Here is a 60,948-nt window from a genome sequence, read left to right as displayed (position 1 = left end):
TGGCTATTCAATATCATCAGGACAAAAGTTAGGCTATATTTAATAATCTATAAGCATTTTGGAGATCACAGATTTCTTTACAAACGAATTATATAAAACTTAAAAGATAATCGTGTGTACCACGTCCACAACCACAGGCGCCTATAACAAATGAATTTCTATGCACTTTTAGTACATTTGTAGTAGTGGTATCCACAGTGATCCACAGAGAGACCATAATGGATTTCTTATTCTGGCCTATTAAAGTTTTCTTTCCTTTCATTTAGTAGTGCAGTCATGTCATGGCATGGAGTCATAGTAAACAAATAAAATATGAATCTTATTTTAAGTGTTTTCTCATTTCTTATTTAATCTTATAAATCTTCTTTAATCTAATAATTATTACCTTTTTTAGTGTTTTCCGCCCTCTGCTGAACAGCACTGACGCGCGTGCACAGCACACTCATCTGCTTGTCATGATGCTCGCGCAAAGCGCCAAGCGCAGTGTTCAGTTCATCAACGGTTCCCGTTTAACAGACAAGACACAGGTCTGCGATAACTCAAACTATACAACTGACTTTTTATTCAAACAAAACATACCGTTAGAGTTTGTTCAGAGAATTCAGATATCTTCTAAGTTTTGTTTAATATAGCCTATAAGTTAAAGGTCTGGATTTTAAACACGGACATATGGCTGAAGCACGGAATGATGGAGATGAAGAATTTCCAAATGTGTCTATTACGAGGAGAAGAGATTCAACAGGTAGGACAATTATTACTGTTACAATTACTTCTCTATGTATCTGAAATATTTAAGATTCTGTAGTTTCACATCACAAGACTGTTATGTTTTGCGACTTTCTGAAATTAATGGTTCACGGATTTTGCAGACATCGGACAAAAATGCCACAAATTCCCCTGCCATTTGATTAGCCTACTTTTGAAAATAGTCCACTTTATTAATAATCAGAGATTTTCAATATAATATTCTTCACGCAAATGAACCATTACATTTAATTTTCTCTTTATTTTATCAAAATTATAGCATTGCATTATCATTCACTTAAAAAGTTAAAAACCTTTTTGTTTTTGCAACTTGGTCCCTACTTTTTGTCAACACTCTCTTAGATATGCCTACATGAAACATTATACAATCAATATCAAAATCATCCATCCTGATAGTAATCTTTCCATATTTTTGGTTATTTCTTTACGTAGGCTATTAATATCAAATTAGTCTTTTCGTTTTTTTAGACAATTTCTCTATTTTTCAAATCCTAGTTAAATAGGCTACACCAGAAAATATGAAAATTGGCTTCTGCATGTCTGAAATAAATTGTTAACACTACTATTTAAATTGTTAAAACTCCAATTAATTCACTCATTAAAGTGAATGCAGCTTTTGACAATATCAATAATAAATATTTGTCACATTGTTTATTTATACAATGGTGCTGCTGACCCATAAAAGGAAAACACATTCTGTAGGATTGAAGGAATTGCACCCAAGCATTATTGGCCTATATCTCTGGTTCACAATATTCAAGATTTTTTTTATATTATTATTTAGCATATGCAATTTGGTAATAACATTGAAAAATACCAGAAAGTAAAAACTGATCTGTGGAAAGTTCCTCTTGCTCTCCTCACCATTAGTTTGGGTGTATATCGGTGAGTCAGCTGTGAGTGGGAGGAAAAACAGCAGGTTACAGCTTTTCCCCTATGTTGACACACAACAGGTGACACAACTGAGGAAACATGAGGCAGCAGTTGTGCTTGCAGCAGCCTGTGTGAAAGAATACCACCTGTGCAGCGTCATATGTGTCTGTCTGGACAGTTGGCATAAACTGTCTCACATGTTGTTCAGTCTTTCATATGATTTTTTTAATGTTGGTCTAATGGTACAAAAACATAAACTAAGCCTTTAACCTTGAAGCATTGTTTATAGAGAAAAATATGAAATTGGTGGTCCTTATAACAAGTGTCTAAAGCCTTCCTGCTTTCTGCCGACCCCTAATCTCATCTACTCAAAGGCACCATAAAATCACATTTTTATATGGAATATTGCAGTATTTATTATAAAGTATTTATCCGTGCACATCATTATTATTATTATTTTTATTCATGTGCCCTCCTTATCTTAAATCAAAATAACTTTCCCTCTCTCTTGCAACAACATTTGTTCTCTTCTCTGATGATGTGTTCAGCGGCACAATGCGAGATCTGTCACTCACATAGCAAAAGACAACCATCCAACGAACCAGTCATTTCCCGATGGACAAAATCAAGTCCCAGCCTACATTTTTTCTTGTTTTAAGTTTTCTTGGGTTTTTTAGGTTTCACCTGGATATACAACACAATAGGGAAGAAAAGGCGATTGCAACTTCCGTTTCATGCCGACTTTAAAAAAAAATGTCTCTTGAAGTAATGATGAAATGCTCCAGTTTCAACATGTTCCAGCAGATTGTTATCATAGCATTACTCTCTGCATTGGGCAGCACCTGGCAGGAAAGTCCCGTTTTTTCTTAAAGTCCCCATCAATTCAAAATTGACCATACTTACTTTGTTTGCCTAAATTGATCGTTTTGTGGTGAACAATTCATCCATGTAAGTCAATCCACACAAAAAAAAATTTTTTTGGCTTCGTAATCTTTAATCAAAATCTGAAATTTCCCCTCCCCTCTGCATTGGAGGACCTTCCCTGATGACGTAGGTTTGACGGTTTGGGTGTCTGCTTAACACCCGTAACCACGCCCCTCCAACTGACAGTAGACAGGCTGAATGAAAACACCTACTTTTCTAGATCCAATCAGGTGCTAGTTGGGACAAAAAGCCACGCCCACTATTTTGCCTCATTTAGTAGGCTATTCCGTTTCTCTCAGAAATACGTCACAACACTGGAGAAAAGTCGTTTGCAACTTCCGGTTCACGGGGATTTTAAACAATTTTAACCGTACAATAGTTCAGCATTAGGCCTACACAATATTAGTTCTGGCCCTTGAATTTGATTGGTCGAGTGTTCTGATATGCACTGCTAGTGGTGGCGATTTTTTTATTGACTCTTTCTGCACATTACATTATTCCAGTAGATGGCGAGAAGTAACCGTCTTTGAGTAAACCATTGATTATTCACTTAACCAATTCAACCAATTAGTTGAACAGTGATTAATTCAGGGGAAAAAACACCACTACTGTGTGTTTTTCAGAGATGTGAACTATCATACAGGAGTTTTACCTACAAACATGAACACATTAAATCACATCTGTTTCTCCAACAAAATCAGTCACCTTGCCAATCATCTTATGCCTTTTTGCATCTTATGATGTTTTTGATGGTTTTTAATTGTGGCCTGTTTTTCTAACAGGGAAGTTGTGCTGTGTTTAATTTGACTGCAGGTTTGCATATTGTATTAATGTTTAAAGTTTTGTATGCCAGTGCATTTAGTTGTAGCTCATAGATAATCATTAACCCAACTTAAGTAAATATGGGTAAATGTGCTGTAAGTAATATAGCGGGTGTGAAAGCATGCATTTATATTTTTACAACTTTTCCAGTGTTGCGCTGACTGTAAGAGCATGCATTGCTTGTTTTGTCTTTTGGGAACGTTTTGTGAGATAGAGTGCAGTGTGACTCTTACTTTGACATGTTGTTTAGTCATCAGTGACCTCATCGGCCGCTGTGTCAGTGGCATTTCACATTTAGAGGACTTACATCTGTGCTTTTGCCTGCTGGCTTCTCTCAGACTTTTATGTCAGTATGATCTTTTATTTAATATTTATGTAGTACAAAAAATAATAATTTCACTTAAGTAATATAAATGTATATATATATATTATTTCACTTACAAGTAATATAAATGTGTATATATATACAGTATATATATATATATATATATATATATGTGTGTGTGTGTGTGTGTGTGTGTGTATATATATGTATATATATATATAGTATATCTTTCTATTCAAAAATATTTGACTGTGCACACTGTTACTTTCTGTATTAAAGGGATAGTTCATTAATGTGGACACATTAATGTCATCTGTCATCTGCTAAACTCATCTACTCACTAGTCCGCTTTCACGACCTCGTTGTGTTGATAATCATGATCGTGCAAACTTTATAACTCGAACTTTCAGAGAAATAAACAAAGACTGAAAGAGTTGTCGGAAGCTAATTGATGGTGACGTTGAAGTCATGAGACCATCTTTCGACTTCTGCCGATTGTATTTCAAAATTCATAAGTTGTGTTCATTTGTGAAGTTTATCACGATGAACAAAACATATAAGAATAATAAGCTTTTGTTAGACAACATACCTTATTTTTTACTAGTGTTTTTCATAGAGTTCAGTGATTTTTTTTTAAGGTTTAAAGGGGGGCGTGGCCAAAAAAAGATTGAGAACCACTGCTGTAAGGTGTGCTAGTCTGTTGTTTTCTCTATGATTTGGAAAGAGCTGTTCAAAGTGGATTTAGCTTTGCATGATAATGATTATCAACACAACGAGGCCGTGAAAGCGGACTAGTGAGTAGATGAGTTTAGCAGCAGCAGAATACAGCGTTTTTAGTCACAAAAACCCTGGCAGCAGAATACAGCGTTTGTCGACACCATTGTCAAAACGATCCCCATTCACAAGAATCCACGAAAACAACTAAAACCACTGTATTCTGCTGCCAGGCCATTAGATTGCGATGAAATACTATAGACTGAACACGTAATATGCATGTGCATGACGTCATCGTCTTCAGAGATTTGCGTTTTTGTTGATTACAGGGAGACCGTTTTCAAAAGTTTCCCTTTTTTAGGCACCCAAAACCCAGTTGTTGTGTAAACGAACGGGCAAAACCCATAAAAAGTTTAAAACGGTGTTGTGTAAACAGCCCCTCAATGAACAACAGGTGAACGTAATCCAATCAGAAACCAGAGAAACGATAGATAGATAGATAGATAGATAGATAGATAGATAGATAGATAGATAGATAGATAGATAGATAGATAGATAGATAGATAGGTTTAAGCTGTCATTTATGTGTAAAGGTAACTATTTCAGTTGTTTAATAGCATTTTTTAAGAACTGGTTAAGATTCTTTTTAGAACCAGTCAAAAACACATAACCTGCATTTGAATGGATTCTGTCATTTATCTTTGCTTATTGTAGTAACCACCAATTAGCAACTTGTTGAACATGTGAACATTTTTGTAAGTGCCAGAAATTCCATTTGGACCTTCTGTCTCTGTATACTGATCTAAGATCAGTTTTGTACCTTTGTAGCGGTTTCAGGACTCTTTTAAGTGAAAGCTGGTCCTAGATCAGGACGAAATCCAAATCATCTTCTATATCACAGTGATAAAGCTGATGGTTTTTTCTGATATCAGGATGTAGTTTGTTAAACCAATGAATCGCTCAAGGATAGCAGGCAGAAATATTTGACTATTGTTAATGTCAAAAAAGAAATACTTCCTGATTGGCCGCATTCCTGCATGGCACACTGGCTGTGTCAACATACCTAATGAAAAAAAGAGACGTCACTTTTACCGGGAGTTGTCCTTCCTCACAGACACATTTTAATCAGAAGGTGGGACTGTCTGAGTCACTTATATTCTCTGCAAAATATGCAGGTAGGACTGTATATTTCCTATTAAAGCTTGCTGATAAGTAATGTATCAGATTGCAGCTATGTATCATTTACATTTTTAAACTTGACTTGTAAATAATACAGTGATTGAAATGATTTGATAAACTCAAATCAAATTACTTCACCAATGCTATTATGAATGAGGTAGGCTATTTCACTTTCTCATACTTTAACACACAAGAGCAGAAACTGAATCCAGCAGGTCTGGGGACAGTGATGGGTCAGTAGGCAACTGCAACAAATACGCACAAAGACCCCTTTGCCGAAGCAGTCATTATGTTTTATGACTTCACTCTCATTACCTGAGGAAAGTTAAACATTCTCTATGAATGCTTGATGTTGTTGGGAGAAACGAGGATCCTACTTTTGTATAGTGTAGTCAAATATGCTGGTCTTGTTCTATTTGTAGTTTCATATAAGCTTTAATAAGGTGTTAAAAGTTACTATATGCTCAAAATGTGTTCAAAAATTAAAAAGGAGGCACCAAATGAACCTGCTTTACTGAAACCATAACCTGCTGCTCAACTGGGCCTGAGTGATGTGAATGCGGAGCGTGGTTTCATGAAAAACTGCGCTGTTAGCCTCCAGTTCTCTCCTAAGCTCTGCTCTTTAAAACAGGTTTATCAGGAACATACCATACAGTTTAACCAGCCAAACAGACAACGTCACACTGCCAGCTGTGCCTGTGGCCTAGTCACTGAATATTGCAAATGTAGAATCACGCAGTTAAATAAAATTTGTGCTACAAAGAAATTTAGCTCATGCTTTGTGTTTTATGTTTTGCAGACCGCTCAGAAAGAAATAAACAAGAACACTTACATATAAGGTAAGATCTCTTTATGGAAACACTTGAGGCTCTAATAGTCTCTTTGAATTATGCGCTCTTTGCACTGATAGAGGGAGAAAAAGAGAAAGTATTTGTGAATTTGCTGCTGTCAGGATAAGCTGATTCAACATCTCTGAAATCTAGTGTCTAGTTTAGTGATACTTTGAATATTAATAATCAGCGTATTGTTAGAAATATTAACCAGTCATTGAAGTTTATAAATTCAATTTTGACCTCTTACAGTATGCATTACAAGGCCAAAATTATGTGGAGACTTGAACACCACATTCCTATGTGCTTGTTGAACATTTAACTTAAAAATTATTGCTATTCATAGTGAGATGGTCCGTCCTTTGACACTATAACTGCTTCTGCTTTTCTGAGATGTTGGAACATGGAATTTGCTCACTTTTAGACCCAAGAGCATTATGGATGTTTCTTCAACTATGGGGACTTTGCAACCTGTGGAATTTCAGACAATAAACTGTCTTAAAATAAACCTTATTTAATTTAACTTGTCTTCTAATGATGTTCAGTAGTAAACAGGCATCACAGGACAACATTGTTCTGAAACACCATGTACGTTTTCACCACAATTTCATTCATACTTTTATGATGGATTTTCATATTTTAAGATTGAAAGTCTGCATCTTGGGACAAGAATAAAACAATAAAATCTATACATAAAAGGCATTTGAAAAGTAAAAAAAAAAAAAAGTTTCCAAGACAGAATGTTACCTTCACAAAATGTGTGTGTTTGTTAGAGTTTTATTTATTGTCATTATAAACATCTATAACGAAATTAGGAAGTGCTTCCCTTAGTGCCGGATTATACAACAACACAAACAATGTTACATACGACACAAATATTAAACATATGATACAAAAATAATCAATTTGTAGTAAGTTTTAAATATTGCAGTAATAAGAAATATATTGCACTAAACCTGTGTGTTCTGTTTGTTTTTAAAGGGATAGTTCACCTATAAAAATGAAAATTCTGTGATCATTCTCATGTCGTTCCAAATCTGAATGACTTTCTTCTACAGAACATTAAAGAATATATTTTAAAGAATGTTGGTAACCAAACAGTTGTTTACATTGTACTGAAGAAAAAAAATCATCTTTTATTTTCGACAGAAGAAAAAAAGCCATGCAGGTTTGGAAGGACATGAGGGTTAGTAAATGATGATAATTTTGATCTTTGGGAATGGGGAGAACTGTCCCTTTAATGAAAATCAAACCCTGGGACATACAAGTGGCTGACAAAACACCCACATATGGACAATACATTTAGAGTACTCTAACATGGTGTTTGTTTACATAATAGTGTTGCTTCAATTAACAACTGTGTTCAATTTTTAACAGTGTCTTAATAAACAAATCACCTTTTTATTTGTAATATTTTTAAAATAACTGTTTAACAGTGAAAGGCCTGTGACATAAATCAGAACTAATGGATAGTTGTGCTTGTTTCTTGCTGAGCTAATCATGCCTGTACAGTGAGAGACATTAAGGGTGTGAATCGAACATGTCAGCTGGTTCTCATTTGAAACAGAGCTAAAGCTGCCTCTGAGAGCCTGCTGGTATGCTGGCCTGGCCTGACTCTCTCTCTCTCACTCACTCTGTGCTTATGACACATCTATTCAGCTATGCAGAAAGCAGCAGCTTTAAAACGTCCACATAGTCAGGAAGTGAATGCAAGTCTTGAGCATGAATGATCAAAGAGCTTTTACTAATGATGAACACTAGTTTTTGAAAGGGATGGCGTAATTTGCTGTAATGGATTCCTTTAACACTTCATATATCTACTAATGTAAGGTATGAACCGCATGTCTTTATATCTTTGATGTCTCTTCATTTGCATTTAATGCTAAAGCTTTGTACAGTGTGAATGTTCAACTGTCTTTTGTTTGCTCTGTGTCTGACACCGTACGTAGTTTCTATGATATAGTAGTATTGTTAGATCCATTTCACTGTGCTGTTGAACAGGAGGATATACTGGGGAAATGAGCAACGAGTTGTAAAAAAAAAAATGACATCAATTGAGATGTAGAGTAATTAAAACAGGTTTTATCAAGTAATAATGCAATAAATGTTAACATTATGTGAGAAATAACTGTCACCGTTATCTGTTGAAGATATTGTGGTTATAAAAATGCTAATTAGTAGTAAGTTAGTTGATGTATGTGTTGTTGAACTTGCTACCGTTCAAAGGTTTGGGGTCAGTAAAATTGTATTTAATGTTTTTGAAAAATGTCTCATACTCACCAATGCTGCTTTTATTTGATCAAAAAATATTGTAACATTTTACATTTACCTTTAATATTACCTTTAATATTAAAATAACAGTTTTCTCTTTTAATGTTTTTAAAATGTCATTTATTCCTCTGATGGCAAAGCTGAATTTTCAGCAGCCATTAAAGGCACAATATGTAGGCTATTTTTCACCGCTAGGGGTCGCTAACCTCTTCAAAACAATAACAAAGGCATAGATAGATGACGCAGTGAATGAGCGTGGAATCATGGAACTTGTCGTCATGCCAATGGATCTAATAATGTTAATGGGAAATAATGTTCAGGGATGAGTGAATGCATTCATGTTTTTTTAACATGACTGTGGTATGAAGCAGGGCGCGATTGCTAATGAGAGACAGATATCTGCGCCACATGCGAGTCCCAGGGGATATAAAGGAATGAGCAATGACATTAAAGTTATAGAAAAGAACAGAATTTATTTGAAATAGAAGTCTTTTGTTATATTGTAAATGCCTTTGCTGTCATTTTGATTTAATATAATGCATCATTGTTGAAAAAAAGTATTAATATCTTTCAACCCCCATATACATCAGAATGACGGCACACTTTTAAATGGTAGTGTATATGTTTTGTTGTTACTGTGTTCATTCTCTCTAAAATAATCCATGGCGATGTATCTTGTCAATATCTTTTTTTTTTTTTTTTTCTGTTCGCGTTTTTAGTTCAGGACCCCTTTCTTCAATCAAAGCAGCCTTTAAGAGAAGTGAGTAGGTTGTGACGTAAATCTAGGTTTATTTTACTTTCATACATGGTAGAATGTATAATTACAGATTGTAGTAATGTCATGTTTTTACAATATATACATGGTCAAATGTGTCATAAAATGCTGAATGCTGTCAAATCTTCCAGCTTCTGCAAGAGCTCTCTCACAACCAGACTACTCCAGGGAAAGAAGGTGAGCTTATTGTAACTATTTTTTCCATTTCTACACTTTTATTTATAGGTACAGTGACTTTTGTAAAGGAAGTAATTGGAGGCTGATATGCCAAAAGTTAGATTTAAACTAACATCTCTTGTGTGAGCAACATGGTTTAATATTTTGGAGAACATGTGTGAACTGATAGGCAACTGTGTTAATATGAAACCCTTAATCCTTCTCATATTGTCACAGTTGGGTGAAATAAAGTGCAAGTTGGGTTGGGTGCATGATCTAATCACAAGCAGTTAAAAAGTTTATTTACAATGAACTAAGAACATAAACAGAGCGACGAGAACTGACAATAAACAGAAGGAAACACAGAGCCTAAATACATTAAACAAACCAATCAACTAAATGAACATCAGGTGCAAACAATAATCAAACAATGAGTAACCTAGGACACTAACTAGAAGCAGGGAAAAGGAACTAAGGAAACTCATAGAAAACTCAAACACCGATAAAACAGGACAGAACCCTGACACAGATGGGCTGCATCCGAAATCTCATACTTCTCTACTATATAGTAGGTGAAAATAGTATGTGACAAGAGTAGTGTGTCCAAATTCACAGTATACTCATAAAAGAGTTGGCAAAAAGTACCTGGATGTCCTACTACTTCCAGCGAAGTTCTGAAGTGTGCTTACAATGAACAATTTACTATCCCATAAGGCCACAGGAGCGGATTTATGAATTGCAGTGAAGTGACGCAACTGACGCTGGTTGGTCACGATAATGACAACATGAATGTATTATGTCCAGATTACATTCATACTTCACACATTCATACAGGTCCTTCTCAAAAAATTAGCATATTGTGATAAAGTTCATTATTTTCCATAATGTAATGATAAAAATTAAACTTTCATATATTTTAGATTCATTGCACACCAACTGAAATATTTCAGGTCTTTTATTGTTTTAATACTGATGATTTTGGCATACAGCTCATGAAAACCCCAAATTCCTATCTCAAAAAATTAGCATATCATGAAAAGGGTCTCTAAAAAAGCTATTAACCTAATCATCTGAATCAACTAATTAACTCTAAACACCTGCAAAAGATTCCTGAGGCTTTTAAAAACTCCCAGCCTGTTTCATTACTCAAAACCGCAATCATGGGTAAGACTGCCGACCTGAAGGCCATCATTGACACCCTCAAGCAAGAGGGTAAGACACAGAAAGAAATTTCTGAACAAATAGGCTGTTCCCAGAGTGCTGTATCAATGCACCTCAGTGGGAAGTCTGTGGGAAGGAAAAAGTGTGGCAAAAAAACGCTGCACAACGAGAAGAGGTGACCGGACCCTGAGGAAGATTGTGGAGAAGGACCGATTCCAGACCTTGGGGGACCTGCAGAAGCAGTGGACTGAGTCTGGAGTAGAAACATCCAGAGCCACCGTGCACAGGCGTGTGCAGGAAATGGGCTACAGGTGCCGCATTCCCCAGGTCAAGCCACTTTTGAACCAGAAACAGCGGCAGAAGCGCCTGACCTGGGCTACAGAGAAGCAGCACTGGACTGTTGCTCAGTTTTGCATGTCATTCGGAAATCAAGGTGCCAGAGTCTGGAGGAAGACTGGGGAGAAGGAAATGCCAAAATGCCTGAAGTCCAGTGTCAAGTACCCACAGTCAGTGATGGTCTGGGGTGCCATTTTAGCTGCTGGTGTTGGTGCACTGTGTTTTATCAAGGGCAGGGTCAATACAGCTAGCTATCAGGAGATTTTGGAGCACTTCATGCTTCCATCTGCTGAAAAGCTTTATGGAGATGAAGATTTCATTTTTCAGCACGACCTGGCACCTGCTCACAGTGCCAAAACCACTGGAAAATAGTTTACTGACCATGGTATTACTGTGCTCAATTGGCCTGCCAACTCTCCTGACCTGAACCCCATAGAGAATCTGTGGGATATTGTGAAGAGAAAGTTGAGAGACGCAAGACCCAACACTCTGGATGAGCTTAAGGCCGCTATCGAAGCATCCTGGGCCTCCATAACACAGCAGTGCCACAGGCTGATTGCCTCCATGCCACGCCGCATTGAAGCAGTCATTTCTGCAAAAGGATTCCCGACCAAGTATTGACTATTGAGTGCATAACTGAACATAATTATTTGAAGGTTGACTTTTTTTTTTGTATTAAAAACACTTCTTTTATTGGTCGGATGAAATATGCTAATTTGTTGAGACAGGAATTTTGGGTTTTCATGAGCTGAATGCCAAAATCATCAGTATTAAAACAATAAAAGACCTGAAATATTTCAGTTGGTGTGCAATGAATCTAAAATATATGAAAGTTTAATTTTTATCATTACATTATGGAAAATAATGAACTTTATCACAATATGCTAATTTTTTGAGAAGGACCTGTACTATATAAAACATACTTTTTTAGCAGTCACAAAGTAAGTACTTATTCAAAATAAGTACCTACTCAAAAGAGTTTGCGATTTCGGACGCAGCCATGCTCTGCTCGTACATTCTTGTCCTGGATACAGTTGCCACCATAGACAATAATCTATTCAAATATGTGGTTACAATTTAGAATATTAGTAAAAAATTAAATAAAAACAGTAGTATTAGCAGAAAATTTGTAAATAGTCATTTTTGTCTTAAGATGAATATCTGGTAATATTCCTTTAAAAAATACTTCAGTATAATAAAAAAGTGGTAAGCTGATTTAGGACCACAGAATATTTAAATAACATTTATGCCAATATGAACCTCCTCATGTGTTTTATACAAAACCACAAGCCCGGATATATAGCTGTGCTTTGAAATTTGTGTACAATACATTCATACCTATTAAGAAGTATCTGTTGTTGTTTTCAGGCGTTCAGAGGTAACCATCCTATCAGCAGAGCCGTTTGCAGCCACTTCTTGGTATCCAGGGGAGTCTGGCCAGTTTTCATCCACAGCTTTCACAACACAACCAATCTGGAATGAGAGTGTTCTGACCTCTGTTCAGGTACAGTGATTTATAGCACTATATCCAGTTCAACAGCTGTCATTAACAGACAGTTGTGCCAGACAGGTGTGTGGATTCTCTTTGTTTACTCAGCATGTCTTTACTTTAACTTTTCAAAGCATGGCTACTTTGTCCCTGTGTTTGACAGACTAACACATGGATTACTAACTTACCAATAAACCATTGTCATTCTACAACGAGTCCAACAATGTAGTATATAGGCCAATTCACACTGCACCGACAGACGGCAACAGATGCTTTGTCAGGTTTTGTTGGATCAGTGTGTTACCCCTGTTGGCGTCTGTTACCGTCTGTCAGAGCTTGTTTTCACTGATTGAACATGTTGAATTGGCACTTGTCTGGTCATGGAATGTCTGAGGGGCAAACTGTAATCTGGTGATTGTCCGTGTTGGTCTGCGTCTATCGTTGCAGTTTGAACTGGCCTACTGTGTTGTTATGGTAACTAAAACTAGAAATAAAGCTGAACTAGCTGACGTTAAATAATTGGAAGAACTACAATTTCTTAAACCAAAACTGAAATAAAATAAAGCTATCAAAAAATAAAAGCTAATTCATAAATATTATAGTATTTCACAAGTTAATTTGCCCATATAATCTAAAAACTATTAAGGTTAAACTTATTTGGCTTGCTGTCTGCAGTGGAGGGGCTTGAGGAAGCAGCTTCAACTCGAGCTTAGATATACCCCACTGGGACAACTAATGCTTGGATGATGAGTGTGGTAGCAAAATGCCTAAATTATGTTGGTGGAGTTGAGGAGGTGAAGGAATGCCAAAACAGCTGCAAGGCGAGCGGCTGCTTATATGCGCTGCCAGTTAATTGAAAGATTAGATGGGTTCACTCCTCCCAAAATTACATTTAGAAACTTCACAAAAATAATACTAAAATAACACTGGGGGATATCTGCTCATATATCATTTTTAAATATTACCATTTTTGTACAAAGAAATTTCAGTCAGGATTCAAGGGCATTTTTAAAGGTTGTTATATTAGAAGGCATTTTAGAGATGCATCAATATTCAATACAATTATTTTCATGTTATTGCTGATAACCAATACATTTTCATAAAATATTCTAAATCTTTACTATTTGGTCTATAAGCAAATCAAAAACACACTAAAACTAAAATAAATAGTTTGTGCTGTATGTTGTATTTCCCAACATTATAATGTACAGTATGTAAATATTGGCTAATACTGATAAATAAAATACTGATATAGTGTCGATATTGTAACTAGTGTCCACTGGAGGCGAGTTGAAATGAACCCATGTGCAGTTTAATTAGATCCAAAAACATGAATGAATACAAGATAAACAGAGACTTGACTTGACCATGAAACAAACTCAATTAACAGCAGGTTACATTGAACAAAACTAGACAAAAAACAATGGTAACATGAGGGCTATTTATACACAAGGACTAATCATTAAACAAGGAACACCTGTGAACATTCAAACAATAAACCAATCACAGAACAGAGAAGCACATGACCTCAAACAACCAATCAGAACATGACACATAAGACTAGTGAAGCTCAAGGCATGATCACATGATGACAAGGGAATCACATGACAAGTAGGAACCATGACTATGAGAATTTCAAAATAAATGACATGAACACAAACAAAACCCAAATCAACATGCCAGATATATTGTGCATCCCTACTCTGTTCTCTAGGACTGTATGGTTTCTGCACACTCGTGACGTGTTTGCTTGGTTTGATGCTTGCGTAAGAGTGATTCCCCTCTCTCGTGCTTCAGCTCCCACCATCCTATGAGCAGGTGATCAAGGAGAAGACCCAGGAGCAGGTTACCACACCTTCACCACCTCCACAACACTTATACACAACAACTATTGCCACACAGACTGACTCACTAGAGGAGAATGCCACAGGTCCAGATTCTGGCACGTCCCTGCTGCTGAACCGGGTGCAGCCCAGTGGACGTTAGTCTGTACTGACAAGATTTAGAGTGCACAAATCGATGTGAACCATAAACTGATACTCAATGTTTGGTCTTTACTGTTTCAGCAAAGCAGCCAATAAAACCACCTCGGCCATCATTGCCTAAACCCAAACCCATTCCGCAAGAAACTCAAACCAGGTCCCCAACATCCACTCCCAACTCCCAACCCGTCGTCGATATAGCCCCAGCCCCACGCCCGGTTCCTCAGCCTCGCTCCAAAACGAAACCCCTGAGTCCAACCAACCACGTCAATGTGCAACCTCTGATAGCACTGCAAGACAGCTGGGACGTTTGTCCTATACCCTCTGAGGAGAATTCTGATTCCCATTCAGGAAAGTATCTGAAGGATCTCTTAGATGTCTTCAGCTCCGAACCTCAAAGTGAACTGAGTAACCCTGTCAACATTCAAAGAGAGCAGACGAACCAAACTAAAGAGAACCAAAGCGAGAACATGACCTCCCTCCACAGCGACCGCAACATCCGATCAAGAATCCAGGCCTTTGAAAGTCAATCTAGCGCAGAGAATAATGAAACCTTTGTGCCTTCCCCCCGTCCTCGAAACATTTACACCAAACCACCTGTGCTGGCACCAAAACCCTCCATTACCCCTCGTCCTTCTGTCAAAAAGCCCAAAGAAGAGGAGTTTTTACAATATGACAGTCATTTATACGAAGAGGTCAGTGCACCACCTATGCCAGCTCCAAGACCTCAGCTTTTCAAAAAACCGTCCTTCAACTCAAGAGATGAGTCTGACTCTCAGCCTCCCTTCAGGATGGCCCTCATTCCTCCATCGCGACCTTCATTGGTCAAAGTTAAGAATCTAAGTTCCCAGGATGAGGAAGTAGTATTGAAAGGACCTCCCCCGCCACTCAAGCCCAGCAAAGATCTGTTGAACCTCAACAACCACAACTCCACTGCACTTCTGTCTAACATCACATCCACAGCGAACATGCTAAACAATGACTGTGTGGATGCTGCCATTAGTAAGTTTTAAGGACCACAATACAGGTATTGTGTGTATACATAAATTGAGTAATGCAGATAATTAATATATCCCTGTCACAGACCACTCTCCCACTAAAACTGCCTATCAAGGGGGATTCACCTACATAGGATCAAGCATGCAGGGAGTGACCAGGAGACCCACAGTCATCAGAGTCCCCAGTAAAACAGAAAAAAGTGAGTCATTGATAGCCAATGTATTTTTATGTGAGGAGCTATTTAAAAGTGCCTATGTGCTTTTAATACACATTCAAATATATATATATATATATATATATATATACTGTATATATGAATGGCCCTATGATTGAACCATACAACATAGTGACCATGGCTGTCAAGCTCCAAAACTCCTTGTGTTGTACTGTTTGTAGTTCATATATTCTGAGTCTTCTGAAGACATATGATACCTTTGTGTGAGGAAAAGACTCGCATTTAAGTCGCTATTCAGTCATAATCTTCCCCTTTGCTGCAGCTCTTAAATCTTAAATCTTACCCATTCCATTATTGTAAGGTGTGTGGCTGTAAGCACGTGACGGAGGAGATTCAGAGCAGTAGCAGTCTTTTAATAAATTCAACAGAAACATGTAGGAAAACTCAGGAGCTAGAATAATCCATAATCACGTAAAGCAAATGCGACGGAACACTGACCAAAGGAAAATAAGGACAAGGGACAGCTAATGAACTGAACAGAAACAGGTGTGTAATTAATTAGGAGCTATGGAAACTTATAAAAACAGGAAAAACAAAACACAATGATAGTAAAACAGAAATATATTGGGGTGCGTTTCCCGAAAGTATCGTTAGCCAAATATAGTCGCAAGTTCCGTTGTTGTCATAGTTGGCATTGTTGGCATAGTTCAACGAGTCAGTGTTTCCCGAAACCATAGTTACAACGAACATTCGCAAACAGCATTGCAAAGTTGTGTGGTTGGAACTACAGCTGTGGTTAGAAGCATAGTTTTTTGTTTGCATGACATTTCTTTTATTTTTAATATATACAAATGTCATTTACTTCTTTTAGTTTGTCAAGATATTTAAAGCACCGTTTTTTTAAACCGCATGTGCGGACATGGTCTAGTACGTAAGAATGCGCCTATGATTGAATCTGGAAATAAAGCAAAATAACTAAGAAAAAGATGTCCATAATTTAGAGCAAAATAAATCAAGCATTAATTAAATCTCAAATGGATTAATTAAAATAAGTTATTACTCAACCACCTGCATGACATTATTAACCAACGTGGTTGAACGACAAATTTGCGACAGTACGGTTTCAGGAAACAGTCGTGACTAGCTAGTTGATTTCTTCTGCAATGCATCGTACTATGGTAGTTAAGCATAAACAGAACCATTACAATTATGCAATGTTCAGTTGTACTTAATAGGAATGGAAGCCCAGCATGCTAGACGTGCACAGGGTTTAAATGTATAAATGTAAAGCTTGTATTTCTATTACATTAATTCCTCAGTTAAAAAAAGTTTGAGATCTCTTTTTTTTTTTTTTTTTTTTGAGGATGGCTTTCTTCATGTTAAAGATGTCCCTGTCATGAACAATTCCAATTGGCCATTGAATCAATTTAGCCTTAGACAGATGTACTAATAGTTCAAAAGTTTTTGGTAAGTAAGATTATTTTAAAAAGTATTGTATGCTCATTAAGGCTGTATTTATTTGATCAAAAATATTTTAAAATAAAATTCACTTTTGTCATCACAGAAATAAATTACAAGTAGTCATGATTAGTCAAACTCTTTGATGTCACATGATGCTTCACAGATCATTCTAATATGCTCATTTGGTGATCAAGAAACATCTCTAATTATTATTAATGTTGAAAACAGTTGTGCAGCTCCCCTGCACCCCCCCCCAAAAAAAGTCTTAACTGACCCCAAACTTTCGAACAGTACTGTATGTGCTTCAGTGTAATGAATGAAGTAATCAAAACTTAATATTCTCTATAAAAATATGATGCATTATTGCATGGTAAGTGAATGGATTTCTGCTTTTCAGACCCTGAAGAAATGGCAGATTTTCCTCCTCCTTTACCTGTACAAAAACCTGTGGGCGGCCCACCTCCACCTGCTAAACCCGCTCGCAAAGTAAGACCTTATAAACCTACAACAGCTGTGCAACAAGCACTAAAGCAGTGGGCGATTAGGATAAAATGTGGTTTTAAAATGTCACCAGAGATGTCAAATAGAGCAGAATGGAATAATTGAGACTTTTCTTTGTTTTTCTTGTCCACTTTTTCCTCCTGTCTAAAACATATTCTGCAAGTATGTGAATACAGATGCTTCTAGCTATGTAGTGTATGCTCGATTTTGGGTATTATGTGTTACATTCTCATTGCCAAGTATGGACTCACTCTATAATGGACAAAAGCGTAAAAACGTTTCCTACTTAAAGTCAGCTATTGTCATTAAGAAGCAACAGTTTAAAAATAATCTTGCTGAACAAATTCGATCTTATAAGTAATGTTTACATCTATAACAATATTATTTTATTCTAGGATTTATACTGTATTTACATTGTTACTGTATAAAATATGTCTTGAAAGAAAACAGTGACTTCTCACTGTTTAAGTGAATAACAGTGACATTGAATATTAACTTTTTGATCATGATTTGTCCCCTCAGGACTCCTTCAGTTTCTCATCTGACATGTCTCTTCCACCACGGTAACTGAATCCTGTATTTATTCACAGCTGTCCTAATATCGGTTTCTCAACCTTATAAATGTGCCTTTATGCGTTTTTCTTTTCATGGATATTTGAATTGATATTTGATATTTGCAGTATAAGCCAGTGAATAAAGAGTTTCAATGCTGACAACATGTGAACACTTCTGGTACTGTGCCCTTAAATTCTGTGTAAATAATATTTCAGGCCCAGTGGAGGAAAGGTTCTGCCTCCTCGCCCACCACCAGCTAAAACAGGCCCGGGAAGACCGCCTCCTCCACGAAAAGATGGCTCCCAACGTCGGCCCTCAGATCCGGGACTTTCACAAATAGTCCCAGCAAAACAACAGCAACCTCAATGGCAGCAACAAAACCGCAGAGCTTCGAAAAAGGGACCTGCTCTACCGCCTAGACCCAACCCTGGACATCGTCTTTACAACAAATACACAGTGAGATGTTATTTTACTTGCATATTTTCTTGATTGAAAGCCACACTATGCAAATGTTTGCCTTCTAATGGTTAAAAAATAAAACATTGTTTTGGTTGTGCTTTGCCTCTGCGCAGAGGAATGTTGTTCACGGCACCAGTGTACACATGGAAATCTAAAAGAGATGTAATCTGAGCAGGTTCCATATCTTACGCTCTTGTTTTTGACTTAATAAAGTCTTGATAAATAAATCACGTAACAAAAGTCTACATTTAAAGTCATCATGAAACGGAAAGTGCCTAGTGCGAGACTTGATCTGGGTTGGATTTCCTGATAACGTTGTCTCTTAGCACATACCTCAGGAAGTTGCTTAAGATATACCTTCTTACATGCGACGTTACCAGGTGCTGTCCATGGCGATGGTGCTGAATTTGTTGATATCGATGACTCGAGAATCAATTATGGTAACACTTTACTTGAAGGGGTGTACATAAGACTGACATGACACCTTCATAACCATGACATGACATATGTCATGAATATGAAGTAGGGTTTATGCATGTTTATGACAACTGTCATTAAGTGTCTTTCGCTCAATAATGACATTTTGAATGCAAATATGACATTGTTTAAGATGTCTTTGTTATGACACCTTGACATAAACCATAACATAACCTGTCAGTGTCTTTGTCATGACAACTTGAAATTAAATTAAGTTAAACTGTCATGTGGTTGGTTTTGACATTGGCTGCCATAAGGCCATTATAACTGTGTCATGAATATTTTTCGTGACCTCAACTACAGTGGTACAAATTGAATTTGTCATTAAACCGTTATAATGGCTTCATGACAGCCAATGTCAAAACCAACCACCTGACAGTTTAATGTAGTTAACCAATAAAGCTAAGTGGTTTCTTAAGTTTGATAATTAATCTGCTATGTCATGTTTATGACAGGTTGTGTTGTCTTAGTAATGTCAAGTTGTCATGACAAAGACACTGACAGGTTATGATGTATTGGTTTATGTCAAGGTGTCATAACAAAGACATCTCAAACAATGTCATATTTGCATTAAAAATGTCATAATTGAGCGAATGACACTTAATGACAGTTGTCACAAACATGCATAAAACTTCCTTCATATTCATAACATGTGTCATGTCATGATTATGAAGGTGTCATGTTAGTCTCATGCACACCCCTTCAAGTAAAGTGTTACCTCAATTATTCACTCGTGCAGGGGCTGCTTCACGAGAAAGCGGTGTTCTTTATAAAAAAAACACTTCAGAAATAGTTGAAATTGCATTTATTAGGACTCATGGGATATTATAAAAAATAATCCAAACTATAATGAGATCGTTGCAAGTGGGAGGGAAAGTTATTTTGATTTAAGATTATTAGGGAACATGAATTAAAAAAAGAATAATGGTGTGCACGGATAAATCATTTAGAAGCAATATATTCCCTAAAAAACATCAAAAATGGTCAACTTAGATTTCATGGTGACTTTAAAGGAACACGCCGACTTTTTGGGACTTTAGCATATTCACCGTATCCCCCAGAGTTAGATAAGTCCATACATACCCTTTTCATCTCCGTGCGTGCTGTAACTCTGTTTGACTTTCCCACCGCTAGCCTAGCTTAGCACAAAGACTGGAAGTAAATGGCTCCAGCTAGCATGCTGCTCCCAATAATAAAATATATTCTCAGAAGGCGAAGCACTGCTACTTGGGCGGAGTAGTAGCCGTCCAAGTACCAGTGCTTCGCCTTCTGAGAATATAGTTCCCAGTATGTATACGGTTAAAGGATGACTGTGTCTCATATGACCTTGTTATTTGTACACACTGTGACTATACAAATCACAACATATAAATAGGAAAAGGTTGGCGTTATTTTGTCACTTATTGGGAGCAGTATGCTAGCTGGAGCCATTTACTTCCCGTCTTTGTGCTAAGCTAAGCTAGGTCTACACTGTTAGACATTTTATTGTATTTTTGTGGTAACTTACTGGCAGCACTATTGCCAGTAAGTTACTGTAAGTTCCCCTTTACAGTAGCTTACCTGTAAATGTGTTTTACGGTATGATACCCTTACTGTAATTTCATTTTACGGTATGATGCCCTTACCGCGATTTAATTATACAGTAAGATGCCATTACCGCGATTTAATTTTACAGTAAGATGCCCTTACTGCAATTTAATTTTACAGTAAGATGCCCTTACCGTGATTTAATTTTACAGTAGGATGCCCTTAATGTAATTTCATTTTACAGTAAGATGCCCTTACCACATTTTCATTTTACAGTATATTGCCATTACTGCACTTTATTTTTACAGAATGAAAAAATAAATTTACTTTAATTTATATTTTACATGAATGCTATTGAATTTAATAAATTCCCAAAAAATTGACTTGAGACCTTGTACATCAGCATATTCTTTATTCACTGTCACAATCAATTACATCCATTTTATACATTGTGATGCAACATTAGGCAAGGCAGTTTTATTTATATAGCACATTTCATACACTTTGGCAATTCAAAGTGCTTTACACAGTAAGGAATTAAAATAATCACAAAATAAAAGCAAGGAAAATTAAAGTTTTAATACTCGTTTTTCAAACGAGTCATAAGCCGTTTCATTGTGACGTCAAGATGAAACATTAGCATATTGCCCGCCCACTTATTGCGCGCAGACACCACGGAAAACTTGAACCTCAAACACTGCAGCTGATTCCTGTGGATGCTGGACAGCATCATGTCGAAAAGACGCTGTGCTCTACAATGTGACCGTTAAGCCAGTTTTTTTTTCACCGCTCAAGGACGAGCATGTGAAGAATCAGTGGTTAAAATTTATCTTTACCATGATACCACAGCAGTATAATCCTAAACTTTTGCTGTGTTCCATTTATTTTACTGACGACTGCTTCTCAAATCTCTGAGTTCAATGCAGGATTCGAGAACCGCTTGCTCTTGAAAGATGGTGTTCAAATACTTAGTTTTGAGTTTTATATTGTGTAGGTCTCCTGCTAACTGGTCTTACTGAAATACTTCTGCTAAGCAGCTGTGGGCCACTATTACCTAAAACTGTGTCTATTAATGCAGATTGTCTGTCGTTCTCACTACTTTGAGGAAAGATTAAGCATGGAGCAAGATTTGTTTTATGTTACATTAGTCATTCACGCTAGAGCTCGGCTAATGTATCCGCAGTTTCCATGTGTTCATCGCAATAAATTAGAAAAATACTCTGTAAATAAATAAGTACAAGTAAAATTAAAGCTGCAAGCAGCGATGAAAGGGCCCTCGCACCCGTGCCACCGCCACCCGGTGGCTTTAGGAAGACAGAGCACGGTGGGCAGTATGTAAATATAGGGGGAATATGTTAAAGTAATTTGCCCCACCCAATTCTGAAACCCACATCACATGTACATTTTCACCACTTCTGAAGTGTGTGCAAAGTTTCATTAGTTTTCGAGCATGTTTAAGCCGGAGGACTATGTCAAAGTCATTTATTTTTATCACACTTCCTGCTACCAGCAGGTGGCGCTATTACAATAATCTAATATGAGGATGGTCATGTGTTCAGGACAGGACTCTTATCACACATGTGAAGTTTGGGGCAGATCGGACATTGTATGCCTGAGTTACTGCAGGCTGTCTGTGGTTGCCTAGCAACATCGGAACTGCATCATTTACACAGAAGTTATCTGATGATGCATATTTCACGCAGAGGCTGAAATTGGATTTGCACATCTACATTTTTGTCAGGCCGCCGAGGTCACATCCTTCGACGAAAACTCTAGATCTTCCCAATTTAACGTCACAAAGGCCTTAAGATTAGACTGACAAAATATTATGTGGATCTGATTTAATCTCTAGGAGGAGTTCGTTAAAGTACAACATCAGGAAATTACGAAAAATGCACAAAATCTAGGAGGAAGTTCAAAATAGCTCACTTCCTGTTGTGTTTAGGGCTATGCTCCAAGAGACTTTTTTGTAGGTATTGGGTCATTACATGTATGTACCAAATTTCATACCTGTACGTGAAACGTAGAGCCGGGGCAAAATCTGGGGGCAATAATTTACCGAATTTGCCCCACCCAATTTTGAAAACCATATCACACGTAAATTTTCACCACTTCTGAAGCGTGTGCAAAGTTTCATGAGTTTTTGAGCATGTTTAGGCCCTCTAAAAAGCGATTCTTTTAAGAGAAGAAGAAGAAGAAGAAGAAGAATAATAAACAGAGCAAAAACAATAGGGTCCTCTCACCATCGGTGCTCGGGCCCTAATAATCGGTTTGTTGATGGACATGCACTTGTTAAAGGGATAGTTCACCCAAAAATGAAAATTCGGTCAGTAATTACTCTCCCTCATGTTGTTCTAACCCCGTAAGACTTTCGTTCATCTTCGGAACACAAATTAAGATATTTTTTATTAAATCTGAGAGCTGGATCACTCCTCCATAGGCTTCTATAGGATTGAAACTTGCCGGGCCAGAAAAGTTATTAAAGACATCGTTAAAATTAGGGATGGGGCCGATCCGATCCAGTATCGGGTCCGAGACCAGTGTAATTCACGTATCGGATTTTCCCGTCCCAACCTGCGGAGATATCCGATATCCATGAGCCATGTCTGCGCTTTAACGTTGTCTGCTGAAATGACTCCAAAAGTGACTCCTGCCGGAGGAGTCTGCTAGCTGGCTGCAAACTGCGGAATGGATTTCCTGAACGGAGGCGCGGCTCAATGAGACACAGAGTTATGAGACACGCCTCCGCTCAGGAAATCCATTCCGCAGTTTGCAGCCAGCTAGCAGGAAAGCATTGAGCAGCATTGTGTCCCCTGTGGAAAAACTTCACACTGGAAACACTGCAGAGCAACACAGCAAAAAGCAATGTTTGCAAAGCCGTAATTCAGAGAGGTGGAACCTCCCTCGCGTCGGTCAACACAACGAACGATATCAAACATTTAAAAAAGCACCACGTTAAAGAGCACAAGTTTTTTAAAAATAAATAAGTCCTCACGTTATGTCAATCACGCTTGCACACTGCCACTGAAACTTTCGTCCGTCAAAAAAATAATAAATTTGAATCGGGTTCGATTTTCTGCGTTTTTCGCATCCGTAGCAAGCAGTTTGAATGGTGTTTTGACAATTCAGAGCCACCGAATCACGAATACGATTTCGGACTCAGTGTGCAAGGGCCTTAAGATGTTTACAGTTATTGCACTTTTCCTATATTTCTAATATTTGACATTTTAAAACCTTGATTTGTTGATGCTACAAGAGCCAGTGTACTGGATTTGTGCTGTTCAGATGCACACTGTTTTATTGATAGTGTGTGTGTAAGATGTTTACACTTGCACGTTTCTTATATTTCAAGACTCAAGTATTTGACATTTTGGGAATGTAATAAATATTGACATGACAATCAATTTGAAACCCTTACAGTTGCATATTTGATTTCAGAATGGGATTTTTCCTGTTAACAGGATTTCCTGTTTTTCTGACTTCCTTTTCTGACCTTATACTTATACTATAAAGTTGCCTTTTGGGACATACATGCATACATACGTACATATCATACTTGCCTGTTGAGAGGAGTTTATTTCAGCATCATATAAAATCAACAATAATGATAATAATAATATTAAAGCAAACAGCTCTGGTATCGGAATAGAATCGGTATCGGCCGATATCCAAATTCAGGTATCGGGATCGGATCGGCAGTGAAAAAATGTGGATCGGTGCATCCCTAGTTAAAATAATCAGAGTGACTACAGTGGCTCAACCTTAAGTTTATCAAGTGACGAGAATACTTTTTGTGCGCAAAAAAATAAATAAATAACGACTTAATTCAACTATTCATTTCCTTCTCTGTGGGCCTCTAGTTAGTTCACGTAGTGTAACTGCGCAGCGTTTCTGGCCCGGCAAGTTTCAATCCGATAGAAGCCTATGGAGGAGTGATCCAGCTCTCCGATTTAATCAAAAATATCTTAATTTGTGTTCCGAAGATGAACGAAAGTCTTACGGGGTTGGAACAACATGAGGGAGGGTAATTACTGACAGAATTTACATTTTTGGGTGAACTAACCCTTTAATGCTGATGCTGAGGAATTACAGTTGCAACATCTCACAATGTACCTCAAACTGAGTAGTGTATTACTGAGAAACGTCCTGCTCGAGTCGTCCTTGTGATGGAGGTTCGGGTTGAATAACGAGTTCTTCCAATGTTTCATTATTGGACTCACGCTCGGATTGATATGGTAAAATCGACGTCATTGTTCGTCACTGTGTTTAGTTTACGGTGTAGGAAGCCTCAGGACAGCTGATGTTGTTATGGCAATGGGCGTTTTTGTTTTCGACACATGCGCTGTACGCGGTAAACCAATCACAACAGACTGAGCATTCTGGCCAATCAGAGCAGAATAGCTCGTGAAAAGGAGGGATTTAGAGAGATTGATTAATCTGACGAGTAGTTTGAGAATCATTAAAAAATGTGGTGATGTGCAAATGTATATTATGAGAAAATTAAACAGTTTTTTTACCTTTGATGCATCTAAACCTGTTGTAGGAGACTGCAAAACAACATTAGGAAACTTTAAAATAGCATAATAGGGGCACTTTAAAACAGTTTTATAAGGAATTAAAAGAGATATACGATACAGTTATAAAATTAATTAAAGAGTAAAAAGATGATACATAGATAACCTTCTCATCTGGCAAAACACCGGCGTATCATAATTTTCACAACTCTGAGATTTTCCCATGGTGATTATACTGTGTCTGTGGTGTTCTTTCGGCGCGCCTAAGAAATATATTGGACGTATCCAATAGGCCCGATTTTTCCCTAAAATCATACAGGAGAAGCTCTAGGACTGACTCACGGTGTAACCTCGGGTTCACTGCCACATCAGTCCGCACCCCACAGAACCTCGATTTTAATAACACATCAAACTCACTACTCTACCACAGACCCAGGTCATCAGCAAGGTTTCATCTCTCAAATTCCCCAATTAAGTATTTTTTTGTTTGTCTCTTACCCAATTCGCAGAGCCATTGAGTTCAGTTTAGAATCAAAAGGAGAATTCAAAACTGAATTCATAACAAATCAAAGCAGAGATAATGACAATACGTAAAAAAAAAGCATGAAGCATGAAAAAGCATCCCAGTTGGTCTTGACTGGCCTCCATACCGATAAACCACTGATGGCTGATCTGAAAAAACAAAACAAAAAACAAAAACAGAGAAAATGTGTGAGAAATGGTCATGAGTTTACAACATGTTACTGACAGTATTTTTATTTTTGGGTGAACTATCCCTATAATTGCCTGAATGTACAATTACGTAAAAGGTACACTGAGTAACCTAATAGCCCTTAAAACTTAAATCTGAATTATAAAGCTTTTGTAGCATTACAAATATTTTTACTGTCACTTTTGGTCAATATAATGCATCCTTGCTGAATAAAAGTATTATTTTCATTCAACAACCAAAAAAATTATAATAATTACTGACTGAACAGTAGTACTTTCTATTTCAGATAACTTAAATGCTGTTCTTTTGAACTTTCTATTCAAAGAATCCTGGAAAAAAAAGTGTACAACTGAAAATAATCAGAAATGTTTCACACAAGTGCTCCTAAAAATAAATGTAAGCGTAGAGCCCTTGCAAGTTATGCATTACAATGTTAATCACATAATGCATCTGATAGTTAGTCAAAACATATACTTACAAAGCCAAAGATGCTCAGTGCTGTGGCTCTTAAAAGAGCCTTTGAGCTAGAGCCCTGCACGGGCCTCAAATCTAGGCCCTAGCCCGGCCCTGGCCCGAGACGCTCAGGCCCTAGCCCGGCCCGTGTCCGACAGCTCATTAGAATGATCAGCCCGAGTCCGACCCGAGCCCGTAAAAAAAAAAATAATAATAATAATAATAAAAAAAAAATTCACAGCCTGCCCTATGTTGCAGTCAGTAAAACAGATATTTTTTTCTTCTCAATGGCAAAGTATTTACCAGTAAGTTTATTTTCATTTCTTTATAAAGTTAATTTAGAAAAATGTTTTTTTTTTTTTATGACGACCAAGCAGCCGACAGTGAGTTAAACATGTTTGATCCATTTATAGCCTCTCAAATCAACACTTTACTTGGCTACAATACAATCCATATATATAAAACAACTTAAGCATATCACACAGACAGTTAACGTTTGTTTAAACGTTTATTGTCATTTTTGAAAAGCTGAGGCAAACTGCTCTGCTGCTCAGTCGCAACAGCGCTCGCAAACTAAATGAGTTTACAATACAATACAGAGAATGCAATCTAAACAAATCAAATAAATTACATTAAAAACAAACATGCAGGTTATCTTACCTCAAAAATCAAGTCTTCACTACAGAACATGGCCATTCTTATTTCCAATAGTTTTCAACAGACTCATGAAAATAAAGTCCAATCAAACAAAAAACAACCTCCTAACATGGCTAAGAACAGTCTCAGAGCATCGTGAAGAAAAAGCACAGCATCCACAGTGGAAGGTTTTAATCCAGTCGTACTTTTTCCAGCTGCGCTGAAGTCACGCTCGCCACCGGGACACTAAACACAGAACGAGCCGGTCGCACGAATCTCAGATCGCGCCGCCGGGAAACCTGTGCGTGTGCGTGAGCAGACTGTCATGTGTCAGTCATGTCAGTGTGATAGGTTATAAAACGTCTTTCTATGTTTGCTTTTCAATCGTCATCTTCTCATATTTTATTTTAATTAATGTCTAAAATAGGCTATAAAAAAAGATAAGCCTAAAACAGGTCCGAGGCCCGGCCCGCGTGTGAACTATGACGTGAAAATTGGCCCGAAGCCCGGCCCTAGAAGCGTAAATAAGTCGGGGCCCGTCGGGCTCGGGCTGAAATGCAGGCCTCTACTTTGAGCTGTAGTTAGCTCCTGTTGACACAGGGAAAAGAGAGAAAAAGAAGAAACATTATTTTTCATTATAATTATTGGCTAATATGACTATATGTTATGAACATGATAAATCACAGATCTAGGATGACTGCTAGATTGATCACTTACACAGTCAATCAGATTACAGTTTTACCAATAATTGACATAGAATTTCTAAAATATGTTGCAATGAATATTTTTTTATTAATCTATTAGTCTGCCATTACATTGCTTTAAATTCGTTACTATTTTAACATGTCATATTTCTGTTATGTGCAGAGTGAATCCAGAATGTATATGTAACTTATGTAGCCGTCACATCTCTTACATCGTGTACACTTTGTTATGAGAGAGCGCGAGAGAGTGCCTTTGAGAAAACGCGCAAGGCCTAACGTTAACGTTAGGTCCTAAACACCACACACATTTAACTGACGAGTAAAATATGCCATATCTGGTCGTAAAAAAGACGGGAAACCATTGTTTGTGTAAATACTAGATTGGGTCCATCTAACGTTACTGGAAAAGGCAGTCAGTCAATTCTATGACATTTCAGTTAATGTGATATGAAAATGGCGGTTTTTGAGGAAAGTTCCTTCAGATTCTCCTGTAATAGCCATACTTCATACATTTAGCTATATTTAATTGATATTGGTAATGGTTTACTTTGTAAAAGTAATGTATAAAAGAATTTGTTCAGTAAAAAGTACTTACCTCCGAAAAACTCACAGCTGGCGTCTAGCGATGCGATCCACTCTCAGCAGGGACGTCCGTTATGAGCGCGCACTCTCGACACGTGACGTCACACAACAAACCTCAGTTTACATTCTGCCAGGTTGTCGCGGGCTTTGCACGAGGGCAACAATTTAAATTTTGTGAGGTGTAAGCAAAGTTTATATATATATATATAATTTAAAATAATGAAAAAATACATTTATATCACCACACGTGTGCTGTTTTACCTGGCATAAATAAAAAAATAAATAAAAATAAAAAAAATGATTGCCTGAATGGGAACCATAGATGGGAACCAGTTGTGGATTTAAAATATATATATATTTATTGGAGAAAATGCTAATATAAAAATTACTCTGGTCTCTCACTAAGAACTCATTTGAAATCTTTCCATTCATGTGTTTTTTTTATTTATTTTTATTTAACTTTCAGCGTGTGCATATAGCTTATAAATGAGAATGCAGATTCATGATTTTCATCTGCAGAACAAGATGGGGGGGGAAAACTATAAAACATTATTAAATGACATTTTAATATGCCTAAAACATAAATATAATATGCATATAGCCCTATAAGCAGGGCTCGACATAAGCAATGGCCCGATGGCCCGGGGCCAGTAAAAGTGTATGTCGGGCTAGTTGATTGGCCAGTCACTTGCCCGCGCGGGCCAGTAACTGGCCATCAGCAAAACAAACAGCAAACGTCATACACAGTGGCGCGAAGAGTGTCAATGTTTCTTCAGGTTATTTATAACGTGTTAAAATGTCAAAGAACTACGAGGCTAATACGAGAAAGAGTACCGAAACCCTGTATTAAACGGGACTGAATTTTGAAAGACCGCGCTGTATCGATAAGCTCGGACGTTATCGGTTCTGCTGTCGGTAGGCTACTGGAGAAATACACGTAGGCTATCATTTATTATTGCTATAAAGACGTTTTTTTTTTTTTTTTTTACCATCTCGCTGAGTCGCCAGCCATTTCTATAATAAAATTAAACCATTTGTCTGTGATGCATTTTTGCTATTCGCGCAGTCCAGAAGAGAGAGAGATCTCACGCGGTGCCACCCCAGTTAACACATAACGTTCCCCTAACGTTAGTTTTTGGTTCCCGTTTGGTTATTTTTTTGGGAACCAAATACTAACGTTAGGGGAACGTTCTTTTTAGGTTTTATTTTTATGTAACCATAAAAAAACGTTCCCAGAACGATGCAGGGTGGTTACTTTTAAATAACCCAAAAATAACTTATAAAGAACGTTCCCTAATGGTTATATTTAAGTTATTTTTTTGTAACCATAAAACAACGTTCCCAGACTGTTGCTGGAAGGTTCTCTTTTTAATAACCTCAAAACAACTTATAGAGAACGTTCCCTAATGGTTATTTTTAAGTTATTGTTTTGCAACCATAAAACAACGTTCCCAGAACGTTGCTGGAAGGTTATTTTTGAATAACCTCAAAACAACTTATAAAGAACGTTCCCTAATGGTTATTTTTAAGTTATTGTTTTGCAACCATAAAACAACGTTGCCAGAACGTTGCTGGAAGGTTATTTTTGAATAACCTCAAAACAACTTATAAAGAACGTTGCTTAATGACTATTTTTTAAGTTATTGTTTTGTTCTCAGAACGTTGCTGGAAGGTTCTATTGAGAAGGAAAAAATAAGTTGTAACCTTCCATAATGTGATCATGCAATAAATGCTACAATGACTTGTGCATCAATAATGCGCTTATTTTCTGGGGCGGCACCTAGAAATGCACATAATGGATTTATTTTCGTTTTGAATTGTTTTGTTTAAAAGACATTTCAAGCATTCTATAGTTCCTCATGTCTGTGAGGCATACCTGAGTTTCGGTTAATTAATTTATGATAAGATTTGCTCTCCAGTTCACGCAATGCAATCGCGCCGCGCCTCCATGTCATGTCTGCTATATGTTTGATTCTTATTTATTATAGCAATTGGTTGATGGAAATTTGATTAAAATTAAGATAAAATTTATACAAAACGAAATTCACTTTAAAGAAAGGCTTTCCACAAAACAAAACTTAATGAAGTGGTCAAAATCATGTCTGACCCATCATGTCTCCCGATATATTGCTCAACTCATGTTGTTCAATTTTCATAATCATCAGATGGGGAAAAAAAAAAAAATATTAGTTCAACAAATATGAAACTAAATGTGCTTATTTAATGGCTACATTTAGTTTCATATTTGTTAAACTATTATAGAACGGGCCATAGATCTCCAAAATTAGTTTAAAATTCATAATTTAATATTTATGAGATTTTTTTAAAGTAATGTTCTAATTCTAGATATTTATATTTGTAAATGCTGCAATCATGCATGCTTTTGACGTGCTTTAATCAATGGCCGTGCGCGTGAACTTTCGAGTCGCAAACATTGGAGCGGCGCAGAGTTGCCATGGAAACGACGCGGGACTACTGCGACTGACAAGCAGCAAAACTCCCTCTCTCGCTGTTGTTTTCACTGCTTTCAGGTGAGATTAGTCTCTAAAATCACACAAATAATACACACAACTGTTCTTGACACTTCTCTTACTTGTAATTGACACACTTTTGTTGAATATTTACTTTATACACATGGTTTAGTGTCTTCGGAAAAAGTCCGTTAGCATCTAAACCGTTTTCAGAAGAGGTAAGTTAGCAGCTATCGTTAAGCTAACATTAACTCGGTTGAGCTTTTGTTTATGAAAGTTTGGGCTTTTAATAATCTCTTATGTGTAGATGAGAGTTTTTGTAAAGGTTTTACTTGGAAGTGAGCTAATTTATTTAACATAAATGTAAACAAAGGTATGTAGCCTACTGTTAATCGGTGACGTCACTTACATGGAGCTTGAACATTGGCTGAAACTAGCTGCTCAGTGGTAAACAAATATTGATAAAAAAAAATTCTGTGATTTCAGCAGCAACAAAATAACACCTCTAAAACAGAGTGGAAGCTCCACGGCTTCAACATTTCTGAAGAAAGCTGCTGCCAGAGATGTAGGAAACACAGGTGAACCGAGGAAGCTCGTTAAATAACTTCCATTTTGTCACAATATTTTATCTATATCACCACTCATGTCATTTTCTTATTTTTTTTTAATTGATCAAATTTACATTTTTAAAGTGTATAATTTATTTTAAGGTTTTGACATCCAAACAAGTGACACTGTATGAGCAATACTAAATGAATAAGCAAACCTAAAAATAAATTCTGTTATCCTAATTAAGAAATTATTTTCTGTATATTCTTTCTCTTTTCTGCATTTCCCCTCTGCTGTAGCTTTTTCCTTTTAATAAACCTGGCATTGTATAATAATATTGTTGGCTCAGGCTCTGTGACAAATGGTTTGTTGTGTTCCTAGATCCTTCAATGTTGATGCCCGCACAGCAGAGGAGTTTTTGTCCTGATCATCATCTCGAAGACGCTATGAACAGTGTTGGGAGTAACGCGTTACAAAGGTAATACATTAGAGTAACATATTACTTTTTGCTGTAACACAGTAGTGACACAGCATTACTAATCAATTTTCAGTAATATTTTACTCGTTACATGTTCAGTAAGGCTTGCGTTACAACAGACTTTTAGTTTTAATTGTATAACAAACAAAAAAACAGCAAGACCGCGAGACATTAACGAATGAAAAATGCAAGTAGGTTAAGTTACCTGTTCGTGGTCAGTCAGTAGCCGCGTGTGGTGTCCAAGTTTGTAAATAAAGACTAAATGGCAGCGTCTGATATATATGTATTGCGATTTATTTTTTACAGGAGTGCTGTGAGGCATGATTTCGGCCTCTGTGCTCGCGCTGGCCAGTGGAAAAGCGGCTAATGGATGAAGATGGCAATGGCATGAAGAAGACTATACATTCACGAGATGGATGTATGCGCATTAGGCTAATCGTTCTGTGTTTTCTTTCTAAACAGTTAGGCTATGTTTAGGTGGTATTTTTCATGTTTTAATCACGCAATCATGTTTTTGGTGCGGTGGTGACGCGTTCATGTAACATGTAAGTAAGGGTGGCGGCGGCGCTGCCGATAAAGCACCTAAAAGCGGTCACAAAGAACCGACAAAAGCATTGATTATGAATGTCAAATATAGATAGATATATATAAAATCACCAACTAACCCCCGTAAATGTTGAAAATACTGTACGATCCCATGAGAAACATTATATAATAATGTTACTATTTGTTATATTTGCAGATGACTGTGGTGAAGATGGAAGAGGCTTTCAAGTGCATGATCTACAATTAGACTACTAATAAAAATGTTTTCGTAGTTACTTTGTTTTCGTTTCGCCTTTTGCGCATGTGTTAAATGTGATGCATAGCCTATATGATTGTGGTTTTGTGTGTGTGTGTGTGTGTGTGTGTGTGTGTGTTTAATCAACAATTAAACAATGAATCGACAAAAACATGGACTGTATAGGTTGATTATTTATAGAGATTTACTGTTGTATTTTATTTAAGTAAAAAAAAAAGATGAATTGTTGTTGAACGTAAAGAGAACTTTACGGGCTAACTAAAAACAAACCATGTTCTGGGAACCAAAAACTAACGTTCTGAGAACGTTCTGGGAACTAAAAGCTAACGTTCTGGGAACCAAAAACTAACGTTCTGGGAACTAAAAACTAACGTTCTGGGAACTAAAAACTAACGTTCTGATAACGTTCTGGTAACCAAAAACTAACGGTCTGGGAACCAAAAACTAACTTTCTGAGAACCAAAAACTAACGTTATGAGAACGTTCTGGGAACCAAAAACTAACGTTCTGAGAACGTTAAGAAAACTTTCCTGGCTAACCAAAAACAAACTATAAAAAATAACGTTCTGAGAACCAAAAAATAACGTTCAGAGAACGTTCTGGGAACCAAAATCTAACGTTCTGAGAACGTTCTGGGAACCAAAAATTGTTAGCTGGGACAACACGCACAACACCTGACGGAGGACAGAACTAAACATTCAAGTTATGGTTACACTTTAGATCTGTGATATTAGTATGATTTTATTTTAGATTTCGGCTTCCAAAGATTATAGAATATATTTGAGGTAAAACCATTAAAAACTGCATTCTGTCTAGCGCAACTTCCTTCCCTTCGCAGCAGTACACTGTCATTTCTCCTTAAAACTCAAACTTTAAGACAGAATCAGCACGATCGGTGATTGTTGTAAAATGCAGTCTCGTCTGTTGCTAAATTGCGGGACGCGTTTAATAATAAAAAGAGCTATTAAAAGCACAAAAATCTGCGCAAGAGATGCGGTTCCCAATGCAGCGCGCGCTCCGAAACATACCGTAACGGGACAAGCAAATTATACTTTGGGCTTCATGTGCGGGTCTAAACGATCAAATGTACACAAAAATGTGTCAAAATGACTGGCTTGGAGATTCACTTAAACAGTTTATGTCTAAAATGGACGCAGTTATGGAAATAGTTGGGAGAAAATATGGTGCATCAGTAGACTATTAGATCTGCACTCGTTCTTAAAGGGGAAGCAGTCTAATAAACATGCTGACGATCACGCCATTACTGAGAATCAAACAACAAAAGGCACAAAGAAAATCACTCGCAGCTCTCTTGAATGAATAACTTTAGCTTTAATAAGTAAGATGAGGAGACTGAGAAAAAAAGAGAGAGGGAGATGAGGAGAAAGCAGGTATTGACAAATTTACTGCACACTGACATTTGGTTATTTTTGCATGTGTCCAGGGGCTCTCTCTTAATTCCTGAACTCCCTTCGCTGTTTTGATTAATCCTAATGTATACAATAAATACAGTTTATTTCTTTCAGGGCCAGTCAAAATATAGAAGGGGCCAGCAAAACTCTGATCTACTGGCCCCGGGGGCCAGTGGGGATTTTTTTTTATGTTGAGCCCTGCCTATAAGTAATACAAGTTGTGTACACAATGAACAAAAGTGCAGTCATCCCATGAATTATAAGGCAATGATTACACCTTAATTGTACAGTGCTTATATGCCCATTCATATATAATGCAGAGATGCATTTACAGTAGCACTACTGCTTTTGCATTAACAGTAAAGTACTGCAAATACCCATATACAGTAAGTTACTGTAAATTTCATTAAAAATACCCACAATGCAGTGCATATTACAGTAGTTAACCGTAAATAATATAAATGGTATTTTACTGGGCTTTTTTGCGGTAAGTAACTGTAAAATTACGGCAAAGTCTAACAGTGTAGGCTAGGCTAGCGGTCAGACAGAGTTACAGCACGCACGGAGATGAAAAGGGTATGTTTGGACTTATCTAACTCTGGGGGATATAATAAGCTAAAGTCCCAAAAAGTCGTCGTGTTCCTTTAACAGTAGACATATTGATTGCTAGTATGATGTGGTCAAACGTTATAATGAGCTCATGCTACTAAGAGTATGCTACTAACATGGTATCAGTTCAGTAAAAAATCTTACCTGTTGAGTAAAAAAAAGCATCGCTGGGTTGCTTTTGATCTTCAAATCTCAGAGTTCTTGCCACCTCTGAAAAGCCAAGGCAATGTTGGTTCAGGTTTTATTACATAGGTGAATGACTTACCGGTATATGGAATTTGTCCCGACTGCTTTAAAATATGATTTTTTATTTTATTTTTATCAAAGTGTATCTGGGTAAAGTAAAGTCATGGTTTGGAAGATGGATTCTTTTTGCACTCTCATTAATATATATATATATATATATATATTATTATTTTTTTTTTATCAAAAAAGCTTTAATGATATTACAGAAGAACTGAAAAAAAATATTCAATTCTGCACTCTTTACACAGCTTGAGATCCCCCACGGCATTGCTGACTTTGACTACAATGGCACTAACACTGGGGAGCTCTCCTTTCAGGTGACCTCAAAGTCAATACATTCACATTATCCCCATAGTGCTGTCTTCTTAAGTTACTGATGGTTTTTGTGTTGTTCTGTCAGTGAGTTTCAGTTGTTAGAAATGTTAGAAATGTTGTTTCTATTCTTTATTCCCTACAGAAAAATGAAGTCCTCGTCTTACTTGAAGAATTAGACAGCAAAAACTTTGAATGCCAAGTAGGAAACGCTAAGGGCACAGTGCAGAAAACACATATGAAGATTATCACACCCTTAACAGATTTACCCAACAATTCAGTACCACAGGTAATCAATAGTTGAATCAGTGTTTAATATTGGTTGTAATAGTAAGTAAGCGTATTATCCCTGAAATAATTTTAGTTTACTATCCTGTCTTGTAATGTCAGCATACTATCTTGGCTCTCAATGTGTTTCTACAGAAAAATAGTTATTTTAGTGGCATGGTGGAAAATACTGGATCACAAGTGCAAGCCCTGTATGACTTCACTCCAGGTGAGACAGTTCTGTTCTGTGTAAGAAAACAAAGGTCTATTTTCCAAGCAAGCATATTTATGCATAGTGCTTTTTTGCTAAGTATAATCACCACATACAGTGCTGTTTAATTTTGTTTCTGTGAAATCCTTCATTAGACACATCTTTTTTTAAATCGCAGTTGTGAAGCAGCTCATAATATAATCATACATGGTTATGTGTTTGTGTTTCAGAGGGGCCGGGAGAGCTGGCTTTAAAGGCTGGAGATGTGGTTTCTAATGTAGAACAGTTGGACAGTGACTGGTACACGGGAACATGCAGAAATGTGTCTGGGTTCTTCCCCATTAACTACGTCAAGACACTGGTAAATATTGTATAAGGAATTTTAGTACAGTAGATGATGTCCTGAGACTTATTTTAAAGCATTAGTGGAACAAATCCCATGTAGTAGATTTAAAACATTAAAAAAAATATTGAATTGAATATTGAATAATGATATTATTTGGACCCTTTCTACAGCAAGTTTATATAATCTGATAACATTTTCTTTTTTAATCAATTTAGTAAACTTAAACCAATATTTTGTTTGAAATTAACTAGTCCCTACTGAGTGTTATCTTCATTTAGGCTAAACTGACAATCTTGTTATTTATTCTACAGTATACAGACACACACACACATATATTTTATCACACAATTCATTTATTTATTTCTAATTAGTTGATATATTTTTTTAATGTTTAAAGCTACAATATTACAAAATCACACAAATGTCATTTAATTTTATTTATACCAAATTTAGGGTTGTAAAAAGTATCAGAAACAGTTTGTATATTATTATTTTTCTTCTTCCTAAGATTGACGGTCAAGATTTTATCAATTAAGATTAAGCACCTCCTCTAGCTGACCATTTGTTGAGAAAAAAAGGTCCTATTGTGTTTACAATTTGTTTGTGTAGGACTGATAAAAGTGATTCGTATCTTCCAGTACCAATAATCTTGTTTTCCAGAACAAGCCTGATACATCTGCACCAGCACCCAGAAGTGAGTGGAAAACCAAACCATCTCCTGAGCCTGTCAGGTAAGTCATTCTCACAGGATTCGATTGTGAAAGCCCAATCACAAAATAAATGAACAGATTTCATTTTAAACTCAGATCTTTTGCTATGTTAGATTGACAAACACAAGTAGATAATTAATATGATTACCTTCAAAATACTCAAGTCATATTGTATGTCCCTGTGTTTTCCTCAGAGGCCCAAGGTGTGTTGCAAGGTTTGACTTTGACGGAGAGCGGAGCGATGAGCTCTCATTTTCTGAAGGTGATATGATTTGGCTCAAAGAATATGTGGGAGAGGAGTGGGCTCGTGGGGAAGTGAATGGCCATGTTGGCATTTTCCCTCTCAACTATGTGGAAGTGCTTGAGGATCTTCCTCCAGCCACAGTGCAGAAACCAGCTCAAAATAAGTTTGCGCTGCCTGGTAAGACCCCAAACAATATATCCATAAATTATGCACATTTCATTTAATGTTTAAACATTTTGAACACTCAAGCACTGAAGCACATACACTCATACTGTATAATACTGTAAACCCAAATGATGGAATTCTGAAATGCTCTGAACTTTGCCACTCCAGTTTCATAAAACAGCAGCACATTTGTAGATTGCTAATCTACATATAACACCAGTAGATCAGAATCAGCATCAGTGTCTCATTGACTCAATGAGTGGAACGTTCTCCCAATGGCGGGAATCTCAAGAATTCGCCCTTCTGTTTGTGTATCATTAAGGGCTGTATGAAACTGTGACCTCCATATTATTCATTACACTGCAGTGTACAGGGAGATTCACCTCTCGAGGACAGCTGCTCCTCTTCTCTCTGGCTCATGGTGAAAATTTACAGCCATCTACTGTATAGCAATAAAGTCACATTCATTCGTAAAATAGATTTTAGTGCAGGCTCTTTAAGAAGTCAGTCGAGTTAACAAAGTGAATTGAAATATTTGGCTGAATTGGGCTAGAAGAGATTTTAAGGACTTGGGACAATCTTTAGTGTACCGGTACATTTAAAAGTGCACAGCATTTCGTAATGAATTGTACTATTATTGCATGTGTTTGGTTACATAATATTCTGTTCTGGGCTGTAGATCTAATATATTGTGTTGTGTTTTATTTCTCAGGAAAGGCTGGTTCGTTTAAAGCACAAATGTCTTACAATGCCAGTGAGGTAACATTCCCCCATCTGTCACATTATCTCTTTTCTGTAGTAGTGAATGGCACTTAAAGTTGGGATGAAATGAAAATGAACTATTATAGATCGTATTGTGAAAATTAATCTATGCATGTTTCATTTCAAAACTCGCAATTTTTAATTAAAACCTCATAACTGGACTTTCCGGTGACTTATGCAACCCTGGCACTTTTGAGTGCAACACCCGCATCTTAAAATCCAATCAACTAATACATGGAACCAAGTCCCCATCCTATATTTTTAGTTTTACGATAATCCGTTACCCTCACTGCAAAAACTGATTTTCTTTCTCAGTATTTGTGTCTTGTTTTCCATTACTTGGATCAAGATACATTTACTTGAGAAGCAAAATTTACAAAAAATCTGCCAATGGGGTTGGAAAAATAAACTTAATTCAAAGGGAAAACAAAAACAGAGAAAACAAAAATGGCAAAAAAATGACCTTATTTTTGTGTACTTTTTTTTTTTTTTTTAACAAACACTTCTACATCCAACATTCGCTTCACATTTTTTCATAATATGAAGTAAAGGTCTTCTTTGGTCCTAAGATCTGTACTCGAACCCTACTTGAACACTTCTTACCCAAAGCTGACGTGCATGAATGAATTAGAAGAAGAAAGAAAGGACAAGACAGACCCGATAAAATTAGACTCATGTCCGACCCGGCCTGATGGCAAATAAGAAACACCACAGCAGGTATAGATTTAAAAATGATGCCCAATCTTCCTACTTTATTTGTAGATGAAATTCACTCTCTAATCCTTCTTCGTAACATTTATGTTAGCTACAGAATGGCCAAAAGTTTTGCTAGTGACATACATTTTGCAAAGTTTGCTGCTTCATTATATGTTTCTTTTGAATGCTGAAAAACAATGATAAGCATTTCATAAGTTTTAAAGGCTTTTATTGGCAAAAACATTCAATACATGCAAAGTGTCAATATTTACAGTGCTGAGCCCTTTTTCTTCATAACCTCTGCAATTCGCTCTGGCATGGAGGATATCAGCTTCTGGGCCAATGGCGAAACATTCACAATTTGTGGTCTTCTGCTTGTCCACTCGCCTTTTGAGGACTGACCACAGCTTCTCTATGGGATGATTAAGATCCGGGGAATTGCCTGGCCACGTATCCAAAATTTTAATTTAATGATCTCCGATCCACTTCATTATCACTTTTGCCTTGTGACAGTGCTCCATCATGCTGGAAAATGCACGGACCATCACCAAACTGCTCTTGGATCGTTGGGAAAAGTTGCTTTTGTAGGACGTTTGATACCATTCTTTATTCATGGCAGTGCTTTTGGGTAGAATTGTGAGAGAGGGCAATTTTCTTTATTTTCTTTTTTTTGGCCAATTAAGCTTTTTGCAATTATTTAAAATGCATCTGATCACTCTGCACAATAATCTGGAAACAATGTGAATTGTAACTGAAGCAGTTAACTTTGCGAAACACAACATTTATATCACTGCCAGTACTTTTGGCCACGACAGTACACTGTTAAGCCATGTTGCCAGATACTACTTTGTGAATGTCAATGTGTTTTCCGTGGATTTTCACAATTGTTGTGTTTGAGTACAAACATGACAAACCACTCATAAGCTTTATATTGCATTTCAAATGACATGAACATTTATATTAATGTTAATATGAATGAGCAAATCCCAGATTTCTTTCTCTCGAAAGCCTCGGTATAGAGAATGTAAAGTTGACATCACGCCATGTTGAATTTTGGGTAACTGTTTTGTTCATGCGCCATATTGTTATGAATGAGGATCCTGCTGTTTTTCTGCTATTGTTCCTAAAGGATTATTTTATGTGCATATGACTAACCTTTAAAATCATGTTTTTATTGATTTCTACTCAACATAACCTAATACTAAACATCTGCCCACTGCAAATAAAAAACCTACACTTTTTCAAAGGTCCAAGATCATAGCAAATGTTTTCTGTTATTAATGCGATATCATCTCCATATCATTCTTTCTCCCACTATATTTCAACAATTTAAACAAACAAAACAAAAGATAAGCAGGTATCAGTATCAATTTCAGTATTAGTAGCAGTGAGTGATCCTCACAAGATGGCGCCGCCGTCCCAGCATGCAACACGATGTGATGCATCTTCACATTCTCTATTGCAGAGTACGGATAGAGAAAGTGGGATAATAAAGTTGTCATAGAATATGTATTTCTTTCAAGTAATAAAATATTGTTTAATAACTAAACAATTAAAATAATATTTTTAATACAGGTCCACTTTTTTAAAAGCATATTTATTTAAAATTACCCAAGACCCGAGGCTACTAATATCAGACCTCACTGGTGTCTGAGGCACTCATCAGCGTTTTGAACCCGAACCAGCTCGGGTCGTTCCTCGGGTTTTCAGACAAAAGTGGACCCGTGAAGACCTCTAATATGAAGTGTTGCATCTGTGAGATGTCTGATGTATCTCTATAGGCTGGAGAGTGGGCTGTGGCACTGTATGACTTCACAGCGGAGACAGAGGGGGACCTGCCCTTCCAGCAGGGAGACAGGATCCTGGTCACGGATCACATAGATGATGAATGGTGGAGTGGAAGGATGAATGGCAGAGAAGGCTTCTTCCCCAAAGCCTTTGTAGAGGTTGTTACAGGTAAGTGGACAGGAGCAGGAAATATACTTAAAAAAAAAAAAAAAAAATCAGAATAAGCTTTTTTTAAAATATTTTGTCTTTTTCCTTTCTGTGCAGGTAGGAGGAAGTGGTAAAAGAATGATTCATCAGATGCAGCCTCAGAAGAACTTTTTTTGTGCGACTTGTTTCCAGTTTATTTTAATTGTGATTTTGTCTAATGTATTTATAAATGTTAATATTCTAAATCCATTGTATCCTAAAAATATATTAATGAACTGCTATGGTGTTACTTGTCCGATCTGTACTGTATTTCTGCTTACTTTTCTTTATACAGTATTAATAGTTTTTTATATTAAGAAATATTACGTGTCATTTTTAAACACTAGAGACAAATGTCCAGTGCCATCTTGTGTCCACACTGACTGACACATTTTCTTGGCGAATAGAGCAGTGGTTCTCAACCAGGGGACAAAGGCAAACTTCCAGGATTACTAAAGTATTTAAAGTGATAAGATTATTATAATATTAAAAATAATCTAACTTCAAATATTGTGGTGGACAACCAGGTACCTCTGAGTCAAAAAGGTTGCGAACCGTAGAGTATTTCACCAGTTCTGTCTTCTGTCATGTGTAATTGACATTAGAAAGAGCAGATTATTCACTGTAAAGTTCAGGGTTCCTGGACATTTTCCAGACTCAAAGTACCAGACTTCTCTGAATTTTTGAGACCACATTTAAAATCTGACAAATAGTTTTAAAATCCAATTGTTAACATGTTTGTTATATTTTGACTATGTATTAAATTATTCTGCGAATAATTGCTAGAAGAGTGTAGTGACAGTGGTTATAAAAAGTCTACACTCCCCTGTTACAGCTTTTTTAGAAAAAATCCATCCAAGTAAAATGTCAGGGCCCGTATTCATAAAGATTCTAAGAATCCTCTCCGAAAACTCATAATTTAGCTTAAAAACTTTCATGTAGGAGTCTTAGCTTAAGAGCGATTCGGGACCGATCTGAGAGCAACTCTCTCTGAGTAAGGAAAAGACAAAAACTTTCATCTTAGTGAGGAGGCGGGGTTGACCCCGTTGCTATGTATGACACAATCTTTTGAAGACTGTGATTGGTTGGTTGTCCAAGAGGGAAAGAAAGAGTGATATTAAGTATAGGGTCTATTCTAAGCCTTCACTTTGAAATTACATGTGTAATTTTTCCTATTTGACCGTTCTCACACACACATTATATGTATAAATCCTTTTTTTTATTTACCATGCTGTTAATTTCCTATAAGGTATTTGATTGTAAAAATTGTTCCACTCTTTCCAATTACACTGATTGCTGGCATGTTTGAATGTTGGTTTTAATGTAACAAACATGGAATCAAAACCAAGAAGGACAAAAAAATTCTTCTTTTTTTTTTAAAGCTGTATTTCATTTTAGAGTCAAGCCTAGGCCTCATGAAAGCAATTTTTGAAATGAGATGGATGCCATCTGGTGGACAAACTGAGCATTTTAAAAATTCAACACCCATATGTAATCTGAATTTATTAGTGTGTATGTGTATAAAAGTGTGTTTGTGTGTGTGTGTGTGGATGTGTCTGTTTTGCACTCTTGATGTTTTATAGATTCACCCCTTCACTGTTGTGTGCTTTTTTCTGGATCGTGGCTGATTTGTAGATTGTACGCACAAAATAACTCTGTATTTTCACATTTTTGCCATTTTCCCATTCATTTCCTATGCGGACCCGAAGGTCCTGAGTGTGACTATTTTTTTTACAACCACTTAGACTATTCAAATCCTGTCCCCAATTTTTTGGGGTGTTCATATACCAAGTACCAACAAAGTCACCAAATTTCGGACCATTCCGATAAAGCTATGATTTAAAAAATTTTTTTTTTTTTTTTAAATGCTTCGGGTCCATTTGGGCCGAAGGACCCCAGAGGGAAAATTCGGGCCGGGTGTCAATCTATAGGGTCTTATTAACTCACTGTCATCCATTGTCTGCAACACATTTCTTCTCCCTCTTTGTCTTTCTGCCATTTTCTCCTCTGCTAAAGAAACTCTTAAGCCTCTTAAAAGTCCTCACCCGTGACTTTAAGACCTCTTTTAAGGGTTAAGATGCTTTCTGAATTACTTTTCTTTTTTACTAGGATTTTTTCTTTAATTTTAAGAGTAAACGCCCACAAGAATTTTCTTAGAATTTTGCCACTAGGAGCTACTCTTTATATTTAGATTCTTAATGAATATGGGCCCAGATCTAACCAACTAAATTCATTAACAAACAAATGGTAACTTTTAAGGGGGAAAACAATTATAAAAAAAAAAAAAAAAAAAAAAACTTGGTTGCATAAGTGTGCTCACGAAAGGATGTCTTCAGTATATTTCCAGGGTCCTATGTTCCCCAGATTTATATGGCACATAATAAACATGTGAAAAATGGTCTTTCGTGACAGAGCCTTTTACAATGGGTCATGCTACTCTGCTCGGAATTGTTTGTAATCGATCACCTTCAAACTCTTACTGACAAGTAACTATAATCCTTTGGTCATCATTTGAGTGATGATCAACCCTAAATAAAAATCAGCTGTTTCTGTAGGATTTTTATCTATGCAAATTTCTAACAGGGCTATCCACTGAAATTGTGAATACTGCGTCCCAGACACCAATATTTAATAAATGAATCAATGTATATACACAATGATTCAGTTTGGCACTGTATGTGTATATATATATATATAAAATAATCTCTGTTTGGCCAGCTGAGATTTCGCTTTAAAGATAAAGGTTAGGATAATGATTTTGAATTAGTATTACAGCACATCATTAGTGCAGAGGTTTTCCAGCACAGCACATTTTTTATATCTATGGGAGGAAAATAATGACAAGTGTATTTGAAACAAAAAAGCAATTAATTGCCCTAATTGAAAAAAAGGAAAAAAAAAATCCATTGCATTACCAGTTCTAGAATTTTCAGGGCTTGCATTTTTAGGGTCTGAAATTCAACATGGTTGTATACTTAAAGGCCCACTGAAGTGCCTTGAAACATGCAGCATTATTCAATACATTGACGTAACTTTCACTAAGGATGGGACATATCAACAGCTCTCCCCTTTTTTAAATAGCCAATAGCATTTTGCTTATATATTACAGTTCAGCTAAAGCTGTTGAGCTCAGTAAAGCCTCATTTGACAGTTTAATAGATTCCCCTTTTATATTTAATATGCAACTTTTACTATACCAATTCCACCAAATATGGCACCAATTCTAGCATGTCAAAATAGATTGTGATATTTCTAATTGGACATAAAAGACCATGATGTTCAGCAGGTTTGATGTGATATCTACTGTAACTGAAAAAAAAAAGAAACAAAAGAAAACAGTACTCAGTCAAATTTACATGTTTATTGACACCAGCTGCTTGTGTTGGAAGTTTTAGACAGACTCCTGGATTGGGGGCTCATATCCGTCGGCTCTCTCCACCTTGGCCCCAGTGTCACCCTCTGCTGGTTTAGCAGCAGTACTGCTGGTTCCACCCTCACCGTGCAGCTCCATCAGCTTGCCAACTGTACAATAATAAATACATTAACCCACTCATACTACATTCACAAGTGGATATTTTGTACAAAGTCCAAAGATTGGAAGATTTATGCTAAATTAATTTGGTCAGTTTAGGAGGGAAAGTTTCATGTAATTAAAACAACTTTTGTCATGTCCAACAACCATAGAATTAACCAAATATTGCTCTTAAAAGCATCAATGCATGGAACCCTAACCATCAAGTTGCGCTACAACATCAGACAACTACATTTAAGTGTCAGTCATGAGCATAAGTGTCCAAATTAAGTTGTTCATCTTCACTTACGCTCAAACTTGGGCTTTTTCAGCATCTTAACCTTCCTGACATAGACGTCATGTAGAGGGTAGATGGATTGGCAGGCCTTTTCAATGTCCTTGCCTACACTGTCAGGAATCCTGCGCAACAATAGAAGAGAGAACCATTACTTACACACAGCTCCTTAACAGTTATAGATCATGACAGCCAACACAGCTTTCAGGTTTAAACCCAGGTAAAGAGAGTTACTCCACCCCCTACTTAATATCCATGACCTCAGCACTCAAAAGTTATGCTAAAGATACTTGTCATCTTGTAAGTTCCAAAATATAAAATAAAAAAAAAGGTCACAAATCACAACTGAAAAACATTAAGAAATCATTTGACCACAACCAATAAAATTGTTAATCAAGTATTTGAACCAGAGTAAATCTCCCACTTATTGAACCAGCGAATTAAGGTCTTCAGTATAAGCGTTAAATAAGGGCTGCAGTTGAATTACACAGGAAGATGGGCCTCCAGGAGCAGGGCCTGACTCCCCTGTCTAACACAAAATTGTAATGCCATAAAAGAGATGGAAAACTTTATACGTACAGTTTGTTGACCACCTCCTTGAGGTCATTGGTCTGGACCTCACGAGTCATAATTTCCATCATCTTCTTGCGGATCTGACGGACCTGCTGGTGCTGAGCGTAGGAGGTCTTTCTGATCTGGTTGGTGCGCTTCTTGGTGAAGCCCACGCAGAACAGGCGGAGAAGATAGCCATCGGTGGTCTTCACATCAACATGGGCCTCAATCATTGTCTAATGGGAAAGAACCAATCAGCATTTTAAAATGGCCTGCACAAAAATTCAAAAATAGCTGCAGTACACAGAACTTTTTCCAATTAGACAAGTACTTAATCCCAAAAACTAAAGATGTAATATAAAGGAACTTGCATCAAGATCTTAGAACACCACAATACCAAAGGGGTACAGAAAATAACAGCACCGTTGAGCCTGTCACCATCATGCAAACGTGAAATATCAAACATACAGTAGTAGTTCTTTACAGGTTTTTGCATTACATTGCACTATTTTTCCTATTGTTTTTATGTTTGACAGACATGTCGTGTCTTTTGAAGCGTCTCACATGAAACGGCATACTAAAAAAAGTGGAGCTCAAGTCAAAAAAAAAAAAAAAAGTTCAACTCACTTCTAATAGCTTTGCTTTTTTCCACATTCTACTGCCCATGTCTCTTTTTTTTCCAACACAACAACGCATTTCTGAGTGAACAGCCGCTTGAGACTAGCGATTAGGGGTGGGAATCTCTAGGCACCTCACGATTCGATTACGATTCAGAGGGCGGCAATGCGATGATAAAACGATTATCGATGAATCTATTTTTCTACACAGATATTCTTTTTTCTCACTGTGTGACTACTTGGTACTTTTAAAGCAAAGTATTTGTAATGATCCATAATGAATTTACTTCCATTTGTTTAATAAAATATATTGGGAAGTGATTTGGCAAAAAAATGTTGCGATAGTTTGTAATTCGCTTTGCCTTTTCAGAGTTGGGTGGAAGCTTTTAAGGTTGTCCTGGTTTCCAAGTCAGCACGGTTTGATCTGATGCGTTTATGACAGCATTCTGTGCCGAACTTGAATGCTTCTCGCTGCAATGTTATTAATTCTGCAGTTAATTCCAACGCTTTCTCACTGGATCTCCCAGCACTGTATAATACTACAGCGCTGGGAGATCGCATGATTGAGATCGGCCTATGAGTAAACCTGTTCTGAGCTTGCGCTGCGCGGAACGTTTCAAACGAATAGCTCGGTTTCGTTTAACTTTCGTTTGCAGTTTCTCGTATGTAAAAGTTGCAGCTCTTATAAATTGGACAACGTGGTGCGACCTCTTGTCGCCCATCTGGAGCCCCACTTGCATGAAGTGTGGCTCGTCAGGTCCTTTTTCCCCTTCAACTTCATAGAAGCCAAAGTTACGCTAGATTTTAATACAGAGGGTGCCGGCTGGATTTCTCGCTCAACCATCACGCGTCTCTGTTATGCGCACAGCAGACTGTCAAGGCGCCTTTCATCAACATTACGTTACCAATTAACATTTAGAAAATCGATTTTTGACATTTGTGATTCGATTCAGAATCGTCCACGTCACGATGCATCCAAGAATGGATAACTCCTACTAGCGATGTGTTTTCTTTGTCACACAAGAGCGGTTAATCAGGTTTGCCATTATGTGGTCGGATTATTTACTTGTCTTAACTGTTATCATTTCTGAATTGTCAACATGTCTAATTGTGACGTTTGTGTACATTTCATTTTTATTCAAGACCTCAATCTCTTGATTTAAAAAATACAATCGCGGTAAAACATTACATTCAAATTGAAGAAAAAAAAAAAGATCACCCAGCCCTACCATGTACCTTCTTCTGAGGTAAATATAGTCATAAATTAATTGCATTCACATCTGTCAACTGTCATTCTGACTCATCGAAAGAATAGAGTTCCAGTCTAGAGATATTTAACTCCTTGAAGAAAGTTGTTGATCTTTATATTTCTCACAACGTGCACTGAATACCAACGGCTACGGTCAGGATTTTCATTAATGCATTAAATTTCATATTTATCATTTCATATCATATACCCCCAGAATACTTGGAATATACGACACGTGCCGCATGGGATCACTGTGGTACTTTTTGATCTAAAAAAAAAAAAAAAAAAAAAAAAAAACCTTGAGGTTGGTCACTATTATTTGAACAAGCTGGACTTTATTATCCTTTAGTGGTCATAAAAGGCAGCATTAGAATATTAGAATACCACCAGAGTGAGAAACGTATGAATTAATTTACATTTTAGGGTGAACTATCCCTTTAAAGTGCGTGTTCTTTTAATTCAGTTAAGATGTCACGCTGGAATGTATCGATCATCCAACAGTCACACGCCTTCCCATCATACAAATGTGGAAGTGGACTACAGTAAATTTAGCATTTGCATGCGTATGAATGGAAATGAAAAGAAAAGTGTAGTGTCTCAGCAATGAAGTTTTTCTGCGTGGCAAGTACGCTTTTTACCTGCCACTTCTTGACCATGGAGCACATCTTGTCACGGGTGAGGTCCATGCCATGGAAGTTGGTGAGGCAGTTCTTGCCCTGTACGTCTTCTGTGACTAGCTTGAACTTGCGAAAGGCAACCTCATCGTTTTGCAGATCAGCCAGGCTGACCTCGAAAACACGTCCTTTCAGACCATCAGAGGCAATTCCTAGATTACAGTAACAGTGTTAAATTTGCTGCGGTTTGTAGTGTTATAATGAACATGGATTTTATGGGAATGCCAGGATGATCTCACAACAGTAACTGTTTTTCATCTGGGGCTGAAACTACTGTCATTATGTATTCCCACTGCAATAAGGCACGCATATTGATTTGTATCAAACAATTGGGATGCAAGGCATTTATTGTACAGCCAGATCTGCTCTTTCCCAGTGGGGCTAACTACTCATGCTAAAATCTAGTGTGGAAACACAGACACCATGAACATAAAAGCACTTACTGGTTCCCTGAGTCCTGGTGACCAAGGTCTTTCCCAGGTTGCGGATATTGAACATGGCTGGTGCCTTGACATCATACCAGTCCTTCTTGGAGAATGGATCCACACTACAAGACAAAACAGGCGTGTAAATACTTTTAGGAGAGGTACAAGCTAATTTTTCTAAAGCAAATGCTAACATCATCTTACATTTACTTCGGATGTGGTGTCTAGAAATATGAAAGCTCTAAATTAACTTAAAGCATCCAACACATGTGTCCCACTGCAAGTCTGACGTTAGGTCAGTAGTGTTTGGAAAATTAGCTAGCGCTTTCGATGGCCCATTATGTTAACATTGTCAGTTTAACATCCTAATTTTTGCTAAATATAAATATTTTATATAACGTGTAGGACTAGTAATTAAAAAAACAATACTAGGACCTACCAAGCTCTTGACAGAAAGTTAACAGAGCACACACAACACAGCGCAGGCCACCAGTCGGACTAGCAGGACCGCTACATACAATCTTCTATATATCGATCTCATCCTTTACCCACAAACATCAAATATCCTACAGATTATCTTATAACCGCATAACGACAGAGTCGGGAGATTCATTTTTGACTTACATCTTCTTTTTGGCACCTTTTTTGCCACCTTTGGTCAGCCTCTTATTCTTGCCGACTGCCATGTTGAACACAGGGAGTGAAAGAGGAGGAAGTGAGGAAATACCGCGAGAATTAAAGCCACAGCGAGATTAGACATGTCTCGCGATATTTCGCTGTTCTTTCTGTAAAGCACATGTGCGCCATCTAGTGTTTAGACGCTTTGACTACTTTCGATATTTACATGCTTATTTGACAAAGTTAAATAAAAAAACTTCTGTTTTACATTGTCCTCTTTAATTCATCATCTGCCAAACTATTTTTTTAGACAGAATTTGAAAACCGCTTATAATGGGCGAAATACTATAGGAAGTTTAGTCTAGACCTCAGGCTCATACTTTAGTGCCCATATCATTTTTAATATGTAGCCTACAATGTGAATTACGTCTTTTATAGTTACCGTGTCATAAGTCTAAATACACTTTAAAAACAACATAGCGTCAAACGAAAGGGACAAACTGTAGCAGATAAAAGTCAGAGGTGGCTGAGGGCAAATTATGACATCAATCCCCTAATGACATGCACAACAGGAACATTCCACTCTATTAAATCTGAGTGAACTGCTCAGATGACTGAGTTCCATTATTATTTCAAAACATAATCTTCCTCATCGTTCTTTATAGACCAATAGCAAAAACTCACACTTCCCTCACTCATAATAGCTAAGCTTATTTAGCTAAAAGCATGGATTTTGTTTGCACTATATGGCTTTACCACAAACACTATAGACTTTTTTTAGTAAGAAAACATGTGGAAGAAGGAAAATGGTGATAACCATAAGAACAAAAAACATAAGCATTTTTATGTATGTGTCTGTGTAGCGGTCTTCAGGATGTCAGTATAAAGTTCAATGACTGAGATAAAATGATCTTTGTTGCTACAAAATCTACCTTTAATTCTGTGCCCCTGAGGGACTGTATATAAAGTCAACAAAGTCAATGTGCGGCTGACTGCTTGGCAACGACTCAAAGGGGCCATGAAACCACACTTTGAATTTAATGATACAGTGTGAGCACATTTAACACTATAGCTAAGACGTTTTTTTTAAATTCAAGACCTCCTAATAGGCTAATGGTCTGTCAGAGTAAAGTAAATATTAAAGTTTACATGCAACACAATAATGATATGCTATATGTGCTTTGTTATGTGCTTTAACCCTCTGTAGGTGAAAAATTAAAGAATTGTACACAGTAAATCTAAACTACCTTGAGTATCTCACAAATATTTAAATAGGAGAAAAAAATAATTATTCTTTAAAGTTGCAGTGAAACGGATGTAGTAACAGATTTTTTTTGTCTTTATTGTGACATGAATGTAACACATTATTAAAAAAAAAAAAATGTAGGGCGGGGACTTAGTTCTATTTATTGATTGTTGATTGGATTTTGAGATGTGAATGTGAGCTTGCAGTAAGTAGTGTAAGGACGGGATTTAAGCAGACTAAATACACATTTATATATGGATACATAGTTCACAATAAGATCTATAATATGCATTTACAAAGTAGATGAAGGTGAATAGGGTGCATTTTCATTTCATGCTGACTTTAAATGATAATTAACCCAATTCTGTCATTATTTACTCAACTTCATGTCGTTCCAAACCTGTATGCATTTTTTTCTTCTGCAGAACACAAAGAGATTTAGAAGAATATTAGGCCCAAACAACACCACTGGCTTTTATTGTATGAGACTGAGAATTTTTTTAATATATATATATGGATGGATCTATATATGGAGCAACATGAGGGTAAATAAATAATTATATTTTTAAGTAGAAAATATCATGCAAATATCACTCGCAATCTTTTAATTTATTTGTAAATTGTTTGTTAGACAAGTGAGGTGCAAGTGAAAAGATTATATTGTGCATGTATGCTTTTGATTATAAACAAATCAACATTAAAATCTTGGTATAAACCTCGTTTCTGATGAATATGCTAGACTTGTATTATTCTCTCCTGCAGATATCTCCATGTTATTCTCGCAGCAGAGCACTATCGTAAATCACATCCACAACAGAGCGTCCATGACTCGAGATCTTCAGAATAAAGTGTACATTTGTCCTTATAAGTTATAGATTCTTTGTACCTGACACACCTGAGCCCCCCCTTCTCAGCTCTCTGTGCGCACTGCGCATGCGCAGCTCTCTCACACGCAGCTCCACTGTCATGGCGGAGACGGAGCGGACTAGGAGCTGATTCAGGAAGAGATGGCGCTGTAAAGTGGGTTACCGCTGAAACTTCACTCCAACAGTTCCCACAGGGAGCAAGAGGATTGTCTTCTCTTTGGAGGGCCCACCGAGAGCCAATGTCGGACGTTCCTTGCTTTATATTTTGTAGTTTTTTGCGTCTTGTTCTTATCGGTACGTCTAACGTTAACGTTACCTGCGCGGAATCTCTTCATCACCGCTGTTTCCTGTTTGACAAACACTCGCAAACACTTAAATGACAATTTTGTTTAAATGTCTTTCCTTTATTAGTCCGGCGGAGATTGGCAAGCTTTGGGTTTCTTATCTCGGCTCACCACAACGCGATTTCGTCATTCTTTTGTCAAGTTTAATGCTGCTCTCCCTCTCTACCGTAGAATAATTCCTGTTAGTCAGGTGTAGTGACATCAACCGACACACTGCCGAGAGCGCGAGAAACTAAAGGATAAACTGGCTGTGAATGGAGACCAGGACCAGTTCTCCGCAGCTGTCAACTTAACGAGAGCGATATATTCCGTGTATTTTCCCATAGATTTAATTCGGCGGTAGGGTCAAACAGGTGTTTCACCTGTTCGCCTCTCACCTGACTCCGTCATGGCGAGCGCAGGTGACAGCGCTGTTGGGATCCCCATCAGAGGAATCCGCATGAAGTTCGCCGTGCTGGCGGGGCTCCTGGAGGCTGGCGAAGTCTCCAATCGGGACATTGTGGAGACGATCTTCAATCTGGTAAGCTGATTAAAGCCTTTAAATAGAGAACTAAAGACACCGAAGCTGGACGAGACCGAATCATGTTTATGACTCTGACGATTCTTTATACAGCAGAAAGTGGAGTGTTGTGGTTTAATTTTTAAAATGTAGCTGTTTGGCTTAAGTAAGGCTGATGTTTGATGTAGGCTATGTGGTGCCCCCATTGTGTGTCCTTGATCAAGACACTAACGTCAGTTGCATCAAGGGGACTGAACCTGTTATAAGTGACATGCAAGTCAACGTGGATAGTTCGCACCTGCCATATAAATAGTTTAAATGTAAAGCGAGATTTGGAGAGACCGTACACTCTCAGAAAAAGGTGCAAAAATGACCATTTTAACTCATTTAAGACTCATTTTTGATACATGAATCCTACAGCCTCTAAATTATCAATATGATCAAAAGTTTGCTGAAAAATCTGTTGAATCTTCTACATGCCTTCTGCCCTCTGATTGATAGTTTGTACTTTTAGCAAGTAAAATACCTTACAGTAGGCAATTTTAAATATGTATAAAATGCCTTGTACAAAAATACATCTTCAGTTGTAGTAGTAGGCTACACATATTTTTGTTGTGAAAGCTTTACTGATTTTCTAAATTAAATATGAGTAACTTTTATATTGTTGTTAATATTTCGAGATGAACAATTACTGGACTAAAGCAACTCATGGGCCATGAAGACCTCGTGTATCAATTATGACACATAACATAAAACACAAATGCAAACTTTTTTAGATTTTCTTTTTTTTATTTTGTCTAAAGGTTCGATGATTTCTTCCATTTCAAAAATGTTATTTGTCTGCCTATTATTTCATATGTCATGCTTTACAAGGTTAAAGGAACATCTTTGTACCTTACCCTAAAATGTTCATTGTAGTAGGTACCAATATGCACCTTTTTGGTACAACGTTGTCCCTTTGGTACTGCCCCATTGTCAAGCTAAAGACACAAACTTCTGACAGTCTGTAGTGTTATTTAACTACCCAAATACCAGTACAAGCAAAGGTGTGGAGGTATTTTTATTACTCTGCATTTGAAAACATATATATAATGGGCTCTGTGTTCTTTTTTTACAGTCTATGGTTCTGCTGCATTATTCTCTGTTGTGTTTCTAGGTTTGTGGTGATGTCTTTGTTTATTTACACGCTGGTTGTTTTAGATGGTTTCTCCCTGCTCCACATTGTAGACAGACCTTATGTGAAGCTATTATCCATTAATCCATTAATCCAGGAACCTGGTTTGATTTTTCAGCAGTGACCTAATGTTCAACCTCCTTGAAATTATGTCAGTCCTCTGTCAGCTTTTAACTTGTCTTACAGTTTCCATAGATTATGTATGATACAAAAGCAGTCAGAGTTCACAGATCACCTCAGCACAGCTCCATGATGTAATAACAGCTCATCTCTTTTGACCAGCCCCAGACACGAGGAAGTCAGTTAGCACTTTCTGGAAATTGCACACTTTTTTTTCCTCCTCCCACGTCCACAAGCGAGTTGAAAGCCCCTGTTACACATTAGCTGAGTTTCAAGCATGAGTGAAGGCCTGTATGTGACCCACATTGTAGCTCAATCAGATTGGGAGAGATTTTGTTTGCAGGTCCTGTAGTGTTGTGAAATGACATTGAAGAATGAATGAATGAGTGCAATAAGGAAGTAAGAAACGTGCTGCAACCGTGCGCTCTACGATGATGTAATACTGCTGAGAGACAGGCACACTAGACATCATAGGTGACATGTAGCCTACATGCAGTTATGTTGCTCTTACAGAGCTTTATAACTGAATGCAGTGCGTGCTCTTAAAGGGATAGTTAACCTATTGTAAAGTGCAAAATTTACATTTACTTACCCTTATATTGTTTCAAATCTGTATGAATTTTGATATGTTTAGCAGAATGTATGAACTGCTCTCAGTCATAAGGTCGAAAGTGGAAGGGGACCAGAGGCTGTCAGGCCCAAAAAAGAACAAAAAACTACCATGAAACCATCATAAACATTATTCCAAGTCTTTTGAAGCCATATGATGGCTTTGTATGAGGAATAGACTGGTATTTAAACCATGAAATTTTAATCTTGAATGACACTTTAAAGAGGTAATATCATGAGGAATCAAATATTCTTTCATCTTTTAAGAAGTGCTTGATATATTTGGACTGTAAAACATTGTTTTTAGGTTCAAAACATTATGACATCTTGAACATAACATTTAAAACAAAATTACAAAAGTGCCCCGTTAATAACTTCTGCAGCTTTGTGACATCGTCACAGTTGCATAGGGATGAATTCAATATCGCACAACTGCTCATCTTTATGCACTGAAGTTTATTTTTTAACAAGGCCTGATCACTTCACTCTGATCTTACCAGTTTAAAGGCACTTTTCAGTTTTCAACGCAGATTGTTTTATGAATCAGTCACAATGTTGTGGCTGCTTATAAAGGATGTAGGAGTTAAAAACTATATTTGACATGACAGCAAACTGTTGGGAGAGTACCATAGGACAAATTTGCCCAGTGGCCTCTGTCCATCATGGCCTCCTAATCATCCCCATATATATATATATATATATATATATATATATATACACTGATTGGCTTCATCACTCTGTCTCCTCTCCACCAGTAAGCTGGTGTGTGGTGAGCGTTCTGGCGCACTATGGCTGCCGTCGCATTATCCAAGTGGATGCTGCACATTGGTGGTGGTTGAGGAGATTCCCCCTTCCATGTGAAGTGCTTTGAGTGCCTAGAAAAGCGCTATATAAATGTAATGAATTATTATTATTATTATCACTCAGTCAGCACTGTTGCTCATTTCACATGCAAAGGGGAGGTTTCTTAAAGCTGCAGCAACACAAAATGGACCATTTCATTCTAAAACTTAACGAGAGGGTGCTCAAGAAAAACACAATTTTTGTGCAATTTTTGTTTTGGTGCAAACAAATATATAAAAAATGCATGATATGACCCGTTTAACCTGAAGATGATAATCTCCCGGTCCAAACAAAACTAGGTCTTTGATTCATCTCCATCTTCATAAAATTGTGTATTGGAGCATGGAAGCAAAACAATAGGTTGTTGTGCCAGGTTAGTTTGATTTGCTGTTTGAGATGTCCAGCACATAGATAAGAAGCACAGTGAAATTCATTGCTTACAACTCAGCGATGGATGCATCATGCTGTCAGAGTGCACTAATTTAGTGTTAGTCACATGAAGAATTTCAAGGGATTAAAAAGGGGTTTTAGCATGAGAAGGACAGCGTGTAAAATAATTGAGTGCTGATTGACTAAATCATTCAGGAGCTCAATAAATGACTATAAATAAACTCACTCTGTCTTCAACTGTAGTGTAGCTAATTCATCTATCTGTCTATCTTGCTTTCTCTATAGTTAATTTGCTGTTGGGTGAGTCTTGGACTCAGATCAGAGATCACTGCCTGAATAATCTTCTTCAACAGAAAAAAAGTACAAAGCGATGGGAGCAACGCTCTTGTTTTGACAATATGTCATTTGTAAATCTGCATGAGGTTTATTAAAGCATAAATGTGTATTCGCCTCATTAAAATCCACTTATTCTTGTTCAAACACACTTTAGAAGCTCATTGAAACAGTATCATCTCTTGTATCTCCATCAGTCACTAGGGACTGGAGGTGGTTTGGTAGCACAGCACCTGGGTTAGCCCGAGGTGAGGGCTGAACAAACAAGCATGGGACCTGTCTTTGTTAGCATGGTTACCACAAGTGCAGGTGACCAGCCTACTCTCACCTGTCTGTACAGGTCCTGACTTGTAGGAAGTGATTCCCAATTCTGGCTTATTTGTGACCGTATGGTCAGAGTATTTCTAGCTTTTGTTTTACAGAACTCAGGGCTCTATAGACTAACATTTGAGTTCTGCAGATGGTGGCAGCAGCTCCTGATTTGGTTGTCCTGCACATATTATAGGCCTTTAAAAATATTACATGTTTTGTCTCTTAGAAATGCACATTTGACATAAGCTGAAGTTGACAGTAGCTTGTGCTTGAGTTGGGAAGCGGATATAAATGCATTTCATTCACAAAAACAGTAACATCTGTCAATTTTATTAACCTGATTTTTATAATGTAAAATTTAAATATTCTGACTGTATCTACTCTTATTGAAAATTAACCATTGGTCTTAAATAGTGTCATACATTTGTAGATCACGATAACCACGGGTAACTATGCGTGGGACCTCATTGCATGGTAAAAAGTAACAATATGTGAACCGTGCTGACAAAATGAGTCGCAATGAGCAAATTTTCAAAAGAACTTATTGTTGTTTTCACATTCTCTATTAAAAGAATCTTCCAAATGAATGATGTATGATTTGTTAAATCAAACAAAAAATTACTGAGCTGCACCTGTTTGAAGTCGATAGAGTCAGCAAAGTCAAGTTTTAGAAAAATCGAGTTAAAGTTTTGTGAAGGTTCCAAAACAAAGTCACCTAGCAAGCAACCATACCTCGAAATCCCTGGTAATACCACCACATTTGGCACACACCAAGTCAAAACCAAATATTTGGTTTTCTCTCCTGGTTAAATAAAGGTTATTTCCTATACATCTATAGGAAAAATATATTTTCAACATTTTTCCCCTCAATACCACAATTGTTTGATTAACATTAATGAAACTGACAGCCTATATATTAAGACCTACTGTACCGCACAGATGTAAAATAATTTTACCCAACAGTTAACCAAACGTTCACATAAGACATAGCCTAACAGATAATGTTTGCGTGAATACTCGCCAAGACATATTTTAAAATCCCTGTAATTCTGTGTATGTGTATATCGGGATCGCGCTCTCTCTGAGGCGTCTTTGTGCGCACGCTTCGGATCTGTCAGTCAGTGCGAGTAAGATATCGTTTTTTCATGGACCGTAAAACGTACATAAACAGTAGCCTAAAGACATTTTGTATAAATACAAACGCACAAAACAAAACTAACAAAAATACTGTAATTATATCCCATTCCTCATTTAATGCATGTAATACATGTCTACATTAATAATTAATAAAATTTGATGTGAATATCCCACATTTCTGCCACAATACCATGGTTACAGTTAGTGTTACTATAGTAAATCCGTGGTAAATGTTGGTGATTTGTGGATTGAAAAGCCTTCTAGCTGGATTGTTGTGGGACAATGTTTCTCTTTTTTTTTATGTCAATGTTGTTGAAAAAGTCAGCACTGATTCATCTGGCTTTAAACTAGTTTAAATCACTGAGACATTTGTTGTTTGTATCGAAGAACGTTGTGCCAAACTCGAATGCTTCTTATTGGATCTCACAGACAGCGCTGTTTAGTGGTTGCTAAAAGTACCAGTACTTACCGGGGCCTTAAATGCAGACTGAAGCTGCGTTAATTTAGCCTACTATAATTATTATTATCATTAATATTTTATACATTTTATTTTCAAATAGTTTTTGCTGTGGTATTGAAATTGGTACAGAGAACTGTGACTTTGAACTTCCATTGACTACTGAAATGTTGGTGTGACAAATGACAACTATCTGCCTCATATTGGATTGGATGGATTCATTTGTCTGTTGCACCCTTTCTGTCTCATTTGTTTGCTTTATCCAAGTACAACACATCCCTCTCTGTTTTCTAATGAATATTTTATCTCTCCTCCCCGGATTTTGTTACCTCAGCAGATATAGATGCTGAAGCTTGTAACTGATACCACCTTCATCCAAATGTCGGGTGCTGTAGGAATAGTGCTTATAAGGTTTCGGTAATGGTGAGGCTTAATTGAACTGGCCTCAGATCAGTGCAGGCTGTGTTTCTAGACTGTGGTTCTTTTAAATCGAGGTTGTTTTCACTGCTAGGCTCTATATGGAATGAATCTAAGTTATCTCACCACTTTTATTACATTTTTTCCCCCTCTGCTTCTTGCATACGTGGGTTTCGTGGATGGAAAGGGTCTTCCTTTGGTGGGGTATCAGTAATGAAATGAGGTTCTGCAACGTGGGACTTTGGCTTTAAATTGAAACATCACATATTTCCCCTTACCTCACTTGCAATGCACACACATAGATACTGTACTGTATCTCCCTCACTCACACAAGAGGAGATACACTTTTTTTTTCTATCTTTGCCATCAACTCTCATGGCTGTGCTAGAGTATATGAAACATTAAGTATTGAATAGTCAGTGGGTTGCCTGAAGATAAGAATCAGTCAACTAATCATTCATATAAAAGAAAATCTTGATAAACTTGTCAGATTGACTAGCTAGTTGTTGAACATTCAAGACCCATCCCTGTGGTGAAAAAAAGCATAACCACACTGAGCTTTTCGAACAAATTATATTTAATGTTTTTGCTGTATGTTAAAAGCTCTCTGCTAAAGCACATCTGGTGGAAATCATCTGAATCATTATTCCCACAGTGCCCCATAGAATGACGCAGAAAGGACACAGGGGTAATGCCTGGATTTATGAGTCTTGGCAGAGTGTAAATATGCAGTTATGTGTCACAATCATACAGTAGATAATACATAAATGTGGCCCAAATAGCATGTAGCAGTGCACAATTATTCACATCAGTGATCAAGTTTACTAAAAGCACCCACACAAACAAAACAGAATCCACCTCTGATCTTTGGTTTTATTGCCTATCACAAACTATTTCAATGTAACAAAAGATTTTAGTGGGTTTTAAGGAGTCTGTCTACATTGATCTCACCACTTTAATATATATAAATAAAAAAAGGTTGTGTAAAGTGTAAACGAAAGCTCCATAAAAGCAAGTCAGGAGTTCTCTGAACATAGACTGAATAGGCCATTGGGTTTCTGTTGCTGTGGAGGTGGATGGAGGTGTCTGCTTTCTGCTTGCCTTTCCAGTCTGTTCCTTTATATGGCCAGTGGTGGATCAGATACTGCAGTCTTAGAGCTTCAACCTCAATGTGTACTGACAAACACACACAGCCCTGAGGATTGAGTGTCCATCAGCTGCTTTGTGTTTTCTGATTGTCTAAAAAGGATGTTTGTATGTGACACATTGTGTGTGTGTGTGACTTATTGCACTAAATGAAAGCGAGCTGTTCTTATTTTACTTATAAGTACTTATTTACTTATTAAACACTGCTGAAAGCTTTGATTAGTATAAACAGACTGTTTTATGTAGGGCTGCCCCCTAAAATTTGACTAATCGTTAGTTGACCAGAAGAGGCTTAGTCATCCAAAAATTGTATTAGTTGGTTAGTCTCAGAAAAAAAACTTCCCTTACAGACATGAGAAATATCTATAGAAAGCTTGAAATGTCAAGCGATTGTCAACCAATTTAAGTGGAAAAAAAATATTCTCAGGTTATGTAATGATGTATATGAAATGTGCATATAGGCACGTCCACTACTGCGGAGATTACGAGTCCGCATCGTCAGCTTAATCTCTGCAGCCGAAACCACAGAAACAATTTTCAATAAATTCTTTAGACAGTCTCCTTGCTGTTTTTCCACGACACATTCATATCAATTACTTTTGCTAATGTGCTGTGGCAAGCTTTATGCATGCGCTTGAGCATTGATTTGGCTATTTATTATATATATAGGCAAACGCAAATTTTTATGATTTATGTGGCTTATTAATATACACGTTCGTATAGTCGACTAATCGCTTAAAGACCCACTCCGATGAAAATAATGTTTTTCTAGGTGTTAACATGTTCTTGTGGCATTTTTCTGATGTTAGAGGACATACCTTGAGAAAAATCAGCTCAAAGTTGTATTTCTGAGTATTTCTACATTCAAATGGCTGTGAATCAGTAGCAGACGCCAAAATGCCGGCTAAAATCGACTGGAGTTGTGACGTAGTAACTCCACTGGGCGTCTCCACACGCGACGTCTTGGAGTGAAATAATGATCGGTGATCGGTGATAACTTTGATTAACTTCGGATAATAACAATTAACGTGTATATAATACTGTTGCCCCACCGGTATTGGGGGTGTAAGCTAGCGGGAGAGACAGAGCTCTCAGCAACGGGCAGGGGGAGGGTCGTCTCCGTGCCAACGGCTCCGCCCACAACGCAGAGGCGAATTGCTAATGAGCTACTGCCGCTCTGCTGAAGCGAAGTCCCAGAAAACGGCACAGGTTTTGTGATTTTGGCTAAAAATGGCATAATCATAATTTAAAGACCACTGGGAATGTTTAAAAATAGCTCAAAATATGATCGGAGTGGGACTTTAAATGAATGACTAGTCGACAAGAAAAATGTTTAGTTGAGGGCAGCCCTAGTTTTATGCAACATGCTACAGTAGCTAGCAGCTTTTTCAAATTCCTCCTTCAGACCTTAGAACTGCTCTCAATCATTATATTAAGCAAGTGGCAAGAAGAATGGGATACGTGTACATTTTTTATAATTTTTATCATATGTAAATGTAAAATTTCTTGAATAATCTTAACTCTTTACCGCCATTAACGGAAGTTTGCATCATTTATGAGACAACGCTTCCCTGCCATTGGCTGAATTTTCCGGCTTTCTGTGTTTTCACTGTTATATGGTAGCGGGTGCTATTAGGCATCTTCCGAAAGAGTACAGAATCTCCAGATCAAAAGACATGTGAAGAAGAAGCAGAAACAAGCGATGTTATGTAAAATAACGCTATCCTCATCAACATTAAACATATAAATCAAAACTGCCTAATGTTACCGATGGATGTATGTCAACCCAGGATGAGATCTAGGACTGTGGAAGCTTTGATTTTCTCAGCTTTTTGCTCAATGTTACTTTTTCATGAAACTTACCCACATAAGTGTTGATAAGAAAAGATCCATGAAGCTAGAATTAATTATTTTTTTAAATTATTTTTTAAAGCAGAGGGTCTGTTCTTTTGATATATTGTATGTTTAGATATTCATAAAACAAAATATTCTGGGGGCCATTAAACTTGAAAAAATGAGAAAATGATAAAAAATGCTGGCCCTGGCTAGGCAACTTTTTTCAAAAAATGCTGGTGGGGAAAGAGTTATCTGTTGTATTGTTCTTTTTGTTTGGTTTTTATTTTAATTGTTAATTATGCAACACTTGTATTATTTGTGATTCAGTTTTTCCCTTGAAGATAACCTCAGATGCTGACATGGCATTACAATCTCTACTACTGTACTTGTAGTACAGTATACTCTATACTACAAGCAGCTTTTTCTGCAGGTTACATTGTTACGCCAGTAAGTGGCAGCGAGTGACTTTATGAGTTTAAATCATTCAACCAATTCATTCAAAAAACACTGATTCGTTCATGAACGTTTATTATCTGAAATTTGAACATCACCTTACAAGACTCAACTGATGAGCAACGTGTCTCCGGAGTCCGGCGTAACACTGAAGTTGATGTATCACCTCATAGAGATGAAAATATTGGTCAGCGTTGATGCCATCATCTGAAAT

General features: G+C 37.1%; 3 protein-coding genes across 4 annotated transcripts in view; 2 read left to right on the top strand and 1 right to left on the bottom strand.

The window, feature by feature from the left end:
• The first annotated feature begins 654 nt into the window (after window positions 1-654).
• sh3d19 (SH3 domain containing 19) lies at window positions 655-40,847 on the top strand. The gene is made up of 20 exons (XM_056265090.1): window positions 655-742; window positions 6,402-6,441; window positions 9,423-9,463; window positions 9,610-9,655; window positions 12,500-12,635; window positions 14,418-14,601; window positions 14,687-15,604; window positions 15,687-15,800; window positions 17,635-17,723; window positions 18,261-18,301; window positions 18,509-18,749; window positions 35,173-35,241; window positions 35,382-35,525; window positions 35,660-35,732; window positions 35,945-36,075; window positions 36,721-36,791; window positions 36,965-37,191; window positions 37,892-37,938; window positions 40,419-40,593; window positions 40,690-40,847. The coding sequence occupies exons 1-20, from the start codon at window positions 670-672 to the stop codon at window positions 40,704-40,706; spliced, it is 2,877 nt and encodes a 958-aa protein (XP_056121065.1). The 5' UTR covers window positions 655-669; the 3' UTR covers window positions 40,707-40,847.
• A 3,110-nt stretch (window positions 40,848-43,957) lies between these two features.
• Window positions 43,958-48,699, bottom strand: rps3a (ribosomal protein S3A). Its single transcript, XM_056265170.1, has 6 exons — window positions 48,559-48,699; window positions 47,953-48,056; window positions 47,474-47,661; window positions 44,997-45,205; window positions 44,433-44,542; window positions 43,958-44,133 (listed from the first exon to the last, which is right to left on the bottom strand). The coding sequence occupies exons 1-6, from the start codon at window positions 48,618-48,620 to the stop codon at window positions 44,003-44,005; spliced, it is 804 nt and encodes a 267-aa protein (XP_056121145.1). The 5' UTR covers window positions 48,621-48,699; the 3' UTR covers window positions 43,958-44,002.
• A 2,056-nt stretch (window positions 48,700-50,755) lies between these two features.
• lrba (LPS responsive beige-like anchor protein) overlaps window positions 50,756-60,948 on the top strand; it is a 268,042-nt gene continuing 257,849 nt past the window's right edge. For both annotated transcript variants that reach the window (XM_056265070.1, XM_056265069.1), the window contains exon 1: window positions 50,756-51,528. In XM_056265070.1, the coding sequence (XP_056121045.1) occupies window positions 51,397-51,528 (132 nt within the window). In that variant the 5' untranslated portion in view covers window positions 50,756-51,396. The remainder of the gene's footprint in view (window positions 51,529-60,948) is intronic.

This window comes from Rhinichthys klamathensis, unplaced genomic scaffold (genome assembly GCF_029890125.1).
Source record: "Rhinichthys klamathensis goyatoka isolate OS25496 unplaced genomic scaffold, OSU_Roscu_1.1 h1tg000229l_1, whole genome shotgun sequence".
NCBI lineage: Eukaryota > Metazoa > Chordata > Actinopteri > Cypriniformes > Leuciscidae > Rhinichthys > Rhinichthys klamathensis.
Note: the sequence above shows the minus strand (reverse complement) of the source record. Positions and strands in the feature narration are given on the sequence as shown.

Bases quoted from the DNA above. Each gene is read 5' to 3' on its own strand.
- sh3d19 (XM_056265090.1), top strand. From the start codon at position 670: ATGGCTGAAGCACGGAATGATGGAGATGAAGAATTTCCAAATGTGTCT. The intron at 14,602-14,686 runs GTTAGTCTGTAC...TTACTGTTTCAG, and splicing joins CCGGGTGCAGCCCAGTGGAC to CAAAGCAGCCAATAAAACCA. The intron at 15,801-17,634 runs GTGAGTCATTGA...TCTGCTTTTCAG, and splicing joins CCCCAGTAAAACAGAAAAAA to ACCCTGAAGAAATGGCAGAT.
- rps3a (XM_056265170.1), bottom strand. From the start codon at position 48,620: ATGGCAGTCGGCAAGAATAAGAGGCTGACCAAAGGTGGCAAAAAAGGT. The intron at 48,057-48,558 runs GTAAGTCAAAAA...TTTGTCTTGTAG, and splicing joins AAAGGTGCCAAAAAGAAGAT to TGTGGATCCATTCTCCAAGA. The intron at 44,543-44,996 runs GTACGTATAAAG...ATTGTTGCGCAG, and splicing joins AAGGAGGTGGTCAACAAACT to GATTCCTGACAGTGTAGGCA.